Here is a 72089-nt window from a genome sequence, read left to right as displayed (position 1 = left end):
TTACAAACCAAACAGGAGAAAAATTGAAGGTTTGTAACATCTTGCCTAATGAAGAAGCAAATGGAGCTTTGAAAGTTTATAACAAGTATATTGTGCATTTCAGTTGTCCAGTAAAGGTGTCATTGGGCGCAAACAGGCCAAAATAAAGCTGGTCTAGGCCACTTTGGAGGTATGCTATTTAAATGATGCATGCATCCTAAGAGGCCAGAAGCCACAACAAAGCCACACTAAGGATTGGAGCACAGCTTTGGCGTGGCTTCTGACCTCTTAAGATGTGTGTGTCATTTAAACAGCATACCTCCAAAGTGGCATGAAGCAGTATTATTTTGGCCTGCGTTCAGGCCCATTGTTTGGTGAGTTTTTGTTTGAATTTGCTAAATGGCCAACATGCTACCCCTGCATATTTTGTGGATTGTGAGATACCACATTGTACCTGCAACAGTGGAACCCTAAAGAACAAGACAGTGGACTGGGACCTTCAACCAAGGTAAAACATTTTTTCTTCTTAAATTTGGACTGGATTAGCATGTTTTACCTCTACCTACCAAATTACTCCTGATGCAAAAACACGAAGGCTTCTTAAAAAATCCATTGTCTTCTGCCTACAAGAGGCCTGTGGCTTCACAGGAATGGAGACAGATTGGATTGCAAGAGAAGAGTCCTATTGATAAATAAATGGACTTTAAATTTCCTGAACTCTGGAAAACTCAATTCCCACATGGCCAGAAGGAGGAGGAGCCAGCCTGCAACATTTGCCCTCATACCATCTTACCTAAGGATAGAAACAACAAAATGCAGGCAGCTTGCTAACATCTCCAATTTTTCTCCTGTTTGGTTTGTAACATCTTGCCTGATGAAGAAGCCAGTGCTTGCAACAAGTATATTGTGCATTTTGGTTGGCCAATAAAGGTATCTCTGGTGGATTTAGGATGATGATAGGTACTCTACCCCTCAAGTTCAACCTGACAAGTTACACAGACGAATAGCATGTATTGAAAATTGTTAAGATGTTCAGGTCCAGCTGTGTTATACTCCCTTCCACCTTATTCCTCTCTTCCATTTTATTCCTCTGAGTAAATTGCCACAAGAAGATTGTTTCTACTTCCTATCAAGGCCTAAAGTAAGGGAATTGTATGGTCTCCAGGTGTTGCTGGACTGCAACTCTCAGCACTTCTCACCATTGGCTGTACTGCCCAGTGTTGCTGGGAATTTTAATTCAGCAACTGGACAGCTGCACAATTCCTATTCCTGACCTAAATCCAGATTGGAATAGATCCTAAAAAACAGTTACCCTACTTAAAGTTGAAAAGTCATCCTACACTGCATTCTTGCAAGAAGGGAAGGCCAGTTGTTTGGTGGGCTCAAAATTTCTATTTGGCATTGGGCACAGACCTCACAAAGAGATGCTAACCATCTCTTTAGTCCAGTTGTCCAGTGTAGCCACAGCTTATTTCATTAGTCACAAAGAATAAAAATGCTATGCATGGAACCAGTTTATCCACAGCCTGTGGATGCACAGATTGAAAAGTATCCATAATGACTTGGTTAGATGGTGTCATAGCAGCATCAGTCTTTGACTCAAAGTTAGCTGCGTGTCACTTCACAAAATGTACATCAAATTGATCACAGTGAGCCTTCAAGCTTTTTGATACTTGAACATTACATCTACATAAAGGAGGCCCCTCAGTACTCTGCTGCCATTACTATATGAGCTAAAATTGTTATTCACTATGTAATTTGCATTCTCATGCAATATGCATTATGTAATTTGCATTCTAATTATCCAATCATTACATTGCTCTTAATTCCATAGACTGAGACTGAGTTGAGGACAGCTGGAAATTATATAATACCAAATTTACTTATTCCAAGGAAAAACCAAGGCACTGAGTAAACCTATAGGAATGTCCTCTAGTTATCTTAGAACACGATCTGGAATCATCAAGTCTTTCGGACTATCCATTTCCCCATGTCATCCACCCATGCTGAGTTTACAGGGAGCCTGCAGGCCTGGTAATTGCCTGACTGAGTGAGATATATAACTGCCATTTTCTTATTGACATAAAGAGGCATATATCCAGTTAATCTGCTTATATATTTTTATGATTGTGGAGAGAAAAAATTCACTATCTTGTTGCAATGAGCCCTAACATTTAGTGGATATTGGAGAGCTGGGGAGGTGTTGGGTAAGAATGACAAAGTCATTCTCTATGACTAAAATACACTTACGGAATCATAGAAATGCCATGCTAGTTGAATAGAACGATCTGGCCACACATGATTTGAAGTTTGAGTTTTTTGCAGGGAGAGAATGCAGGGAAAAATGCAACAAATTTAAAATTGCAGAAAAAGGCTTTGTGGTTTTTCCAGGAGTATCCATATAAATCTGCAGGTGCATGCATATTTGCACGTGTGGCTGCATGTATCCGGATGGTTGTACATTTTCAACAGAGGGAGAGTGAACAGATGTGAATTTCCACAGAAAAGTGAAGACAACAGTTGGTGCAAATATGCAAAAATTGCAGCAGTTCACATAATACACTTACATGTAGACTAGCCCAATGTAGCCTTGGTTTCCTCTTAGAAACTCAAAGGATGAACCCAGCCTACTTTCCTTGAGAGTGAATAGTATGCCTTGAACACTGCAGCAAAGAAAACCTGCCTCATATGCTGAGCACTGCAGCCTTTCGGGATGGTAGGACATGGATTAGGGCCTCCATTGAGAAACTCAAATTCCAAACAGACTCTTTTACCTCTCAGCCCACATCACCTACAATTATGTTCTGTTCCACTACAGAAAACCAATATCAATGTTGATACAATGGTACCTTCACATTCTCTGGGGTTAGCGGTGAAGGACTGCTGTGAATGTGAAAAAATCACAAATAAAAAAAACATTCTTTTTACCTTAGAGAACACCTTTCTGAGGATCTCCAGGTCCTCCAGTGCAACTCGGTGGTCAATGTCTGCCAGAGGTTGATCATGGAATCATGCTGGAGGACCTACAAATACCTAGAGAAGTGTTTTCTCTAGGAACTTCCAGGTTCTCCAGCACAACTCAATGGACAACTTCTAGCGGAGTTGTGCTAGAGCACCTAGAGATTCCTAGACAACATATGAATCAAAACCACAAATAATCAAATCTGAAAAGGTCAAAGCCACAAATGGGGAGGTCTAACTGTATTCATAACTAAGTAACGCCTGAATCACCCTCTGATAACCTGCTATCTCCATCCCTATTCCACTCCAATAGAAACTTTTCTCCAGAATTTATCTCATAGCAGTCCCACCTTCCCCTTAACCTTTTAATATTAAATACACACCTACACAGCATTTATCCCTTCTAAACACTTAACAGGCTCTGATGGCTCAAATACTTTAAAACAAACCAGGGGAAAAAAGTTATGAAATACCTGTAAAATAAATTAATTGTAATCCTTGTTTCCAGTTACACTGCAACTGTTTGTAGGGAGATGATTTTTGGAGCGGGTACCCTAATAAATGTGTTGTACAGTACGGGTTTTGACATTTGTCTTGTTGTCCACATAGCTGTTTTGTATATCAAAGTGTACTAAAGATCTCTCAGCCAAGGACCCTCTTCGGGGATAACAATACCAAGGAGTGTGGCAGGAAAGAAATCGGAAGGTGCAGCCCAAGTTCTGAACAACAAACCAAAGACCATTAGAGATGTTACTCTCACACTGCAACACAGATGGGTGCAAGTCTCTTTAGTGTATATCAACGGGTCAGCAACTGCAATCTGCATAAACAGTCTGGTAGGAATGAGGTTACCAGCTGGGCTCAGCAGGAACCTGGCAGAAACAAACCCTGCTAGCAGCACCCTGCCATCTTTACTACTTTCAATTAAGACACAGCGGTAGAAGCTCAAGTAAATTTCTTCTTGGCTCCAGGGTATATTAACCTGGCAGTCAAAGAGAGTGAGAAAGGGCATGCAGTGGCTACACAACTTCACAAGCATCCATTAGGACTCATTTGCTGGCTTCAGCAGCAAAATCACACAATTTCCTCTGGCCATTCCTTTTTAAAACTCACTCACTAGGAAGGTGGTGATTAAGCGGCAAGAATAGTGTGAATACTTCCAGCAAGCAATTCTTGTATAATTAAGTTTAAGGGCTTGACTTGACAGCAGGCCAGGACTGTGAAGAACGCAGTATCAGACTGGTGAGACAGCTAATACACTAGCTTTATAGCTTTATCAAATTGTTCTCACTTCTCATCCATCAGCTGAGGTACTACCAACATATTTATTGCTGCAGCAGTACAGTTGGCCCTCCATATCCTCAGATTCTGCACCCATGGATTTCACCATATATATATATATATATATATATGCAAACCTTGATTTTTGCCATTTTTTAATAATGTACATCATTTTATTATGCTATTGTATATAATAGGGCATATTCATGGCTTTTGGTATCCATGGAGGTCCAGGAACCAAACCCAAGCAGAGACCAAGGGTCACGGTACTTGCTAGGGGAGCCAGAACCAGTCAAGGAATCAAGGAGACAGATTTATCACTTCCACTACAAAAATCTACATTTGTGTGACACATTCAAAATTAATGTGCCTAGAAAACCCTATGATAGGTTTACCTTAGGGTTGCCGTAAGTTGGAAATGACTTGAAGGTACACAACGGCAACAAATTGTGGCACATATTTTTTATTTTAGAGTCAATGTCATCAAATGCAGAGTGCTCTGTGTGTGTGTGTGTGTGAGAGAGAGAGAGAGAGAGAGAGAGAGAGAATCCATATGCACAACTACACAGAGAGAAAAACATTGTCAACAATCTGGCCAAGTAGCTATGGAAGACAAAATGGGGGCACACAGAGCATCCCTAAATGTAGTTATACTTGTTTGCTTATGTGATGCCTCGCAGTTCTCACTGTAACCACAAGATGGGGGCAAGATCTTTATTAAAAACAGATTATTCTACTTAGAGACTACAGGCTAAGCTTCCTAATACTGCTAATACTATTGTAGGAATGTGCATCTCATCCATAAAGCATAATTCCTTAATGAAAACAATAAAGCATTTAACTGCCATTCTGTCCGTGCCACTTATGTCCAAAACATGTTTAAAACTACAGGTTTCCTTCTGCTCTCATTTCATTTGTTGAGTGGCACTTTAGCCATGGTCAGTACTTAGAGATCAGGGATAGGTTATTATTTCCTGTTTCTGTGCTGAGCTTATCAAGAAGACAAATCTCATCCAACTTCTATACAATAATCCAACAGGATAGTTCGATTTAGGTAATGGGAACAGCAAGAGGCTGTAACCTTTTACTTCATCCACCTACTTGCCTTTGATGCATCTGTAAACAAGTCCATCAGTTTTCTTCATAAAATATATCTTCTTCTGCCTGAAAGGTTGGATTCTGCTTGGCACATTTGCTGAGAGTTCCCAGTAACATTTTGGGGTGACAGGGCCAATCCCATGTTGCTTGACTGGGCAAACACTAACAGAACTTGAAAAGGCTCCACTTTAGCCCACAGATGCCAGAGCCCCCTCAGCCAGCATGTTAGCTTCTGGAGATTGTAGTTCAAAAAGTAACTTTTCCAAACTCTATTTCTAACACTGAAGCAAGTTGGACAATCAAAGCTAGCCAAGCAATAGTACATCAAAATGAGCAAATGCTGATCTTAGCAGGAGCCAGCATTTCTCTCAGGGAGATATACAACTGGCTGGGGAAGCACATCCTAAGGGAGTAGGATGGAAATCATGTTACTAAAGCTGTTTAAAACGCAAGTCGACAAGAGCCCTGGAGAGCAATATGTGGAGAATAATTCTGCACATTAGCCAGAGGTGATTGCGCATGAGGAACAAACATGACCTACTCTGCCAGACTGTGTCTTTCCTCATCTCTTAATTCCTTTGATTTTTATGCTGCACACCATAATAACACAGAGTACTTAGTCACCCCCTTCCCAAGAGTGCAAGGAAGATTAATTAGCCAATGTCCGTGCAATGCTTTGAAGATGAAAAATCCTAGACACGGGCAATGCTCTGTGTATTGAACTTGCTGGAGGATGAAAGCGTATTCCATGGGGTTCTGTTCTTTCAGGTTTGGCATGCTGAATTTTAAATGGGGGCTCAAACAAAATAATCAGTGGCTATACTAAAAAGTATTATATGAAAGAACCCCCCCTCTCTCATTGGGTAGGTAGGTGGGCACATACGTACACACATATATACGTATGCATGCATGCATGCATTTTTTTTTCCTGAACTGGGAGTCGGTTTGCATCAGTCAGAAGAAAGGGCATTAAATGCTGCTGCAATTGTTTATAATTAGTACAGCCTATGCTGGATGCAACTCCCCAAAAAGCAGTCAACATGAAGGATACGGATGCTGCGGGCATTACTTCAGTTGCAGAGGTAGAGGGAAAGAGAGGAAGCCAATAACGAAATTTCCATCTTCTTTCTGCTGTTTTCACCCAACCTAAGTCCTCCCACAGTCCTGCTCCACTCATTCTGTAGTTTGAGCTTTTCTGAAAAATACAGCTGGGTGTGTGCAAGTCTCTCCCAAGAAACTTCACTGTGTGCAAGAAAGGACATTTTTGCTGTTGTTGTTGTGTACCTTCATAGAATTGTAGAATCATAGAACCATAGAGTTGGAAGAGACCACAAGGGCCATCAATTCCAATCCCCTGCCATGCAGGAACTCACAGTCAAAGCACCCCTGACAAGTTATTTCTGATTTATGGTAACCCTAACTATCATGGGCAGAATTTTCTTGGCAGAATTTGTTAAGAGCAGGTTTTTCCCTTCTCTTCCTATGAGACTGAGCTAATGTCACTCAGTGGGCTTCAAAGATGAGTGGGGATTTGAACCCTGATCTCCCAATCTCTTAATCCAGCACTCACACCACTACACCACACTGGGTTCTAAAGACCAACTGGAGCCCACCCACTCAGCATAACAGAGATTAAGATAGGCAGGTGAATTTTATTTCAGCACTAGCTGAGGGACAGCATTATAGCAGGAAGGCAGAAATATGGTAGTGGTAAAGAGGAAGGAACATGTTAAGGGCAACAATAGCAAAGAAAGCTTGTTTAGGCCTGAAAGTGCTGCACCCCATCCCTCAACTTGTGTTCTCTAGGGAGATTATCACACCTGCAAATCCCACCAGGATAGATGTGGGACTGAAAAGTAAAAAATGGGTGTTATCGCACCCAGCAGAGGCCAGGCGAGTGCAACCCATCTGCAGCCCAGACCCCAGCCATGCTAATCCAACAGCTTTTCAAAAATGGCAAGCTCTGTTTTTTGAAAAGCAGTTGGAGAAGCACAGCTGGGGTCCAGGCTGCAGATGGGTTGCACTCACCTGGCCTCTGCTGTGTGCAATAACACCTGGCTTTGACTTCCCAATCTTATATCCATCCCAGCAGGATTTAGAGGTGTGATAATCTCCTAAAACAGCTGCCTCATTCTGTCTAGTGATAGGGCTGGCCCCTGTGGTCATGGTAAGGGATTAACACCAGGTTTAATGGAGTATTTTCCCACCACCACCCACTGCCACAACTACGTAGACACAGCAGCATCCTAGCCATTCCTTCCAGTGGAATTTTATGTGTGTCTTCCAGATATCCATCCAGCTGGTCAGTGTCTTCCCAGGCCCTTCAGACTGCAATTTATTTATGTCGAGAATGCCAGTAACTTTCAGGTTGGGGGGCGGGGGGAGAGAAAACATCCAGGTTTTTATCCATAAAGCCCAACAGAAACATTTCTACTAACCTTACAAAATCTACCTTTAAACCTTTTAAAATTAACGTATAAATCTTAGACCAATACCTTTTCACCTTCTTACAACTCCACCACATATAAAAGAAGGAGCCCATCTTATCTTGAAATCTGCACCATTGGTTTAAAAACATTCTTCAGCATTTTCAACAACTTGTTTGGGGTTATGTTCCACTTGTTCAAGAGCCAGCATGGCTTAGTGGTTTGAGTTTTGGACTGTGCCTCTGGAAACCAGGGTTCAAATCCCCACTTAGCCATGGAAACCCACTGGATGACCTTGGCCAAGTCACAAACTCTCTACTTCAGAAAATGCTGCGATGGGGTAACCTAGGATTGGCATAGGTTGGAAACAACTTGAAGGCACACAACAACCACCACCATCTATACATCATCTTATACATGTTTCCTTATAAATTACTGCTCAAAGTAATTTTTATATCTTTGGACAACATTTTCCCTTTACAATTATTTGAATATTATGCCCAAAAGTTTGAGCCCACCTTATCATGTAAAACACACATGCACACACACAAACTTCTGCTTAATATAGAATCTTATACATGAAGCTGATTTTTCATAGCAGGAAAAGATCTTTGACAGGAACAAAAACATTTCCCAACTTAGACAGTTTGAGACTCTATAAAACATACCCACCCACCCATATGGGTCTATTTATACTGTCTGCTGAAAATGTCCCTAACATAATTGGGAGGGGGGCTAAAAACAGATTCAGAGCCAGAGGCCCTTTCACACTACACAATTATAGCACTTTGATACCATGTGGATGTTGGGAATTTCTAGAAGAGCTGGCAAAGAGTCATAGCTCTCTCGTTTACCTTATTTGTTTATTTATTTATACATTTATTAGATTTATATCCCACCTTTCTCTCCAAATGGAATTCAAGATATGCAAAGCGTAACATAATAAGGGCATTTATGAGTTAATCAACCAGACGTCTAGCAAATAATAGTAAGAAAGCAGCTTCCAGTAGTCTGGGTTTCTCTATCAGGCTGTGCAAGGGTCAGTGCATGCTATAGAGAGACTAATAAGAAGATTTCTGTCCTAGAATACCTGGAAAACTGTTTATTTCATGGAATGAGGAATCTTCTCCTTTGCCTGTGAAAATATTAGCATTTTTCAGAACAAGAGAGCAAGGATATTTAAAGATCAGGAAGAACTAGGTCACTGATCCGGTGGCAGGAGAGAGGAGGGGATGGATTTGGCCATAATCCATCCCATTAACTCAGCCCATTGGGGCAGTGTCTAGTTCATTGTGTACACTCTTGTGAAGGGCAACTGTTTCAAAGGACAGCTTTGATAAACTGAAGGTGACCTAACTTTGCCTTTGTCTTAAGTTTTATTGCTGCATCTCTATTAACATCCTTATGTAATCTATCATTTTGGTGCATCTTAGCTGGCCTGGGATCAGAGCCCTAGAATCATTACAAAGCACTTTAACTTCAACAGCTCCATCTTATGAAAATCTGGGATTTGGATTTTTGTGAGATATTTAGAATTGTCTAATAAATCCCCCCTCCCCAAATTACATATCCCAGGATTCTGCAGGATTCAGCCACAGCGCTTAAGGTGGTACCAAAATAGTATAATTCTGCAGCATGAAAAGGCTCCACTACCAAGAGCCTGCACCCCATTGGTGGCTTAGTATCGTCTTTTTCCCAAATAGATCCCAGACAAAAGGTACAAATTCAAACAATCATGTATGTAGGAATGGTTGTTTTTCCTGCTTCATTTCTAGCATGTACAACAAGAAGTTGCTTCATACCTGACAGCAAACCAAAATATACAGATATAGCCACTGTTTAATGATTTTGCTGTTAACTCAAAGCCACAAGTGGGGCTTGGGATTTTATATATCCTAGCCACGAACCTTAATAAGTGCAGCTGAACACTACTATGTGAAAATCAAATAATACAGTACCTTGCAGAAGTATTTACCAATGCACACACATCCTTTAGCATTTCTAGATTTTGTTGCATAACAGCCTAGAACTGAAATTGATTTAACTGGCACTGTTACCATTTAATAGAATCATAGAACCATAGAATTGTAGAGTTGGAAGAGACCACAAGGGCCATCCAGTCCAACCCCCTGTCATGCAGGAAATCTCAATCTAAAGCATCCGTGACAGACGCCCATCAAGCAAAGACACAAGATATTTCACTCTGTAAAGATACAAAATGTTTTCACTGTGGCACAAAATGTAAGTAAATTAAAAAAAACTGGCATTTCTTGTTGTATTTCAAAAGAAAGCTAAGAAACAGTGAGAGAGAAGCAGCACTCTCCTTGCTTCTCAGCATGCTGTTGCAGCACTTCTGTTCTCCTTCCAAAAGGATACAGTCATAAAACCATGCCTTTTGCCAAACAGATTTTTCCAGCATGGCAAAAGATGCACTTTTACTACTGTCTCCCTTGGGAAGAGAACAGAAGTGCTTCAACAGAATGCAGAGAGGCAAGGAGAAAGCCATTTCTGTATCACTGTTTCTCAGGCTAGTACCTGTTATTCCAGAGTGATATTTTGATAGAGGTCCATGTAAGAAACACATAAGCAAAGTTATATAAAGTTTAAAGGCAAAGCTAGGCAAAGTTACTTTTTTTGTGTGCCTTCATAGTGGCTGAGAAATTTTGGAAGTAATTTCCTCAAAAGTAATGTTTCAAAGCTCTGGAACTGAGAGGAATGCCAATAGCAGCAAATAGTTTAGGATGTGTTCATGATGGAGGCAGGACACAGAGAACCTTGTATGCGAGTTTGATGTTCCTGTAGGAAAAACAGGTACAAATATGGGAGCATAACAGTGAAACTAATTTGATTCAGAAATTATTTCTGCATCAGTGTACTGTGACATTTTTCCAGTTGTTTGGATTCAGGCATATAGTCAAGACATTTAGACCTTGGTTGTATTTTAAGCACTTTGGGTATTAATCTAGGGGAGGTGAGAACTAAGATAAAAACTAGGGGAAAGATCTTGATTAAGTACTTGGTTAAATAGTTTCCTATTTGAATAACTGACATGTAGAAACAATAGTGTGTGATAATTATCCTGGAAATGCAGAAGTGAGTGGTACGCAGAATTGTCAGTAACATAAGATGAAGACATTGCTCTTGAGATAACGAGCTCAGATATTTGGTGGAATCTTTCTTTCCAAGGTTTTCTGAGGGATGAAGTGACACGGTGGGAAAATTTCATTCAAATGCCTCCCTCAGACAATCTCAAATACCTATTACAAACAGCATAACTTGTTGGCATTCAACTTGTGTGTCATCCCTTATCTAATGTGAGAAACACAAATGATATTACCAATGTCATTTTTTAAAGGTAAGAAATGTCAGTTAAAAGTCTTTTGTAAAAAATGATCAAAATAAGGAATTTTTTTCCTACCATGAGATGGAGGTAGATTTTGTTCTGGTTTTGTTGCATGCTTTTCCCTTGATACTCCCGATGAGCTATGTTATTCAGACAACAACGAAACCTGCCAACCACACCTTATCAATACTATAAATTTAAATTGTTCTTTGTCTGCTTGACTTTTTGTTATGATATATAAATCCATATTCTTGATCACAATCACCAAAGTTGGGGTATATAGACACCCCACAATTATGGCACTTTGATATCACTTTAATGGTCATGGTTCCATCCTTCAGAATCTGAGGATTTGTAGTTTGGTGCAATTAGAATTTTCTAGCCCATTCCTCTAAACTAAAGAATTAGAGCTCTCTGGCAGAGAATTGAAAGTATCTCACAAAACCGTGAATCATAGAATTTCATAGGATGAAGCTCTTGCACTTAAACTGGTATCTCTCTGTAGTGTGAAAACAGCTTTGGACTGAGATCCTACATTGTTTCAGTGTAGTGTGAATATCCACCTGCAGAGTTACATTATGCAATCCTTATACTGAATACCAACATAGTACAATATATGCAGATCAATGGTCAATGCCCATAGCACATAGCAATTGCAATATGCAGTGCATAAAGTCAATGCACATTCACATAGGCCCCATTCCCACTTGCTCTGCATAGAACTGGGCAGATTCGGGTCCCCCCATATCAAATCTGCTTGGAAACAAATGCCCACTACCCTTTACTTCGATCAGGGCAATTTGCCCCTCTGAAGTTCACATTTCCGGTACCGCTTTAAAATGGAGCCTCCTCTGTTGTCAATCAAATTCACTTTCGCTTTTGTCAAAGGTAACATATCCTACAGCCATTGGCCAATCGAATGGGTGCTTTCCCCCCTCCTTTTTTAAAAAAAAAAAAACCTGGTGGCACTGTGTGCATATTCTGTCAACTTGTCAAATTTAAAAACCTCCAGGTAAAAACTGAGGTAAAAGGTCATCTGAATGGCCCCATACTGTTGTGTGTATTTTAATAAGCTACTGCATGAACAATGGTCCCACGTGTGTAACTCTGCTTATGTCACTGTCAGCTGGATACAACCATTGCATATTATCCTTTAAAAAAATCACTCCACAAACAGTGCAACTTACACCCGTGTCTGCTACTACAAGGCCAGTGTCATATAATGGTTTGAGTGTTGGACTATGACTCTGGAGACCAGGGTTTGAATTACATCTCTGCCATCTAAAAACCCACCAGATGACCCTGGGCAATTCACACACACTCAGCCTCAGAGGATGGCAATGGCAACACCCCCTCTGAAGAAAGTGGCCAAGAAAACCCCATTATAGGTTCACTTTAGAATCACCATAAGTTGGAAACAACTTGAAGACACACAAATGCCACTATCAGCTTGCTAGCCGTGGTGTGTTGGCTAATGGGACAAAAACAGTAATCATGTTTTAAAAGAAATATCTCTGTCATGCATCTCCCATTGTTCAGTTTCATCATGAACCCAGGTTCTCATGTTATGAATTAAGCATGCTATAGCTAACTTAACAAAACTCTCATATGTCTCCCCATAGTAATTTTTCCTCCTAAATTAAACATACCCAAACATATCAGTATGCAAAGGGACCTTGCAGCACCTTTTAAACTAACTGTAAGAAAGAAGTTGCAGCATGAGATTTTGTAGATTTGGTCTACCGCCTCAGATGCACGGAGTGAACTTCCATGCATCTGAGGAAGTAGACCAAGTCTATGAAAGCTCGTGATACAACTTTTTTCACACAATTAAGGTTTGCATACTGATTAACAGACTAACATGGCCATGTTGTCTCTGAATTATACCCAAAGGAACCTTTCCTCATAGGGGAATTGCTCCAATCCTTTGATAATGTTAATTGCTCTTTTTTGCCCCCACCACTTTCAACAATATCCTTACATAGCAGGGTTACCTCTGAGCAGGGTTACTAATGCAGTACCCTGATTCTGTAATTATAAGTGCATTTTACGGGTCTGGACGTCACAGTGTATCTTGGACCAAGGTGGATACTATGGAGGATGTATCTCAAAGAAGCATATGGTCCTTCACTTTGGGGAGCTTTGCTTTGATCCTTTTATTGTTCACAGCTATAATGGTGCACTATTTACATGGTTAAGCTTGACATTCAGAGGGACTTGTTGAAAAATAAACAGCATTAAATAAATAAATTTGCTATCCCTTCTAGGTTCTTGGAGACTTCCAAGGGATTTCATTGCACTGGGGATCAGACAAAACAGAAAACGCCTAGCTGCATTTCTCCATTTCTCACTGATGGTGAATTTTTAAGTGGGACTGGGGAGGAACTGGATCAGTGAGGTAAGTCAACAAATGGATTTTGGTGTAATGCCAGTTAAGTTTCAACAGAATGGCTAGCTGATTAAACAGTGATTGTCAAACTTGCAAATGGCAGATACCTTGTCATAAAAGAGCAGTAGAAATCTCAGAATTATTCCAAAAAGAGGGAGGTAGGGGGAGGAGAGAGAAAGAGAGACATTGAGAAAGACATGATAGGAGGGAAGGTTTGAATTGCCCTGTTAACTGATTGAAGTAATCAGCATTAGAGCATTAGTTCCTGCCTTAGAGAATCCTCTGGCAAAATGAGCAATTAATCAGTCGCCTTTTCAAGAGAGCTGAGGGACCTATCCAGAGGATTGGGGAGCCAACCTTATAGCCAATCTCTTTCTGCATGCCCAAGACAAGAGCACAGAAGCAGATGTTTAGCACTAAGAAATGTCTCCAACCATAACATTTATTTCCTTCTTGCGAGGGTTTCTTTTTCTTTTTCTAGTGGCTTTAATTCACACATCCATTTCTCATAACATGAATGGTTTTACTTTTAGTTTTAAGGGCAAGTAATTAGATTTATCTTTTCCCCACCTCCTTCCCCTTCTGTTATTGCAATCTGCAAAATTCAGTGTGTTAATTGTCCTCATGTAATTACTATTAAACTGCAGGGGGCTAACAAAAAAAAAGTGGAACAGCAGGAGGACTTATGCAAACCTTTGGTGCAGCCTTGCAGCTTCCTTATCACAAAGAGCCTCTGAACAAATGTGGTCTCATCACAGCCTTTAAAAGGTTATTTTTGGATTACAGTCCACAGCAACCCCAGCTAGGGTGGCTGGAGGTGATTTTTGTAACTCTGCTTGGGTCCATAAAAGGATTATTGTTAACTGCTGACATGTTGACTTTGATCTATGGTGGCCCTGTGCATTAGAGACCTCCAAGTCACCTTGTCATCAAAGGCCCTGCACAGATCTTGAAAAGTCAGGGATGGGTCTTCCTTGATTGAGTCTATCCTTCTGTAATGCAGCCTTCCTCTTTTCTATTACAAATATACCATAATACATTTGTTCTTTATGTTATGAGTGAAAATACATTATTTGCTTATTTTAATTTCTAGTTAGCATAAAGTATGGCTGTAAAGTACAAAGCAATGCTAAAAATATTATCTTTCAAGACAGTTTTGTGTTTTTGTGCCAAGTATCGTCCTAGATAACTGGGACTGAATATCCTACAGTCATGTAGCCACTTTTATTTATTATTTCACTGTTCCAGTGACTTTAATAGCAAATCCAATGTACAGATGTGAACCTTTTTCCTATCTCTTTCCCTCCATGCCAAAATATCTTTGCCAGCTACATTTCTGCATGGATGCCTGCTGCTAAAAGCACAAAATCAAAGCCTGTAAACTGTGGGCAATCCCAACTCTAGCTACTGGATTTTCTTCCCATTCCCACCATTTCTGTCTCCATCCTGTTTTATCCCTCATTCAAACCCTGCATTTATAGGTATACATGGTGTAGTGATTTGAGTGATGGACTGTGACTCTGGAGACCAGGGTTTGAATCCTCATTTGGCCATGGAAACCCACTGAGTGACCTTGGGCAAGTCATGCTCTCTCAGCCTCAGAGGAAGGCAAAGGCAAATCTTGTCAAGAAAACCCTGTGATGTGCTTGCTTTTGGGTCACCATAAGTCAGAAACAACTTGAAGGCACATAACAAAAACAAAATTGGCACTGCAAAGAACAAAGCAAGCAGGATTCATGCTGAGACAGAGCAGTCTCTACAGCAGTGATTTTGACTCCAGTGAATAGGTCTGGAAAGGCTTCCTGTAAGTACACAGCAAGTTATGTTGCTGTTTCCATTTCTCAAATGTCATTTTTCTCATCCAAACACTCTAGGAATCCTACAGATAAACATAAATGCATTAAAAACAATGAAAATCATATACAATAATATTAAAAGCAATATTATCCCCTTGACTCAATAATAAATTATTGGGATAATCACTTGGCCAAAGGCAGAAAATTTAAAATCAGCCCATTACATTATACCTAACCCAAAGCTTGGGAGTAGAAAAAATTCTCAACTAGAGGAAAACATTGTGGGCCAGCGGTCCTGTCTAGGGAGAATGTAATTTGATCAAGTCTGGCTTTCAAAAAAGTGACAAAGAGTTTTGTAGCACCTTTAAGATTATCAAATTTAACATTACCTTTCATGTATTATCAATCACAATCCATGAAATTCCATGCTAAAATAAATCTGTTAATTTTAAAAGTACCACCCCAATATCCTTTTCTTCTCTTTATGCTAAAAAAGGCTAACACAACTACCTCTCTGAACATTTCAAAAAAGTTTCTTCTGGTCTTATTTTTGCATCCTCAGATTTTAGCAAATATTTTATACAAATATCACACTCCCTCCCCAATCTGATCCCATTTTGTAGTGAGAAAGAAACCATACTCATAAGGGGAAAGTTTTGGTTCAACGCCTGAGTTGTACAAAATGGCTGCAGGGGACCATTTTAAAGACTCAGTGCAAGGTCTCAATGCATTGATTATATAATGGCTGTCTGAAGCATTAAGTCAAGGGTGAGGAATATATGACCACATGCTCTGAAGTTGTTGGACTACAATTCACATCAGCCCAAGTCATCATGGCCAATGGATCATGGAAACTGGAACACCAACAACATCTGGAGGGCCACATATCTCCTTCTCTTGCATAAAGAGTTGCAGTCACCATATTTGTTCACAAAAGGGGTGTTTTTTAAAAAAAAAACATAATACAGGCAAAAAACATTCTTAGGACCTTATTGCACACACATTCTGGGGACGGAAGGAGGACGCTCATGTGCGCATGCGTGCTGCAGAAAACGGAGTTTATTGCACACGAATACGTCCTCCAAGAGGCCCTGTTCTGTCCCCCAGCGCGCACCTATTCGCGTCCAGTCCTGACGGGCGTGATTTTTGCCTGACGGACTGTCAGCAAAAAATCACACCCATCAGGACTGGACGTTTTCTGCAGCACGCACGCACACACAAGCGTCCTTCTTCCGTCCCCAGAGCATTTAAAATTGTGTGTGCGATAAGGTCCTGTGTGTAAGTGTAATGATGTTACTTAAAAATACCTCTAAGCAAATTGAACATTACATACTTACTGTTTTTTCTTTTAAATCCAAACATATTTTTCCAAATATTTCTATCTCTTCCCTCTAACAGCTTTCAAACATGCATAGACAGATAGACAGATAAAATATAAAAGCTATAATATTTCATTCCACTAACATAAAACCATTAAATCAGCAATCTAAAAACATTTCACATATTTCATATAAAATTATCTTAAACAATTAAGAAGACTTTGACCAGTTGATTCTCAAAAGGGCTGATCTTCAATATGCAAAATATTTCCTTTCTGCAGCAATCAGGATGTATCCCCCAAAATAAAATAATTTAACATCACTTTAACTATCACGGTTCCATTATGTGGAATCCTGGGATTTGTAGTTCAGTGAGGTATTTGGGTTGGTCTGTCAGAGATCTGTGGTGCCTCACCAAGCTACAAATTCCAGGTTTCTGTAGGACAGAGTCATGGCAGATAAAATGGTATTAGACTGCTTTATTGCTGCACCCTGAGGCTGGATAGATGGAACAGCTGTCTCGATAGATATTGTAGAGAAAGACTCACACAGCACAGGATGAATCTCATTTATTTCTTCCATAATCAAAAGCTTTTGCTTAATTAGACTTAAGGAACAAATAAGAACGTAGTAGCCTTTATAACACAGGCATTGCTGAAGCCGCAGGGATGGCTTTTGGCTGTAAATGGAAAGCTGCCTACATTCACATCCAAAATGCTTTATTGCCTTGCCAAGATATATTAGTGTTGCTAAAGTTTTCAGATGACAGAGGCTGCACTCAAGAGAGCTCTGGCTAAAGTAAATACAATGCATTCAAAATCTGTTCAAGTACAGATTCAGACATTGAAAAAAAGAGTGCTGTCTCCACTGAGTTGCCTTGTCACTACTCTCAATTCATGCTTTAGCAGGAGATTCATATGGAGCCATGATGTATGATGAGGGTATTGAGGATGTTGGAAGAGAGATGTGCCATTCACCGAGAAGCTGGATGTAGTTATCTCATCCAAAACAAGGTTAAGAAGGGTTTGATCATGGACCATACACGTGATTCAGCATGCTGGCTATCCTTTCCTTTGTCCAGGACTGATGTTTCTTCAATAAGAGTTAATAAGAGGAGGTGATCTCTTGATAGAAGAATCTATATCCATCTTTTGGAATGTGATACCCCACAATACTTTGAGGCAAGACACTAATCTTGTGTGTCTTGAGATGAAGGGTCAGAGAAATACCTAAAAGCATCTGGCAGACTGAATTTAGAGGGAAGGAGGGGGAAGACAGAGAAAGAGGAGAGGATTTCCTCATCCTGTAGAATCCCTAACTTCTCCCAACTTTTGTCTGGTATTGTATTTGTAGATGAAAACATCACAGAGACATCATGAGTCCCCAGTGTGCTCTCAGTCCAAAGAAACCAAATCCCGATGGGACAAATATATCAGAAGTTTGTGATATTTGTAGCTGTAGTTCTCAAGATTTTTTTAAAAATCAAAATAAAATTTCTCTTTTCCTGGACTATTTTCTAGCAATTCACAGCATCAGTAACAACATTTTATTCTCACACACAAATGGGTTTTCTTAAATGCTGAGATAAATTGGAACAACATGTTCTCTTCTGTTCTCCTCCCTTTAAAAAAAATAGCAAAATCGTGCTTTAGTGATACCACTTTTGCACTTTAACTCTATAATTCTTTTGTTTAAAAATATTTTTTTAATTCAGAAATTAAGTTTACCCTTCAAACCATAGGACTGCTTGAACAAATCCAGTTCATTTTATTTAAAGGCCCTAGTGTAAATTCAAGAAATAGCAACAAACAGCGGTCTAAAATAATGGAATTGGTGGACATGGGAAAGACAACAAACAGCAAAACTTTGCAAAATCTACAGAGCTACATGAGAGCTCATGCTTCTTTCAATTGATCTAGAAGAGGCTTCTGTAGTGTTGCATGTAGAACTGATCCTTACTCAAAAGAGTGCACAGAAGTACACAACATTTTAGGAAAGTTAGCTTTTTTGGCTATAAGAATCCAATGGGAACAAAGGCTGTAGCAATACTATTTTCTGTTCTTGCTTCTCAAAGCTGAATAAAATCCATGGCAGGGTTTATATGGTACTTTTGGACAAGGGCGAAGAGGGTCAGAATATTCTGACTCTTGTCATGTTTGTACTAAGCTGTTTTGAGCAGACATTGTGGGTGGCAGAAAGAAGCATGCAGGCTTCTAGTCCAAGGCAACGTCAACCCAGCACTTTGAAGTCCTAAGCTATCTCTCCAGACAAACCTCAGGCCCTCTGCTTTTCAGCTCATCCATTTTACTCCTCTCCTTGGACACACTCTGAAAAAAGAATGGTTTTCAACTTCCATTCAGCTGGATAGAAGTCAAAATATATTACAGTGCAGCCTAAGAGAAAGAGCAATTTCATTGCCCTTTAGCTTCTTTTGTTCCCTGTGCATGCCTTCTGAACGACATCAAGCTTTAAAGAGCAATTTCTTCACTATGCATAATGACTTGCAACAGTACTATAATCATGAGATAATTGTGACTGTAAGTCAGCTCATTAAACTAGCAAAGATATGAGAAGAACAAGAGTATGTTCCATCGTCAATTCTACTACAATTGCCACCCCTGAATCTTTGTCATGACATCAAGCACTTCCTCCCTGCTGAAAAGGATAGTTTCCAATAGGGCATAAGAAGCTGCCTTATATTGTGTCAGATCAATGCTCCATCCAACCTAGTTTTGCCAACTCTAATTGGCAGCTGCTCTCCAAGGTTTCCAGCAAGATTCCTTCCTAACCTTACCAAAAGACCCCTGGTATTCCCTGATGATCTCCCATTCAAGTAACTAATTAAGCCCAACCCTGCTTAGCTTCCAAAAACCACATAAACTCAGGTATGTTGTGGGTGGTATGGTAGATTCTTCCAATGAAGATGTCTGAGAAGACAGCTGGAGTCTCCCATTACTAGGAGGAAGACAGCACATAGTTGAGCATAGCAGGCAATACGGTTGCTTTGAAGAAACACATGACAAAAAATCTCACAGTGTGGTGAGTGGGTTTGATAGTGTCAGAGAAGTGAAAAGCAATGCCATCAAGAAACTAAACTAATCTCTATGAAGAGATTACATTATTTAGTAGAGCTAGCCAAAATGGAGGCACCAGATTAAGATGCATTCATTCTTTTCAGGGAACAACAGCCACATAAGCAGTTGCAATGTGAGGGCAACAGAGAAGCTCCAGAAGGGTTGCTACTGGAAGACAGTAGGAAAAAAGGAAGACTGTATTACAGAAGGGTTGAATTTGCAGGCCCTGAACAGGGCTATTAATAATAGGATTTCTTGGAAGTCTCTCACCCTACACTTAACAACAACAATGGCACAAAATAGGCTAAGTTGTTAAGCAAATTGAAACAAACTAGGAGATAGATCTACCAGCCTGAGCATGAAATGCTTACTTTTTTACTATAGCTCCCAGAATCCACCAGGTCCTAGAAAAGTACTGTACCTATTCTAACCTGTCCTCATAAGGAAGGTTTAGAGGATTCACACAGTAAGGCCAGGAAGAGCAACTTATGACTCCGTTAGGGGGAGATCCTTGTTCTGTCCCTGTAGATAAATAATAAAAACCACAAGCTGAAAAGAGAAACCAGAACTCATGCAGATTACTGTGCTTCATGTTTTTTATTCACAACAAAGCAGACAAATCATTGGGACAGGTGATCAAGAAATAAAATGAAGCTTTCTCTGTTGGTAATCTTGCTATCAAACCAGTGTGGTGTAGAGGTTTAAGTACTGGTCGGACTACAAATTTGGAAGACCAGGATTTGATTCCCTGCTCAGCCACGGAGATCCACTAGGTGATCTTAGACAAGTTACAATTTCTCAGTCTAAGAGAAAAACAGTGGCAAGTCTCCTCTGAATAAATCTTTAAAAAATAGGGCCACCATAAGTTCAAGTATGCTGTGAGGCACATAACAACTTTGCTATCTAAATTTGAAATGTTGCTCCTACAAAAGATAGGCAACAGCATTCATATCCCTGCCACTTATAATACCAGGTCCAAGGCTTCACTTACTTCACTAGTACAGTGTTGCATTTAAGAATGAAGTTGGTAGCAAGAATTGCATGGCAGAAAGTAAATAGGCTGGGATAGGAGAGTAAGGATGTTCTGCTTCCAACATAGAAACCAAGAGGGCATCTAGAGAAGAGAACTCCTTCCTCTCCTCCTCCACCTCCATGCCTGCCACAGAAATACAAGGAGCTGGATATTAGGTGGAGCAGGGAGTTACTTTGAGGAACTTTTTTAAAATAAAAATTTATGTATTTATTTATGCTGCCTTGCTCCCAGAGTGGAACCCAAGATAGCCTCCAGAAATAGTATATTAAAATGTGTACAATAAAATTTAAAAATAATTAAAATCACCTCATAAAGTTCACTAAAATCATTTTTAAAACAACTGAATGTTTTAAAAAATAAATAAAGCATCCCCAATAAAGTTTGCTTAAACAGAAATGCCTTTGCCTACTGGCAAAAGGAAAATGGGGAGGGAGCCAACCTTGCTTCCCATAGAAGGGAGTTCAAGAGGGTGGGAGCAGCCACTGAAAAGGCTCTCTTTTATCATCAGCAAGCAAGGCTGAAGATCTTGGAGCTCTGGCAAGTTCATATTGGGAGATAGAATCATAGAATCCTAGAGCTGGAAGAGGCCGCAAGGGTAATCCAGTCCAACCCCCTGCCATGCAAGAAATCTCAATCAAAGCATCCCCGACAGATGGCCATCCAGCCTCTGTTTGAAGACCTCCAAGGAAGGAGACTCCACCACACTCCAAATGAGTTTGTTCCACTGTTGAACAGCCCTTACTGTCAGGACGTTCTTCCTAATGTTGAGGTGGAATCTCAGCTTGCATCCATTGCTCCGGGTCCTGTTCTCTGGAGCAGCAGAAAACAAGCTTGCTCCCTCCTCAACATGACATCTCTTCAAATATTTAAACAGGGCTATCATATCACCTCTTAACCTTCTCTTCTCCAGGGGCTAAACAGATCAGCGATAAATGCCAGCATCAGGGTGGAGTGGGGATGCGGCAACTGCACGTCACATGGCCCACCTCTGCCCCGATGCTGGCATCATGCTGCCCACCCAGCTGCATAGTGGGCGGAGTGATGCCATTTCTTTAGTGCAATATTTAGAAGCGCTGCACCAAAGAAACCCGGAAAGTTTGCCACTCTAAAAAGGAACATCATTTTGCTGATCTTTTTAGAGCCAGCAGAGTGACAGATTGGGTCCATGGTGTGTGGTTGCAATGGGCCTGATCTGGCACTGAAAGGGGCGGTGTCAAGCTGCCACTTCAGGCCATTTGTTTTGCCCCACAGTCTTTTAGATAGTCTGAACCTAAGCCATATAGGGCTTTATAGGTCATGACCAACACTTTCAATTGTGGCTGAAAATGAACTGGTAATCTGTGAAGTTGTTTTAACAACAAAATTATACACTATAACTGGCCCCAGTCAGCATTCTGATGGCAGCATATTGAACATGTTGAAGTTTCCAGTTTCCAAAGACAGCTCCACATAAAGTGCATTACAGTTGTCCAGACAGGACGTAATCAAGGCATGTGTCACCACAGCCAGATCTGACATCTCAGTGAATGGGTACAACTCGTTTAATTGTGCAAATGCACTCCTGGCCACTGTGGAAACCTGAGCATCCAGGCTCAGAGTTGAGTCCAGGAACACACCCAAGCTGCAAGCCTGAGATTTCAGGAGGAGTGTAATCCCATCCAGCACATGTAACGTCCCTATTCCCTGATCTGCATTGAACTTGTATGTTTTAAAATGAACAGATATGCTGCAAATTCACAAATATTGGAACTATTTCATCCCTCTGTGTTTCATATACATTGAATGCCATGACTTACTAATAAAAACAGGAGATATCTTGCTTAAGGAACATGATGCTCAGGTACTGCTTGGCTAAAAATCAAATACAGTTCAGAATGGTTGTGGTTATTGTTGTTGTTGTTGCTGTTAATCATTTATCACCCTGGGCCATCAAAATGTGTCAAAGAATTAACTCCTGAGACATGAAAAAACTTGTTGCAAACACTGTGAGAAACAGAGTGGAAAATTCCAACTGTTGCTGTATCCCATCCTGATATAACTTCTGATATTTGCACTAGGAACCCTTGGCTGCATTTTTATGGTGTGGTTCGTCTTTTAAAGTCCTTGTGCTAATCCTCGATTCCCATTCATATGTACATGGAATGGAGAGCAAGGCCTTGTTCTCCCTCCTCTCTGAAAACTAGGCAGGGAGGACTAAAACCTCCTGAAATGATCTGGCAGAACTGAACCACCAATACTCCTATGTAGATGAAGCTCCTCAGAAAACGTACTAAATGATGAAACAAGCACTCAGAAATATGAAGACAGCTTTTGCTCTTGAGCATCTTAAAAACAATAAAGGCTATCTGCTATCTGTCCTTTGCACACTTACCTTGGAAGCAAGTTACAATGAATGCTTGGAAACACCTAAGTAGACACTGGATTTCTAAGAGTCATTGAACTTTATCGCACTGCGTTCCTTCCACCCGTTCTGAGAACGGAATGGAAGGAGCAGGGCCGAGTGCGGAATGAGTGGGGGATGGATTTTACCGCACGCATCCGTCCCTCATTCGTTCCGTTCCCCCTCTCTTCCGTTCTTAATCCGTTCCAGAGGGGGAAATTTTTTAGAACTGTTCTGAACAGTTCTCAAAAAGCGTCCCCTCTGGAACGGAAGGGGCAGGGAAGAGAGGGGGAACGGAACGAGTGAGGGACGGGTGTGTGCAGTAAAATCCGTCCCCCACTCATTTCCGTTTCCTGCTGGGCCGGGCCGAGAACCCGGTGCGATAAACTTCTTTATGTTCAAAGATCTTTCCAGTGATAATGGATGGGGAAAGTAATTTGCCCTCACTCTGCAAGTACTTGCAAATAAACAAAACAAAATAAAATAAAATAAAAAACAGTTGGCTGCCTATGTTTAATTCTCCCACCTTAAAAAACAGTTCTCCAGTCTTGGCACATGCACTTTCTCCTCTGGTAACTATGAGCTGATCTTTGATGCAGTCTGGTTTTTCCTTTCCATCCTCTCTCTCTCTCTCTGTAAAGTATGATCAAGTTACACACTCTCAGTCCCAAAGGAAGGCAATGGCAAACCTCATCTGAACAGACCTTGCCAACAAAACCCCATGATAGATTCATCTCTGAATCACCATAAGTCAGAAACTACTTGAAGGTACACAACAATAATAGGATACAACCAAGCCAATATTAAGAGCACTTTAAGGCTCATTGACTAGCAAAAGAGGAATGGGTCTGATGTTTTCCCATTAGCATCTATGGGGATGAAAGAGGGCCTGTGACTGACTCATTTTTAATATGCACACAGAAGTGTGTGCTTTTTACTGTGCTGATGAGTGGCAAAGGATTAAAGTGTTAAATATAAAGTATTAATATTTCAGTGCTAATTTGTGGTCACTAAAGTTAGTCTGTGCTAATGGTTTCCTCAATATATAATTGTGTCTAAAATAGTTTAATGTGATGTACATCCCTGACATTCAGCAGAAAGTTGAAAGAAGGCAGCAGTGGAGACTGAGCTGGATGGGTATGTATGACAGAGACAGAGGGAAGGAAAGAAAAAGAGATGTTTTCCCATCACAGTTCTCTCAGGGGAACTGTGGTCAATATGCACTTTGTCATATTCTCAAATTCATTAATTCTTCAGAATAATTTAAACAAGTTTCATAAATAATTTTCAGGCCGCTGCTCAGCCATGAAAATGTGCAAATATTACTTCTGTTAAATGCAAAGTTTGTTGCTTTGTTGACTTTTGATTTTACTCAGAGTAATGAGGGTGGACTTTTCTCTTCTTTGTGTAGTTTGCAAGGAAGCACTCAGGTGGCCTTTGGAATGTCTTAGAACACCTGTTCATGGCTAGTAGGTAATAGACGGTAATACATTATTTTTCTGTATGACGTTGTCTTATTATTAATAGTTGTCAAGCAGAGTTCAGCATATGGTGAGTGGCGCCTCTATGAAGGAGAGACATTCAAGTCATCCTATCATCAGACATACTGCTTAGGTCTTGCAGACTAAGGGCTGTGGCTTCCTTGGTTGAGTTTATCCACCTACAATGAGGTCTTCCTCTTTTGCTACTGCTTTCTGTCTTGTCAAGCAATATTTAAAAATATATTTTTTAAAAAATTGGAAATTTAAATTTAATTTTGAAAAACCGAGGGCCTCTCCTATCTCCGTTTACTGAGCCTTGCACCATTCACACTATCTCTTCAACATTTAAAAGGGACTCAGGCAAATGCCACAGCCCATTTGTGCCCAAAGGCAGATGTTTGCGGAGCAGCAATGTCACCTTTATTTAGGGTGTTACCTGATGCTGCCCACAGCCCCTGCACCCCCTAGTGATGCCCCTGTGAACATGTCCAGCTCTTTCAAACTTTCCTCTTATGTTTTGTTTTCCACATCACTTATCCTCATCGCCCTTTTCTGAACCTGCCCCACTGTATCTATGGTCTGAAACACACTGAAGAAATAATCCAGTCTGAGACCACTTTTACTGCCCTGGCTCAGTACTAGGGAATTCTAGAAACTGTAGTTTTGTGAGACATTTAATTTTCTCTGTCAAAGTGTTCTGGTGCCACAATAACTACAATTCCCTGGATTTCCTCACACTGAGTGAGGGCCGTTAAAGTGGACTCAAACTGGATTATTACTTCAGTTTGTGTTGAGCCTAAGGAGTTTATGAACTTTAAAACCAGATCAAGTGTCCTGGACTACGGACAGAATGCTGGATGGAAGTGGGGATTATCACATGCCAAATTGCCACCTAATCGGCATCCACCATCAGCCCGGGTCCCAGCTGCACTCTGCCAGCACTTTTTCGAAAAAGTGCTGGCGGAGCATGTCTGAGACCTGGCTTGGACCCGAGCTGATGGCAGATGGTGATTTAGCATGTGATAATCCCTGCCTCCATCCAGCATCCCGGCCACAGCCCAGGGCGCTTGATACAGTTTTAAACTTCATGTGATAAACTCCTCAATTTCTTAAAATGAAATGCCCAGAACTGAATTCAGTACTCCAGATGAGACCAGACCAGTGCAGAATATAGCAGAAGTATTACTTCTCTCCACTTGGAAACTATGCTTCTATTAATGTTGTCTAAAATAGCACTCATCTTCTTTGCCGCAGTATCACACTGCTAGCTCACGTTCAGTTTATGATCAACAATAATCTCAAGGTTCTTTTTGCATGTCATATTGCTGAGCCATGTATCCCTCATTCTATAGCTGTGCATTTGACAGAGCACTCTAGTGCCACAATAAATGACAATTCCCAGGATTCCCTAGCACTGAGCCAGGGCAGTTAAAGTGGTGTCAAAGACAGCTGGAGGCTGGGTAAAGGGGGGGAGGGAGAAGCCCCACCCTGGGAGTCCCATCTCTGGAGCATGGAAGCCCCACGTCTGGAGGCAGAAGTTTCGCCCCCTGGTACATGGTCCCCTCCCTGGGGGCAGAAGCCCTGCCCCTGGCACGCAAACCAAAAAAGGTTCACCATTGCTAGATTATTCCCTTCAACTGTAATATTCCAATCATTGGAGTCATCACACTAGGCATCTGTTATGCCAATAAAGTCATATTTACCTTCCTGCACTAGGACTGCAAACTCATCTTGTTTGCATTGGTGTAAAGACATTTTAAGCTTTGTTTGTTCTCATCTATTAATCTGTTGTCAATTTTTATTTGGATTCCATTCTCTCACTTGTGTTTCTTGTGTTTAGAGCTTGTCTTTGGCATGATGTTTGAGCTATCATCTCCACCTGCTCAAGGATTTAGTTTATAGCCCTCTTGATCTGACCTGCCATGCTACTATCAAATACATTCTTCCAAGTCCTCATGAGGCACATCTCATCTATAGCCAGTAATTCTCTAAGAAATGAAGACAGTGACCCAGAAGTCAAATCTCTCCTGTCTACATCATCTACATAGCTATTCATTCACTTTTAGTATCTTCCTGTCCCTGTGTAGTGCTCTATCCTTCACTGGTAGAATTGACAAGAATATTACCTGTGTCTCAAACCCCTTCAATGTCCTACCCAAAAGCTTCATACTCAGAGGTGAAATTGTCAAAGGTGTTCTTGGCCATGTCACTGGTAACCAAATGAATCAGGAGAAAGGGACAGTGATCTGTGTTGTTGAGTTTTGGCAAGTTGTCAGTAAATCTTGGATAGGAATACACAGGTCACCTGCTCACTAATGTGGTGGTATGTACCATACAGTACTTCTATTTAAATTACAGTTACTGGTATTCTTTCTAGCTCCATATCCATTCATTGCATATGCAACTTTTATGCACATTTCTATCCTCTTTTTTGGTGATATAATATATGAATGGCCAGCCAGTTCAGCAATTAGTATGTAAAGTGAAATTAGAAACATTTAGGAAATCTTTAAGAGGAGTGCTTTGAGGAGGTGGCCCATGGCTACTTGAGGCATAATTCCTTTGGTCCTAATCCTGACACCCAAGATCCAAGTTCAACATTTATTTATCAGAGAGCCAAAACTCTTGATTTGACCTTTCAGGCACTCCAGTGTGCATTATGTTTGTATGTTTTCTCTCTCTTGGTCTCTGCTAGCCTAAGTCTTCCCTCCCTTCTTCCTGTTACTTTTTTGTGAGCCATCAGCACCCTTCTTGGCAACAAGGTACAATGAGATGCAAATACAGTTTTCATTTATTCAAGCAAAGAACTGAGAAAATTATTTTGAGGCATTTCTTCAACCCCAGTAGAAAACCATATTTTAATTGCTGCTTTCATATTCTTGCTGTTTTATTAGTTTAATAAAACTCACTTGGCTAACTAGACCCCAGAGCTTCCGGGGCTTCCATGTCCTCATAAGGAAAATGAGAAATGTGAGTTTCCTTATGGAGTGTGCCAGAGATCTACTTCTATTAATTTGTTTTAGTCATGCTAATTGTTGTTTGTTACATAATGGGATTCCCCCCTCCCTTTTGTTTTGTTTTCAAACACTCCCCAGACAGAAGCTACTTATGTAAAACGATCATTACCATGTGAAGATGCAGGGCTGTGTCCTTCTCTGCCACAGCAAGCAGCCTGGCAGTTAAGATTAGTCTACCCTTGGACATTGTATCCCAGGCTTGTCAACTGGTACTTTCTTGATGTGTTGAATCAAACTTCAACTCCCATCATTTCCTAAGTGGCCAGCAGCAATGGGAATTGCAGGCCAGCACATTTGAAGAGCATTCATTGGGGAGAAGCTGGTACACAAGAAGTTCACTACTTGCTGAGAGCAAAGGATAGTCTAGGGCAGGATTTCTGTCTCTGGCAATGGGCAAAATACATGGCTGATGTGTTATGCATGCCATATGTTAAGGATCTTTTCTTCACATCCATGAATACATCAGTCATACATTCTGCAGGTTTAGAGCTAGCATGTTAAGGGGATTGGGGGGGGGGACTATTTAAGAGGTCAATGTTTGGCTGCTGCTTGTAAGTGGGGGGTCTGTTCTCCATGGCACAGCTATTCTCTCAAAGGTGGAGACTCAGTTCTGCAGAATGCTTTCAGATGCCACACAGCCATGTGATCAATCACAGTTTGCTGTTAGAATCAAAGATCTATCCCATCCAATGAGCTCTGCCACCAAATCTTCAGTTAGAGAAGTTCCTAGGGTTCTGATGGGGGACTGCTGACCTTTAAGTCAAGCCAGCAATAGGCCATGCATATTCTCCTTATTAGGGCCATTCCTCATACCTTTTGACTGTCAGGGTTTGGCAGGACCAGTCCCAGTTAATTTTCTCACTTTTCAGCTGCTTTTAAAATGCCAGTTTCTCTCTCCTTCTCCCACTTTTACTTTTTGTCGCCAGCTTACTTCAGTTGTTACAAACTGAGTTCAATGTGCAAAAGTAGTTTTTCAATCAATTAACTCACCAAGGTTAAGAAAGGAGATGGCAGAATCTTGACTTAACATATAGACTCAAACAAAAGCAAACTGCTGCATCATATCCTAGTTTGTTTGTTCTTCCATATTAGTAACTTTTGCCATCTTGACCATTCACTAATGTTGCTTGGCTGCATGTGTCCTAGGGAAAGGAATTCGTACAGTGCACAGCCTGAAATATTTGGGTGTATTAGCATAATTTGTCCAACAGTCACAACGAGCAACTGAGTCATGAAGTGATTCATCTCAAACAGGCAAAAATATACATGCTGAGATAAAAAGAAAGACCACTGAACTATGAACAGAAGGGTGAATGGTAAAAGGAGAAAAACATTGTATAGCTGGCATATTCTATGAAACCTAACTAAAGTTGAAAGAGATTAAACCACCTAACCATTAAAACCAATTCTCAGATGTTTTGCTCCATGTGTTTACCTCTTTCTTCAGACTAGTTGCAGCTCTCTCTCAAACACAGATTTTTCTTCAGAGCTGACTGGAAATGCCCAGGCTTGGTAGCTGGCAACATGTCAGAATAGATACTCGTGTAGTGCAAAAAAACCAAACCAAAACAAAACAAAACAAAAAACAGGAAATGGATCACCAACAAAGAGAGCAAAGAATTGCATAAAAGATGCATAATGTACCCTCAAAGATGTGTAGGCAGAAAGAAAGAAAGAATATCTAAAATTTTGATAGACTACTGTACCAACCAAATTGAAAGCTGGGCTGACTGAGGGATTCTGGGAGTTGTAATGCCAAAACAGTAAATTTCACAAGCTTTGGCGGGACATTGGGTAATTTAGCAGGTAAGCCAAGTTAGACACCTTGAGACACATCAGTGATGGAGGCAATTCAAGGCTAGACACTTAGGACCTGTGCATGGGTATGGGTCACATTTCCTTTAGGGTTAATTGGAGACAGGGGCACTTGGGATGGAGGTGATTTGGGAAGGCATCTTGTACATCTTTGAGGGAAAGGACAAGGGATCTCTTCCACCTCTCTCCTTGGACAAAGCCTGGCTCACCCCCAAAGAACCCACAGCCCAGCTACCTGCATGGAGTTAGTTTCCCACACTGTCATGTTGCAGATCCTGTTTATTGTGTTCAGCTTTAAAATAAAAGAGCTGTCTGCACCTTTCTTCCTCTGCTGGGTGTGAATGCAACAGACCTCATACACAGCTTAGCAAAGTTTTGTTTTTTTTAGACTACAGTTCTCAGTCTCTTCCAGACAGAATGACTCAAGAATTCTGGGAGTCGTAGTCCCAAAGTAGAACTTTTCTAAGCTCTGGATGAGATACATTGCATTTTTGCCTTGCTCCCATGTTGCCTGAGGGATTCGAAGAATTGCCATCCCCAAAGTTACGATATTCAAACTCTGATATCACCTCTGATACCACCTGTGACCAGGTGACGTGTGTGTGTGTGTGCGTGCGCATGTGTGCGTGCGTGCATGCGTGCTAAGACCACTTATCCGAAAGGTATCGACTAATGGGCAACTTCACCATCAACTCCTGAGCACATGATCTCAGGGGAGTGGGGCATCTGCTAAGAGGAAATCAGTCTCCTGATGAGGGAAAAGAAGCAATGATCTATGGGCCAGACAGGGTGTCTCAAGAGGTGTGTTGTCTCTCTGGGGTAAAAAATTTGTGATGTAACAGAGGAGCTGACCAGACTTTTCAAGCCCACTGATCATTACCCTTTCCTTTTGATCCACATGGGAACCACCAACACTGCAAGGAATAGCTTTCACAATATCACAGGGGATTATGAGGTTCTGGATAGGAAGCTGAAGGACCTTGATACATAGGCTGTCATTTCATCTCTCCTCCCAGTTGAAGCACATGGTCCAGGAAGGGAAGACAATGGAGGTGAACTGGCCCTGCAAATGGTGCTGCTGGGAACAATTTGGCTTCTTGGACCATGGTCTGTCACTTCATGAAGACAGACTTCTGTCAAATGCCTCACAGAAGCGGGCAGGAATATTTTTGCTAAGAGGTACACAAACTGGATCAGGAAACTCAGTTATGTGAGGAGGGAGACAGTATTCTTGAGCGTAGTTCAAGTGCTAGAGATAATAGCCTGAATGTTATAGAGGAAACTGGGCACTCTAAATGAACTGAAGTCTCCAGGGCCAGTTGAATTACTTCCAAGGGTATTGGAAAGTACTGGCAATTTCTGAGAAATCCTGGATAACAGAAGTTCCAGCAGACTGGAGAAGGGCAAGTGTCAGGAGGAAGGGAGAAAAGAGCACCCAAACAATTACCATCCAGTCTCCCTGACATCAATACCAGTAAAGATTCTAGAGCATAATCTTAAAAAAAACAACACAGAGTTACAGACTTGGTAGATGAAGCAAATACTGTGGATGTAGCATATCTTAATTGCACTAAGGCCTTTGACAAGCTCCCCCATGATATTCTTGTAAACAAGCTAGTAAAATGCAGAGTAGACAATGTGACTGTGGATTTATAATTGGTTCACCAACTGAACCCAAAAGATACTCACCAATGGCTCCTCTTTATCCTGTGACTAGTAGGATGCCATAGGGTTCTGTTCTCGGCCCAATGCTATTCAATATCTTTAGCAATGACTTAGATGATAGAATAGAAGGCATGCTTATCAAATTTGCAGATGACACCAAATTAGGAGGGGTAGCCAATTGCCCAGAGGACAGGATGAGAATTCAAAATGACCTTAAAGACTGAAGAACTGGACCAAAATTAATGAAATGAATTTCAATGGGGGGAAATGTAAGATACTACATTAAGGGAGAAAAGTTGAAATGCACAGATATAGGATGAGTGACACAGGGCTTGACAACAGTACATGTGAAAATGATCTAGGTGTCTTAGCAGACCACAACTTGAACATGAGCCAACAGTGTGATCCAGCAACTTAAAAAGCCAATGTGAATCAACAGGAGTATAGATTGAGGGAAGTAATAATACCACTCTATTCTGCTTTATTCAGACCTCTTCTGGAATATTGTGTCTAGTTCTAGGCAACACAATTCAAAAAGGGTATTGACAAGCTGGAGCATGTCCAGAGAAGGAAACCAAAATCGTAAATTTCTGGAAGCCATGCCCTACAAGGAGCAGCTTAGGGAGAGAAGGTTAAAAGGTAACATAATAGCCATGTTTAAATATTTGAATGAATGTCATTTGGAAGATGAAGAAAGCTGCTGCTTCAGACACTACAATACGGAGCAATGGATTCAAAATACAAGTAAAGAGATTCTACTTAAACATTATGACAGTAAGAGCTGTTCCCATTTGGACAGAATTTGTATCATTAGCTCTTTAGTCACCTTTCTGGGCTGTTTTTCATTAAAAGGAAAACCAAGACTCTGACCAATGAGAGAGAGCAATGGAATACACTGCCTTGGAGTGTAGAGGAGGCTCCTTTTTAAGAGGTTTTTAAACAGAGGCTGGATAACCATTTTGGAACTGCTTTGATTGTATCGAATCCTGCATGGCAGGCAGCTGGACTTATGATTCTATTATTTGTCTTGTGGCTTCTGCCTGCTTCTGCTGTATCTTTCTCCCTTCCCTTCCCTTCCCTTCCCCTCCTCTTCTCTTCCCCTCCCTCCTCTTACAGGACAAAGAAGTAAGAGAACTGCTGGAAAATATCCACACTGAGTCTGTGACTCAACTGAGATTTGAATCCATGTCCCCCCAAAGTGAGAGTTGTTCAGCAGTGGAACCAATAGCCTAGAGAAGTGTGGGGTCTCCTTCTCTAGATGTCTTCAAAAAGAGGCTGGGCTAGACAGCTACTTGCTGGAGATGTTGCAGCTAGAGATTCTGCATTGACCAGTGGGTTGGATCTAATGGCCCGCACAACCCCATCCAATGCTATGTTTCCATGATGCTATATATTTGGTTAGTATGATAATGGACCAGACTAGCCTAGAAAGAGTAGCAGGTGTTGAAATTACATGGGCTTCCCAAAGGCAATCAGCTAGTATGAATTAGGGAGGATGAGATCTGATGCCTACACGCAGAGTGCCTGATCTTATTTCTACCCAGAAGCATTGATTTTAATAGTCTCGAAGTTATGGCAGAATGAGGAACAGCAATAAGGAATGAAGGCAGAGTATCAGACAAGAGGAATCAAGGTATGATTCACATTCAAGATGTTCTAGGAGACAGCAAGACAGACATTCTGTCTTGCCTGCTTAGGCAAGAGAGAGAAGTCCTGAATGAGAAGGACAAATGATCTGAGCTGAGCTGATGGTCCCCAAATTACTTGTCCACTACAATTGTGTATCCAGAATATGTGATTCTATCTGACCAGGTTCAAGTAGTGAAAAGAAGTCATTGCCTCTAACATAATCACAGATAATGACTTACCGTAGATAGAATTCCCAAGGCTCTCTGGGCAGTAAAACCAAATTTCATAATCTCAAATCAGTTATGCAAATCCAATTTGTCTAATGCAATTTGATCTAACAAATAAATAATTCCATTTATCATAGTCATCAGCAATAACAACCAACAGATCAGTCAAATTTATTTGACTGATTAAATGTCTTACAAAAATCGTTCTCATCATCAACAGAAATGGCTGATTAAGAATGCCACCTGACTTAAAACCTTTAGTTGATTAATTATCTTGTTTAAAATGATAAATTGATTATATTTGCATATAGTAGCATGGTTTCAAAATGATTAATAATAAAAAGGACTCTTTCATCAGTGTAATCAAATAAAGGATGTAAACTGAAACTGTCTCTGTAAATTTTATGTGAGCTGATCTAATTTTTCCCCTTTCTGTCACTGCAGGTTCTGTCACCAAGGTTTCAAGTATGATAATTCATGAAACGTTCCAGAGACTGAGCAGAATCAAACTGTAGATTGAGTCTCTCTTATCCAAAATGCTTGGGACCAGAAATGTTTTAGAATTCAGAGTTTTTCAGATTTTGGAATATTTGCATATACATAATGAGATATCTTGGAGATGAGACCCAAGTCTAAATATGAAATTCATTTATTTTTCATGTGTACAGCGCACCCTCGGCTTACACAGAGGATTCATTCCAGACTCCCCCCCGCGTAAGCCGAATTCTGCGCATGCTCAAGCCCCATTGGGATGAATGGGCCTTGTGCATGTGGCGCACACGCCCCATTCATTCCAATGGGATGTGCTTCTCCTTGCTCCTTGCATGCTCCCACACGGGGCACCCACATAGGCTTAAATCTGTGTATAGTGTGCCCGCGCGGGAGCGTGCAAGGCGCAAGGGGAAGTGCATCCCATTGGATACACATAGCCTGAAAGTAATTTTATACAAATATTTAAAATAGTTTTGTGCATGAGACACAGTTTGTGTGCACTGAATCACCAGAAAGCAAAGGTGTCACTATCTCAGCCATCCATGTGGACAATTTCGGATTTTGGAATATTTTGGATTTCAAAAATCCGGATAAGGAAGACTTAACCTATATTATATCTTGTGACACATTTAATTTTGAATGATGTCAGCTAATCTATGTTGAGGCCAGTTTGGAGCATGATAAACCATGCTTTATTGGCACAGTAGCAAGTTGCAGTATTTGTTCAGCAAGTAGGCCTTGAGCTTACACACTCCTCCCTTCCTTCAACATGGCAATACAGAATTACATGTAAAATCTATATGCAAAGGAAACTTGTAGCACCTTTGAGACTAACTTGAAGAGAGAAGTTGGTAGCATGAGTTTTGGGGCCTACTAGGATAGAGTGGCAAATCCAGGGGCAGACCTATGTAGCACTCAGTGTGAGGGAATGTCCATATGAATACAAAACCTTGTGGGTGTGGAGATGAGGTGACAAGTTCAATTTTAACAACAGTTGTTGGGGGACAAGGCAGAAGGAAGCATATTGCCTAAAGTCAAGCTGACAGGATAACCATGTGAATGTGTATTGGGATGTAATGTGGGAACCAAAAAAGAAGACAGGATGAACTGGCCAAAAGAGCCCCCATGAGGCTGGGGGGGGGGTTATCTAGTGTTGTAGTGTGTGCAGTGTGCTAGGAAACAATTGTCTCTGTTCAACCCACTGTTGATGTACTGGAGTTTGTGGGTATACAGTATTCCAATTCACATTTGGTTTCCAATCTTCCTTTGTAGTGTTGTTGTTGTTGTTGTTGTTGTTGAAGGACTGCTGTCCTGAGGTCTAAGATGAAATGCCCAGGAAGACTGAAGTCTCCTCCTTAACTGTATTTTGTCTGAAAGAAGCCAGATTCATAATATTGGTAGTATTATTGCTGTTATTTTACTGACTGTATTTTTAGATAATATTGTATTTTGTATTGTATTGTGGTTTTTATTCTTTGCTGTAATCCTGCCTCAATCCACAGGGAGAGGCGGGGAATACAAATAAAATTTATTATTATTATTATTATTATTATTATTATTATTATTACCCATAGTTTGGAACAGGCTTTTAAAAGTAATTGGCTTCAAGCTTGAGAAAACTCTCAGAATCAATTTTCCAGGCTTTCCTCCAGTATCTGAAGCCTAAACTGTGGTTAATTTTATCCCTAGTTTGGCAGATAGAGTTCAGCACATAGGAAAATTCCTTTAAAGTCCAAACTAAAACACAGACAGATCACTGCCCTGCTAGCATAGAAACCAACAGGTGCATCTCTGCATAGCTTCAGAGCACTATGCATTCACTATGCATGCATGCACAGATTAGCATTACTTCTTTGAACCCCAGCTTGAAGAATTCTCTAGCCGGCACAACCAGTGTCCATGCTGGGTGGAAAAATCAGAGAATTGAAGTTCAAAAATATAATGGTCCCAGTCTTTGCATGCTTCTCACACTAAGGCCCAATGGCAAAGATGGTGGAAATAATAAGGAACAGAATGTATTATGTTACATCACATTCACATGAGTTTTAGGAAATGTAGGATGAAAGGGGAGGCCCAGGGTAAGGAGGAGTTGTTCATGCAAGAGCCCTCCCTATGCTTCAGGGCCTCCCAGAGGAAGTGAGACCTCAAGAGGGTAATGTTGAATCTGCTGAGGTCTCAAAGTTCACTAATTTCTCATTTGGACAGAATTTGTATCATTAGCTCTTTGGTCACCTTTTTTGAGCTGTTTTTATTTAAAAGGGGAAAAAAGACTGCACCATGAGGAAGAGCAGAAGCAGCCACTTGAATCCCAACACCACTTGTCATCACCGTAGCTTATGCTATGACCGTCTGATTGAAAAATGTGTGAGCTGCAAAGTGATGCAGAGAGGAGGCACCAAGGAGGAGACAAGTAAGAGAGAAAACAACTTTCATGGTTGATGGAATCATGGAAAGAAGGGGAGGGAACTGAGATTGCCAGGCACTGGTAAAGCTTGAACCAGATCCTGTAGGAGTAGGAAGAAAATGATGCTAGTGGTTGAAGGAGGTCAATGAAAGGAAGCAGTTAACAATTAACATAGTTTAGCAGCAGAAGCATTTGTAGGTACTTAAAAGTGCATGAGACGTGCTTATGCTAAATTATACACATTTATGGATATATAGTTTTAAAAATCAGATTTTACATTTCACAGAAAGGAAGACAATTAATTTCTCAACCAAATAACTACAAAACATCTTTTCTGTAAATTTGGAGCTCACCTACAGAACACTCAAATCAATTAAATTTATTTACTCATTTTAGTCCCAATTAATTTCTCACCCAGATGATCCATTATAAAATTCATTTCTCTTCAGTTACCCCATATATTAATCAGAAGATCATTATTAGACTTAACTTCAGTTATATTCAAAAGAAATACTGTGTATATCAAGAGCAATAGGAGAATGGAGGGATTCTTACTATTGGAAGAGGAAAAAATAATAGAGTGATTGGTATGAGATGGTATTCTTTTCTTTTCTTTTCTTTATTTATTCTATTTATTTGATTTATAACCAGTCTTTCTCCTGTTGAGGAAGTCAAAGGTTTAAATTACAAAATAAATTGCTAAAAATAGACTATTACAAAAGTTAAAAAACAATTAAACACCAATTCAATTAAAATACATAGTTAAAACAATTTTAAAATAAATTTAAAGCACAATTTAAATCATACAAAATAAAAACTGTGTACCAAGAAATGAAACCGTAAAGGGAAACATAATTTCCATTTCCAAGGATAGTATACAAAGAAAGAAATGGCTGCTTCAACACTGGTTTCAGGGCACAATGTGTAGAGTGCAACTGCTGGCTTGCCTGTAGCTTTTGAGAAGAGAAATGACCAACATGCACACTATAAAGATGATAAAGTGCATTTTAAAAGAAACATTGAACTAGTGCTTGATTCTGTTGGTCTCACACTCAGTTGCCACAGCTGTTTGTAGGTCTAGGATCTGACCTAAAGAAATTGGCTCTGGACACCTTTTAACTACACTGTTAGCTTTTCAAAATAGTTTATGAAATGTACAGCGAAGCATTAATGGGAAACTTGATTTAGACCAGGTTTAAACTGATGATTAAATGATCAATTATTTAGATCATCCTAACAATGGGTGGCATTTTTATGATCCACTAATTGTTTCTTACTTACCTGCTTACTTTAAAATAGACATTTAATTTGTTAATTACAGTTGACAAATCTTCTGACAGTCAAAGTCCTTTTAACAAAATCTTTACCTACCTGCCCAACTTCTTCCTTTCTTCCACATTCCCTGACTAGCTGGATGGTGTGTTATTGTTGTTTAAAAAATAGTATCAGCATTGGTAGGATGGTGAAGAAGGACTGTATCAGGTCACAGCAGTGTGTCTGGCAGTAAATAGGGCAATAAAACATGAGCTAGAAAACTATTCTAGTCTATATCACTGAAGCCATATATGTGTGTGGGTATGTGCCTTCAAGTCACCTGTTGATTTATGTTGACCCCTAAGGCACCTACCCTTAAAAAGGCAAGGGATACTCAGAGGTAGCTTTGTCAGTTCCTTCCTCTGAATTATAGCACCTGGTATTTGTTGTTCGTCCCCCATCTATGTGCTAATCAGGACTGACCCTGCTTAGCTTTCAAGATCAGACAGGATTTGGTGCTTGTACAACCTCTTACCAAGCAAGCATGAAGAGCAAAACAGAGAGAGAAGAGAGGTAAATAAGTCTGCCTCCCCAGCTCCCCGAGCATGTTAAAAAAATGCATAGCTTTACAAGTCAGGCTACCATAATGGAAATGATAAGTGGAGGTTGATGAAAGAAAAAGTCATCCCTGGACTTTTTGGGAAGAAGCCTTCAAGCGGTCTCTACAAGGCTCAAAATATTTTGTTTCCTTATGCAAGGCTTACCTGATGTGGTTGTTTCATTTGTTTGTTTGTTTGTTTGTTTATATACTGCTATTCCAAAGCTCATAGCGGTGAACAGCAAGTAAGCTAATTAGCAAGTAAGTTAATTTGCCCCCAGCAGTCTGGGTACTCATTTTAGCGACCTCAGAAGGATGCAAGCCTGAGTCGAGCTTGGGCCCTTTTGCTGGTCTTGAACTCGCAACCTTGTGGTTTTGAGTGAATGGCTGCAGTACAGGCATTTAACCGCTGCGCCACCAGGGCTCCATAGACATTTTTTAGTTTTGGACAGAAATTTTGCTGAAACAAGTTGAACTGCTTTTCCTTATTTTGTCATGTAGGACCTATCCCTATTCTTTTCATGTTATTTCTGCCTCTGGTACCCAAATTTTTGTTTTGTTAAAGTAATGTCAAGGAATACAGGTATTGCCTATGATTGTTTTCGGCCATACCACAACAACATCACAAAGTAGTGATCCCAATCCTTTTTGGTTGCTTGTTTGAAATTTACTGCTTTCTTTTGTTTCTAATTCTATTTAAAAGACCACACAGCTTGCTCACCTTTTTCTAATCTGTTCACTAGATTTTGTATCCCTTGTCAAATCAGGAGCTCTGTGTACTCTTTGATCACACAGCGTAAGGACAGAAGTCAACAACCGGTGCAGCAAACAGCAACCTGACAATTTTCTCTTTATTTTTTAGTAAAGCAAGTCTTTCACCTTCAGATTCATATGAATGTGTCTGGTCAATAGCTGGTAAACTCTTAAAAACAAGGTGTGGTGTAGAGAGCAGGCTTTCCTATATAGTTCTTTCCCCTTGCTATGAGTAAAGTGGAAGAAATCATGGAATATGAAAAAATTTATATAAATATGCTGAGTACATAATATTATATCATTTTAATACACAGTACATTATGCCATGTTTGTATTCCCCCATAAGTCTTTTCTCTTTGAAGCAAAAAATAAACAAAAAATTAACTTACTTACTTACTTGCGTCACCCATCACATCCTCCTTCTTCCCAGTTGAAGTTCCTGGAATGATCTGCAGTTAAAATAGCAAATTCAGCCATCATAGAAGTATTTATAAAGCAGCTGCTGGACTAACTCTTTTTACCATGTCCAACTCTAGAGAAAAATACGCATTGCTGTATTATTGCCAATCATTTCTAATCAAGAAAAGCCCATTTGGGAAGGCTATTAATTCTTATATAATTATCACCTGAAGTCACTGATTTTCTTCTGCATTCCTCAGCCTGGTAGGATGTAGAGGAATATTTGACTAAACCTTTTTACTACCAGTGCTGTTACTAGATTTTGGAAAGAGAAAACCAATTATTCATTTCTGTGAACATGCGAAAACAGTGTTTTGTTGAGTACAATTTATATAAGCCTACCCATTGATGTTTTCTTTTGATGACTGCTGTTCCAACTTTTATATCACTTTTATTACAACCCACTAAATCTACCACCATTATCTTTGCTGTCTGGGAAATTCTGGGAGCTGGAGTCTAAAAATAACTTTTCCAAGCTCTAGGAGAGCTTCTTTGGAAGGAGAGCCCCTGAGGTGGGGCAGCACAAGCAAGAAGCCCACCCCCACCTGATTTGTGATTAAGCTGTTGGATTTTGGATGTGAGGCATTTACAAACCAGCCTCTTAGGAAGAGTTGAGACTTTAAATAGGTAGGTGGGCATTTTCACCAACAGTTCTCAAAATGTTGAAGAAACATCAAGAAGACCCAGATTCAGCTCCTCATTCTGCCATGAAACTCCCTGGGTAACCCTGAACCTGTCATTTAGTATTCTCTCAGATTCACACAGTTAATTTGAGGATAAAATGGGGTTGTTGCTGTTGTTGTTGTTGGGAAAGAGGAACTCCATACTCCTTCTAAAGCATCTTGGAAGGAAGAGTAAGATAGAAATGTAATTAGACAAACAAACAAAATACTTCCTATCCCTATTTTTATCCTAAAGCTACGAGAACCCAAAGTGTTTCAGGTGCTAGAGTTGTTCAGAACAACAATCGACATATCATTGTTAATATGATCCATCAGCAGCCTCTGTTTTCCTTCACAGCAACCATCAGAGTGGCTTCCTTTACAACCCAGATACCAGCATCTCTTACTGCAGAACAGACTTGCTCAGCCTTAACCTTTGGTCTCTATGTTTTTGTGGGACTAACTTTCACCATAGCAGTTCTGTGCCTTGTAACATACCTGAAACAAAAGAGAAGGAAGAAGATGAGTAAAGCTGGTAAGGAGAATTCCAAAGGTAGGTGCTGCCAATCTTTCTGAAAATAGATTTTAATCCATTATGGAGTTTATTACCTAGTGACCAGGGCTAGAATCCTGTTGGTTGCTGCATAACTTCACCAGCATAGGTGGAGGCAACAGGAAAAAAGGGACACTATAAGCACTGTGACCATAAAAGTAGTAAGAAAATGGAGCAATAGGTTGTTGTTGCTGTTGTGTTAAAATTTATTTTAATTCCACCTTTTCCTCAGTTCGGGACTCAAAGCAGCTTACAAAAAGTTAAAAAATGTATCACTAAAAATTTACAAGATACAAAAGTTAAAACAAGATTAAACAATCAAAATATTTAAAACTAGTTTAAAAACACATCACATGCACAACCAGTACAACAATTAGCAAGATCCAGTTTGTTGGTTACTCAGAAAACTGCCTTCCCTCACCACAGCGACATGATCCTGTAAAAAGTGCAACCACCCTTTTAGTGACCCAACAGGCTTCCATTTTAAATTCTAGGCCAGAATTTTAATTCCAGGTGGGCAACTTACAGCCTGCATGCAAATACCCCTATCTTTTGGGTTCCCTGCTGCTTGTGCCACCACTGTATTTGCTGCAGTGATGATAAAAGAGCACCAATTTATATTTGCTGCCATACTGTAGAGGCAGAACCTCCCTTAAAAGTGATAATTTCTTTATTAAATCAGAATGCACAAGCAGCATGTATCTTCTTTTAAAGCTAATCAGCATTTTTGGAATTCAAGTGGTGACAGCAGGGCAACAGGTCACTAGAGAAGGAGCTTATCCTAGTGACCTCTACGAGAGGTTTATAAGAACTAAATATCCTTATCCATGTGATCTTGGAAAAGAGATCAGAGAGTGGGGCTCGAAGGAGGTTCTTCTCTACAGTTGGGAGGGACATTGCGAAGGTGATTTCCAGCTGAGAGGGACTGAGCCGTAGAGCAGCCGAGCCTGTCAATGGCGGCTGCTTTTTGGTGCTGAGCCCAGCCTGCCTCTACCTTTAGATTTAGGTAGGAATAGATTGTAGAGTAGTATAAGTAGAACTCAAATAGTGTGTCTTCTTTCATATTTTCTTTGGATTTAGTTTAATCTGACTTGGACCAAGAAAAAGAACTATGGCACATAAGAGGCTTTCCACCCCCTTTTGTCCCCGACTTAGAGGGCTACTTTCCTTGGGGAGAATTGATGGTAATACCTATGAGAGGGAAAGCTGATTGCTGAAAATCTTTAAAGACGGGAGTTGGTGAAGGCACAGTAAGTGAGAGAAAGTTGGTGGAAGTTGTTAGAAGGTGAGCGCAGGGGTTAATAAGTAAGTAAGAAAATAGAAGGGAAGAAGATGAGTGAAAGGACTTAGAATCATAGAATCATAGAGTTGGAAGAGACCGCAAGGACCATCCAGTCCTACCCCCTGCCATGCAGGAAATCCAGATCAAAGCATCGTCGACAGATGGCCATCCAGCCTCTGTTTGAAGACCTCCAAGGAGGGAGACTCCACTACACTCCGAGGAAGTGTGTTCCACTGTCGAACAGCCCTTACTGTCAGGAAGACTTGGAATGTGAAAGTAAAGTGAAAGTTCTCTTGATTGTGCCTGGACAGACAAAATGGCAGAGTGAGCTAGGACTGGGTTAAGAGAAGGAAATGGAGGCTAATAACTTAGATTAGGGTGTAAGTGAAGATCAAGACAAAGTGGGATGAGACATGAAGAAGGGACCACAGAGTTTAGAGAGATGGAGTGTTGGTAGCACAAGAAGGAAGTGTAGCTGTGGTAAACTGTAAAAGAAAGAAAGGTAAAGAAAGAGTTTGGTGGAAGGAAGATGGGGATGAGATGGCGGACTCGTTAAAAGGGAGAGAGAAAGTGATGTAAGGAGGACAGGGGACAAGACGACAGAGTGGAAGGATCTTATAAAGGAGCAGAATTCAACTCTGATATAACTATTATTAAAAGCATGAGAAAAGTAAGAGATAAGTAAGAGAGAGAATACAGTGGAAGGAGGACAGGGGACAAGGCTGCAACTAGAGAAAGACTACTTTAAAAAGAGCATCATAATTTTGAAATAAGAGACATCTATAAATACATACACTGAGCCTTTTGATTATCAATTGATATACAGAAGTAAAGGACTTTTAGTAAATACGAGATCTGAAGATGGCTTCAGGTACAAAAAGAACCACCCAGGTGGTATCAACAACACAGAAGAAGAAATTCAACTGATGCTTCAGCAAGAGCCACTGACCCAACTTTGATTTTTCTTGAAGAATTTAAAACATTTAATGAGGAAATGCATTTGGAAATGAAGCAAGAATTGAAAATCCCTAGGAAAGAAGCCAAAGAAGATACAGTGGTACCCCGGGATACGAATGCGCCGCCTTACGAAATTTCCGGGTTACGAAAAAAAATCCATTTAAAAAAACTGTTCCGGGTTACGAAGGTTTTTTCGGGTTACGAAAAAATTTTTGGTGCTTTTCAGCGCTATTTCACACGAAATCGCGGCTTTTCCCCATTAGCGCCTATGGGTTTTTCGGCTTGCGAAGTATTTCGGGTTACGAAAGCGGCGGCGGAACGAATTAATTTCGTAACCCGGGGTACCACTGTATGCAGCGTGAATTGAATACCTTTGATAAGAAATTAGACAAAAACACTAAAGATACTGAGGGGCTGCAGACAGAAACAAAGAAACTGAATGTGAACTCCAAAGAACTGGGAAGTGCTACAAGAGAGTTATGTGACACACAGAAAAGAAATGAAAATAAAATTCTAACGCAGGAGATTCATTATCCTATTAAATAGGGAAATTGTTTGATATTATAGATGGATTTGGGAAAGTATCCAGCTTCAAAATTAATAGAAGCAAGACATCTCTTTTAACCAAAAAAAAAAAAATAAAAATAAAAAAAAAATAAAAAAATAGAAAAAAGAAGAGCAAACCATTGAAAGCCTGGTTAAAAAAGAAGAAGGTCAAATACCTAGGAATTTGACAGATAAAAATACAGAATTGTTTGATAACAAGTACAAAACTAAATGGAAGGAAATTTTAAAAAGAGTTGACTTCCTAGCACAAGATACAGCTATCATTGGTGGAAGCTATTAAGAAGATGTTTTTTCCTAAAACGAACTTTTTATGTCAGAGCATCCCAATTTTGAACAGTGATAAGCCTTTACAAAAATGGCAGAAGGGCATAAAAAGCTTTGTTTGGAGTTACAAGAAACCACATGTAAAATGGAAGACCATGACATGGCAAAAGGAGGAAGGTAGAGGCAGGGTGCCAGATCTCAACCTATATTACCAAGATAATGTACTAAACTGGATTGCGGAATGGATTATGCTTGAGAATTTAAAATTACTCAATTTAGAAAGCTTTAATAACAGGTTTGGGTGGCATGTGTATCTGTGGTATGGCAAAGCAGTGACCCACAGTGAATTTCATCATCACACTATAAAATTATCTCTATTAAAAATATGGAGGAAACTTAAGAAGAAAATATACAGAAAATTCCTCTTGGGTTTCGCCACAGGACACATTTATTGGTAGGTGGAAATCACTGTATATATATATAAATATATATGTCTTACCTATAGAGATGTTTTATATAAACCAGAAGTCAACAAATATGAATTAAGACCAATAGAGGATTTGTTGCAATTACATCCTAAAATGCAATGGCTATTATATGTACAACTAAAGGAAATGTTTAAAATGGATCAAAATATATAAGACTTTGGAGAGGATGTATTTGGATTAGATAACATCCTATTAAGTACAGAAGGTAAAAGAACAGTGAAAATATATAGACTTTTGAGGAATTATGAACAGGAAGAAGAGTTAATATCAGATGTGATGATAAAATGGGCCTCAGACTGTGGACAAATAATAGATTTGGAAAGCTGGAAATATGCTAGAAACAAAACATATTTTTTTACTAAATTCCAAAATTTAAAAGAATACAATTGGAAAATGGAACAGAGCTGGTACCTAACACCAAATAAAATTGCAAAGATCTACAAGACAGATTCAAACAAGTGCTGGAAGTGTCAATCAGCTGCTGGTTCGCGGTTCCATGTTTGGGGGCACTGCTTAAAGCTTCAAATGTATTGGAAACAGAGACATATGTCGAGTGAACAGATGTTACATATAAAACTTGGATTGAAGCCAGAAAGATATTTGTTAAATATGCTGAATAAAATTCCCCAGAAGATTAAAAAGAAATACTGGCATATTATGCTATACATGACAACAGCAGCCAGAATGACAATTGGACAACATTGGAGGACTCAGAAAAAGCCAACAGTGGGTGATTGGTTAATGAAGTTATTGGAAATGGTGGAAATGGACAAATTAACCTGTTGCTTAAATCATAAAGATAAAAGTGAAATAGAGAAAGAATGGTTCCTGATTCTGGAATATTGTAAATTAAGATGGAAACAGAGTATAGTAAGAATGAAAGTTTAATAGAGATAATATAAGTAACGTATGGGGAAAGTACAAGATTTCTGAAGAGGCTCTAGGAAGGCTATAGTGAAAATTGATAAATTATGTTTTGTGTTTGTAAAATAATGACGTTATGTGGTTAATTTAAGATGTGAGGCTCATTAGTGGAGGGACTAGGGAAGTCAAGATATACGAGATTTCACAATGGGATTAAATTTTATATAATTAACATATTGTAAATAACTGAAAAATAAGTATGTTTTATGTGATTATGAAATAACTCTCTGTGTGTGTGTATGTGTATGAATCAGCATTTCCAAGAGCCTCCTGGAGTCACTAACTGGTTTCAAAACAAGGTGCACATTTCCTGTGTGCCTTGTATTAAAGCAAAAATACTTGTTTTCATGTGGGATTGATACCTCTACACCTCTGGATGTTTTTAGCAAGTGGGGAATTCAGTTGGCCATGCTCGTCTCCCAAGGCCTTGAATTTGCCCAATTTAGAACTTGTCCTCAGAAGCCATATATTTTGTGACTGTTGCATGACAAAGTTTGAGGGGGAGGACTAATATCTTTTTGCCTTCTGAAATTCTTTGGTAGTGTACATTTGCCAGTTGTATCATAACTGCACATGTTCATTGCTGTTCAGCATCTTCTGTTTGGGTATGCACTGACATATGGTTAATGTACACATCCTTGCATCCATATTCCTCTTTTTATTTCTTCTTTCTAATTTGTAGTTTTAAATAGTTTTGATACGTTTAACATGAAATGAAAAGAGTAACAAGAAGAAAGATGTGGAGAAGCAAAATGGGGAATAAAGCACTGCTGACAGTTCATATCAAATGTCAGTCTGTGAACCCCATTGATAGAAAAGAGAAAAGGTCAGCCATAGATACCAACATAAGGTGTCCAAATAAGAGGCTGTGCAGTGTGGCCAACAATAAACTGTATATGTCAATGAGTATCCATACATTGTTGACACAAACAAGTCCAGGTGGAATGGCTTTCACATAGCCCATGTGTATTCTTTGGGCACATTTATATCATGATTGGAAAGATTATCTTTTGGACTGCAAGTCCCAGAATCCCTCAGCCGCAGCATTAAAAAATAACTTTCCCAAGATCTGTATTTACAGAATCAGTATTACTATTTGTTATTGTCTCTTTCCGGTGAATTTTTGGAAGTATAATTTTGAGGACAGGCCTTTTAAAAACAACAATAGAGAATTCTTATCACCTTTCACCAAGTTTCAAATTCTCAGAACTGGGAGGCAAAAATCTCTGAGGAAATTAAACAGGTATCAATCGAGTGAGAGAGCCAGTGCTTGGTGTAATGGTTTGAGTGTTGAACTAGGACTCTGGAGACCAGGGTTTGAATTCTTGCTTGGCTGTGAAATCCCACTGGATGATCTTGGGCAAGTCACACTCAACATCAGAGAAAGGCAATGGCAACTCCCTTTTAGGATTGCCTTAGGGTCACCATAAGTTAGTAATGACTCAAAGGCACAAAACAACACAATAAATAAAGTATATAGATATGATATTTGCAGCCATGACTTGCTTGGGCTAGTGTCACATGCAGCTCAGTATTTTGCTTCGAAGAACAATAATGGTCTTTCTTGTACAATTTCAGCCAAGTTTTCTTTGGGAGTCTGGGCTGGACACTTTCCCCCTTCCTTCTGCAGGCTAGAGAGAGATTCAACTTGCTGTTGGTCTTTGAGGTTGTCATCTCCTTCCTCCTGTCTACAGTTGAACATATGGTTAAAGTCCTTGCCATCAAGTTGCCTCCTTGGTGGAAGCAGAGGTTGGGAATGGGAAGAAAGTGAATACTCAGTCATTTACTACTAGAAGACAAATGTGACTTGTTTTAGACCATTGTAGAAAAGCTGGAGAAGTAATATGAGAAAAGAAGTAGCTAAGGATTCTCATCTGGGTTCAGTTTCCAAGGGCCGAGACAGATGGCCCAAATGCAGCATGGCCGCGGAAATTTTAGGGTTAGGGACCATGCACCAACCGCACGGTCCCTAACCCTACAACATGCCGGTGGTGGCATCATGGCGGCGTCACATCCAAACGGCACTGCCATGATGATGTCACGCACGTGCTGCATCCAAACAGAGCAGCACAGGTGTGACGGCTCTGTGCTGCCCCAGTCCACTTATGGCAGCCTGGCAGCAGCATGAAACATGCCTACAAAACAGAGCTCCTTTTTGGCACACGCATCATTGGTGTGCCAAATGGCCGCACCAACAATGCAGAGGGGAAAGGAGCCACCCCTTTCTCCTCTGTAGTGCCAGCTCTGCCGGGGTGCACTGGGAGCCTATGGTGCCAGGGCACCCCTTTTCCAGGCCAAAGAGAAGCGGCATTTTGCCGCTTCTCTTTGGCCTGAAAAAACACCAGATTGGGGCCGCAGGGGCTGCCGGTGGGGTTGCCCTGGCCCCAATCCAGCACGAACAGGGAAAGCTGCAGGCCAAGCCTTTGGGGCAGTCTGTACCACGCCGAAGAGACTTTTTAGGCCACTTAGGAGTCAATTATATCTCAATAAATTTCAGTCTGTTTTTCTCTCTTCGTCCTATTTTATGTTTTATCAGTCATGATTTTCCTCTTGTCATAGCATACCTTGAAAGTGTTGAGCAGCTGAAGATTTTAGATGCTACAGAAGTTGAACACAAATAGATTTTTCCCCAGGGAGGCTTTTTCTGATACTTGCTTTTATTTCACATGTACTGTATTCTGTTTTTTTTAAAAAGAGAGAGAGAGAGATTGAGGACAAGACATATATTCTGTATTCAAAGGCTCTTACTCTAAACCACCGTACTGCTTGTGTGTTACTCATGACATTGTTTCTGTTTTAGAAAATGATCACACCATTGAGAATGAAATTCATAAAGATCTTGGCTGCAGCCCAGGAGATGATAGTCCTGAACTACCTGATTGCCCACATTCAATTGTTACTTCAAATACATCTACAGAAGACATCTTAGAGAAGAACGCGCACCATTTTGCTTTAACAGGGTGTGATGCCATGGAAGCAGTTTTCCTACCTTCATTTGATAATGACTGCAATCCTACCTTTCCAGTGCCAGCAACTGAACTTGGGGCAACCATGTTGGTGACCACCAAGACTACTCAAGAAAACTTCCTCAGTGAGAAGTTGTCATAGCAGCAGATTTAAAAGGGTTGAAACTAGCTGGCTGTCCTTCAAATATTATATAAACATGCTTGACAATGAAAGGATGGTGACTGGACATAGGCACCAGAGGATTGTTTCACTGTAACAGTGGAAGTAAGTTTTCTGTTTCTTGCATTGTAATTAAATTAAAGGAGACTCTCACATATCTAAGGGTCCCAGTTATGCCTCTTACAAATGGGGGAAACTGATACTACAGGGTACCTTTTGCTGTCCTTCTTTTGTGAGCTTTGAGGATGGCGAAATGAGAAAAGAAATGTGCCTAAGGAAATAAAGGTATTGCATAGAGTTCACAAATTCCTTCTCTTTTTTTATGTCTGCCCCCTAAAACTAAACCAGCAAGGCAACTGGCTAGGTTCATTATTCCACCCCAAATACACACAATCTCATCTGATTTTGGAAGCTAAGCATGGCCAGGCCTAGGTAGTACTGGGATGGAAGACCATCAAGGAATACTAGAAATCCCCAGATAGGTCTAGTGAAAAATACAAGCTGAAACCCTGTAGAGTGGTTGGTGCCAGAGAATTGACAATACTCAGCTACATGGACCAATGATCTAACATTTACTGTATGTTCTTCACTTCATGTTGCATGTAAGGAGTAAAAGAATGAAATAGATAAAAAGAATAGATGAAAAGGGATAGAAATATTGAATGGTGTTTAAATGGTGAGACAGAACTATTCTCTTCATCGAGAGCTGCACTATGTGCATATTTTCATAATTGGAATGTGACACACACACACACAAATTCAACAAATAATGGCCATTATTCAGCAATGCTCTTCTTAGGAAGCTGTTAGATCTTCAATTTTGATAGCTCAGTAAAATTTAGTCTTTTTTTACTTACTTTCCAAACCCCTAAATCCCATTGCAGTTATGTTTTCAACTGTAAGGATGTTATGGATGGTTTGTTGAGTAGGTGCTGTGGCAGAGGCGTTTTATTTAAAACTGATGTTCTCAGCATATAATAACATTTTGTGAGCTGTATAAGGAAGTTCCTTCTGGCCTATGTATGTGACTGGGAATTTTTATGACCTTTTGAGTCTGGCTTTGTGGAATATTTTTTACCATCCCATGCCCAAAGCTCAAAAACAGTAAAAGTAGAATTGCAGAACATAGAAAGAAAAGAATTAGGAGTGATCAAGTGGAACTGAGGATATGCAGGACCATGGACAGAGATCAGAGTTTGCTATTATAGGTAGCTCATGTCCCCTCTCTGCTCAGAACTCTTACCTATTAAGAAAAGTCTATGTGTCTCACAACAAAAGTTAAAAGGATGCAAATGATGAAGGAATCAGGTATGGGAGGGAGGGGTGCTGAGCATCTAAACTTTTTATAAATATATATCCTGTGGCAAAAGTTGCTACACTCAAAGGGGAAGTTTATGAGTAAATATGCAAAATATTTCAGAACATGTGCTCTGCCTTGCTCAGTGGTTGGAATAGTTAATTTACTTTAATTAAAACTCCCTCTACAATGTTACCCAAAAGATCCCAGGAACTCTACTCAGGCAGAGCCAGTGAGGGGCATGAGTGGGAAAGTGGGATATTTGGATCTGAGGTTGAAAATGAGTAAGACTTGTTGGTGGGTGCTTACTATAACTATTGACTTGCTTGTCTTTTGCCCTGTTTACACTACACAATTATAGCCCTATGTTTCTACTTTTAATTTCCATGGCTGCATCTAATGGAATCCTGGGATTTGTAGTTTGATGGTGAGGCACCACAGCTTTCTGGATTCAAAGTACCACTCGCTCAGTTGCAAATTCCAGGGTTCCATAGGACATTTCCACGGCAGTTAAAGCAGAATCAAAGTGCTATATTTGTGTAGGGCCCTAACTCTGGCTGGCATGTCCCAAGCTGATTTTGATGCATAGGAGACTGTTGACTCTCTGCCAGAGGTGTTAACAGCCCTTCAGAAACCTCTATTGTTATTTTCTTACTATTCTGCTAGCATAAGTTTGTCAATGTGGTTCACATAATGTTGTGGTGGTTTCTCTCCCCACCCCTTTGCCTAAGGGAAGGGAGGTGAATGTGGAAACAGCTGCTCTCATTTCTCTGCATAAGTTTCCACCAGTAGTTTTTCAGTTCCCTTTTGCGAGCAAGGCAAAGAACTTTTGACCAGCTCCTGTTGAGGCAGTGTCCCTATTGTTTGTATGATTATATTATTCAAATCTATGTGGGGGAGGAGGCAAGATGCAGGAAATCCTTGCCAGGTTTGTGAAGGCAGCTGGTTTGCAACCCAAGAAATGTGTGAACAAATCACAGTGACGGATCTGGAGGCGGTGGTGGGTGGACCCTTTGCTACAAACAAATATTTTAGCAGAAGCAGCAATGACAATAACCACAACCTGACTTCCTATTGCACAACTAGGAATGTAGCTCCAAAACATAATACCTCCTTACTAGTGTAAGTTATGAATTAATTTAATGAGCAAAGAAAAACAGAGCAGTGGTTTTGACCAGAATAGAGACATACACAATTCTGATGATGTTGGAAAGATTAATGGATGAATTTGCATTTCCCAAGATGCCCGCATTTCCCAAGATGGCTTCTCACTGCCTACCAGTATATCTTCCATACTTTTTTGTTTCTTCTTGTCCCATCTATTACACTAAACCCAGTGAAGAGTGTTGTAGAATTCAAAAATCTTGCATGTTTATGTGCATTGAATTGGTTATAGGTTCATTCTCCATTGGACCAACTAGGGTACCTTTGCCTTTTTATTTGCTTTGAAAAATGCTTTTGCATTTAGACACCCGGAGGGAATCACCAAAGAAAGACAATGTTCTACTTTCTGAACTTTTTACTGAGCTTTCCATCCCATTTAGGTGCTACATAATACCAGCAATTTGGTTCAATTTATGTTTTTACTTAGTGCACCACAAAAAATTTGATCTCTGGATTTGCTCATTTAAAAGTTATACCATTTCTCTATGCTTTTGCTCTAAGGCAAAGGATAGATCTCTGAACTGCACACAGCCTTTGTGTTTTTGGAAAAGGAAACAAGCTGTTGCATCTTGTCCTAGTGTGCATGGCTAGTTGTAATCTGATTCTTGCACAACTAGCAGTGAACTGTTCAGCCTGCAATTTCCATCTTGGGATGGAGTCTACTTTAGATCTCATGACCCCAACTTTTGGCCAGCCTCTGTTTCTTTCCCTGTGCTCCATCTTTCTGCACCACCTATCTTGATGAAGAGTTATGGAGAAGACAAAAACACACTTTTGTAGCATCTTGAGGTCTAATAAGGTATTGCTAAATTGTGGATTCCACCTTTTCTCTGTCACAGATCAGCATGGCTCTCATTGTTTTGTTTTTAATCAGCTCTGGGATGTGCCTTTTCCCTAACATCCTGTGTGGCTTATAAGGAAAGTTGTGCAAACTTTAATTGTCACTAAAGACTAAATTGTCTGGGCACCACAATTCAAAAAGTACATTGAGAAACTGGAGAGTGTCCAAAGGAGGGCGACTAATGGTGAAGGGTCTGGAAACTATGTCCTATGAGGAACGACTCAGGGAGCTGGGGATGTTTAGCCTGGAGAAGAGAAGGTTAAGAGGTGATATGATAGCCCTGTTTAAATACTTGAAGGGATATAATATTGAGGAGGGAACAAGCTTGTTTTCTGCTGCTCCAGAGAACAGGACCCGGAACAATGGATGCAAGCTACAGGAAAAGAGATTCCACCTCAACATTAAGAGGAACTTCCTGACAGTAAGGGCTGTTCAATAGTGGAACAAACTCCCTTGGAGTGTAGTGGAGTCTCCTTCTTTGGAGGTCTTTAAGCAGAGGCTGGATGGCCATCTGTCGGGGATGCTTTGATTTGGATTTCCTGCATGGCAGTGGGTTGGACTGGATGGCCCTTGTGGTCTCTTCCAACTCTATGATTCTATGATTCTAAGAATTGAGAGCAGTTTGGTATTTCAATACAAATCCAAGGTGATACTTTAAACTGTGAAAGAAATGTAGAGCACCCTCCTGCCACCAGGTGGCAATCCTCTACCACATGCACAACTAAAAACATGCTGCAGGTAGACAGAGAAACAGTATTGATATTCCTACCTGTCTATGTTTTCAGTGCCTGGGTTGGTAACCGTTGCAGATGATACAAAAGGTGAGTTAGCTGAATAAGCATTCTGTTCACATGTTAGACTGAGCCTGGATGTCTATCAGGTGGGAGTAGGTCTGAGCAGTAAAGTAATAAAGGAGGAGTGAGGAAATCCCAAATGGATGGTGTGGACAACATAAACTGGGAATGCTGGAGGAACGAGGATAAAGTGTCAAGATGCTTCCTTAAAATTTGATTGTAGTTAGTAAGTAAGTAAATAAGTTTATTTGTGTAGCATATGCCATTACAAAAAGAAAGCAATACGTCAAAACAAATATAACATCAATACATTGTAAAAATCCATAAAAGCATTAAAAAAATAAAATAGAATATCAAACACATCAAATACATTATAAAATAATGCTGTTTGTGGATTGTAGTTAATGTTTTAAAATCTATGAGGAAGGGCACAACTCCTAGATTAAGTGGCCTTTGGGGGTAGCCAAAGGTAACACTTCGCTTTTCCAGTTCTCTCTGTACTTTTGTTCCCAGTCACAAACCCAAGACAGCAGCACTGCTTTATTACCTTTTTATTTCCACCATCACATAAAAGAGAGATAGTGCACAGTTTTTCTCCCCTCAGTGCATGCCTTAATCATGTTGTTGTTATTAGCTGCCTTGGAATTGACTTTGACTCATGGCAACCCTGTGAATGAGACACCTCCAAGCTCTTCTGTCCTTAACTGCTCAGATCAGGTCCTGCAGGCTCAGGACTGTAATTTGTTAATTGAGTCTATCCATCCAGGATAAGGTCTTCCTCTCTTTCTACTGCCTTCTGCCTTTCTTAGCATTATTATTTTTTCTAGTCAGTCATGTCTTCTCATGATGTGACCAAAGTATGACAGCGTCAATTTAATCATCTTAGCCTCCAGGGAGACCTCAGACTTGATCTGTTCTAGGACCATTTGTTTGTCTTTATAGCCATCCAGAGCACTCTCAGCACTCTTCTCCAGCACTACATCTCAAATGAGTTGATTTTCTTTCTGTAGGCTCTCTTTACTATCCAGCCCTCATATCCATACATGGTAATAGGAAATATGATGGCTTAGATGAACCTAACTTTGAGGTTTAGTTTTATATCTTTGTACTTTTAAGATCTTGTCTAGTTCTTTCACAGATGCCCTTTCCAATCCTAATCTTCTGGTTATTTACTGCAATCCTCATTCTGATAGAACAAAGGTATAGGAAAATACTTAACTATTTCAACATCTTTGTCAACTAGATTGAATTTCTGCAACTCCCTGTGGTCATTATTTATGTTTTTCTTTTATTGTTCAACAGTAAGCCTGCCTTGGCTTACAGTAGGTCTGCCTGAAAGACCATATCTCCCATATGAACCTGCCAAAGTCCTAAATTCTATGGAGGAAGGTTTTCTCTTGGTTCCACCATCATCACAAGCTTGGGGGTGAGGACACAAGAGAGAGCCTTCTCAGTGGTTGCTCCCACCCTCTGGTATGCCCTTCCATGGGAGGCTAGGCTGGCTCCCTCCCTGCTTTCCTTTTGCCATTATGCAAAGACATGGCAAGCTTTTAATATATAATCATGTCATAATGGCTTTCATATGAGGTGTATGATCTAGACGTACTTTTAAACTCTTCTACAGTGTGGACCCTTGATATACACTGGCGTTTGGTTCCAAGATCCCCGTGTATAACAAAATCCATGGATGCTCAAGTCCCATTAAATGTACTGACATAGCAAAATGGTGTCCTTTATAAAAAATGGAAAATCAAGTTTGATAGTTGAAATGTATACTTTTTTGGAACATTTTCAAACCATGGATGCTTGAATCCATGTATAAAAATCTGTGTATAAGAAGGGCTGACTGTATATTTTATGTCATTTTATACTGTTTTTAGCCAGTTATTTTAATAGTTTTTAAATCTTTATTGCAAAATCTTTTTAACTGATCTTATCTTCGAGCCACCTTCTGGGAGAAAGGCAGCATAGAACTGAAATGAAATGAATAATGATTGGCACTTTTCTCTCTGACTTTCTTTAGTAATTGTTTCAAGTCTTTAATGAATTCTCCTACTAGTATAGTACCATCTGCATATTATACATCTGTGGTGGTGAACTTATGGCACACATGCAAGAGATGGCATGTGAAGCCATTTTTCAGGGCACACCAAGGACAGAGAAGAGGAGGAACAGGCATGCTCCTGTTCTTCCCGGATGTCCAGGGCCATCAGCTGTTTCCAGAGAGGCAGCTGAAGGCCCGAGAGGGTGCAGGGGAAGGAGGAGGAGGAACAGGTGCATGCCTATTCCTCCTCCTTCCCAGCCCTCCTGGGCCTTCAGCTGCCCCCGGAGAGGCAGCTGAAGGCCCGGGAGAGTAGGGGGAAGGCATCCCACCCTGGGAAGGTGGAAGTCCCACCTTGTAAATCCTATTCCCCCCCCCCCAGAAGTCCCACCCCCAGCACCAGGTAACACCTGGTGCCAGAAAGCCTTTTAGTTTGGGCACTCGGTCCCTAAAAGGTTTGCCATCACTGTCATAGATTGTTGATATTCCTTCCTCCGATCTTCACTACTTCTTCTCCCTGTTTCTAAGCCTTAATCGTACTTGCCCCAATGGAAAATTCCTCCCCATCCCAAACCTTATTGCTACACAGAGCATATGTATGCTGGGGGGCAGGGGGAACCGTGTGGCCATACCTATCTTTGTCTTTGGCCCTGCCCATCCATGATCTGCTTTCTTTTTAAGGCCTGCTTGCTTTTTAGGGCCATCAGCAGAGGCCCTAAATCCTTCACATCCAGTCACCTTTAGAAGTATAGCTGGTGATAACACAGAACAGAGCCTTTTCAATGGTGGTGTCTAGGTTTCAGGTATCTCCTTTGAGACCCTTCTGGCATTAACATTTTAGACTATTTTATTTTAACAGGACATTTGATTTTGCCTGATGATGCTGGAGATGATTTCACTGTTGCTTGCGTCTGTCCTTTTTATTTTTCTGTTTAGTGACATGATTTTGTATGTTACTGCACTGTAACTGTAAAATGTTTCAAGGACTTTAGGTGGCAAAACACCCAATGCATAACAATATAAATAAAACATGAGTGTGAAACAATTGGGAAGACATTCTGGGTTCATGAAATCTTTGGAATGAACTATTGTGATCTATTATAGGGGGGGAATCCACCAGGAGGAGGAGAATGAACAGAGTTATCTTATGTTCCCACAAATTGCATTCTCAGAAAAAAAGATCAGCAAATCTAGAGCAGATTCTACACTTCAGTCTTGCAATCACTTTTCTGGTATATGCATAATTTGATGTGTGAAAAGGATGCTAGTTCAGCCCATACAACATCATCCATCATTTTAAAGATAATTCGTATATCCTTCACTTGTCCAGCTGCTGGTGATAATTAAGGGAGGCTCTGCTGAGAGGAGTTGCCAAACAATGTTGCAAAGAACAAGAGCTGAGGAACAGTAAACTGCTGAGGAACAATATCCTTAGGCAGTATGTCTATGAAGTAACCTGCCTGAGCATGTAAAAGCAATGTAAACCATATGTAGCTCTTTCATAGCTGATAACACTTAGCAATTTTACTAATAGTAATCCATTCCTCCTGGGTGTTATTTAAGCCTACACCACCCATTGCTACGTAATCCCAGTCTATTGATGTAAATCTTCATATGAATCTTCCAGTAATTCAGCCTCACCTGCAAGAATAGAATCAAAGAATCTTACAGTTAGAAGGGGCCATAAGGGTAATCTAGTCCAATCTGCTCCTATGCAGGAATACAAACTAAAGCATTCCTGAAAAATGCCCATGCAACCTCTCTTTAAAGATCTTCAAAGAAGCAGAGTCCACCACCATCGCAGGCAGCCTCCTCTACTATTGAACAGTTCTTCCAGTAAAGGAGTTCTTCCTAATTATCAGATCAAATCTGATGGTACTTTTACACCCTTCAGTCTAGATGGTATGCTCCTATTGATGCAGCCCAGAATTACATTGGCCTTTCTGGTTGTTGGTAGACTCATAGTCTACTAAGAACCCCTAGATCTTTTTTCAAATCTATTAGTTTCAGGCCACGTGTCATCCATTCTAAATTTATGAATTTTATTTTTCCTGCCTAAATGTGATACTTTACATTTCTCCCTGTTGAAATTCATTATCTTAGTTTTGGCCCAGCTTTCTAATCTGCTAAAATCATTTTGACTTCTGATCTGGCCCTCTGGTTATTGACTACCCCTCCTAATTTGATGTCATCTGCAAATTTAATGAGCATGCCCACTATTCTGTCACCCAAGTAATTTCTGAAGATCTTTCTATCTCTAGTTTACTCAACAAATTCTACCAAGCAAGTTCAGTAATAATACATGCAAGAAAATGTTTCAGTGCCTCTTCATCTAAAGAAAGGAAATTGCAGGAGTCAATTCAAAGCAGAGAAAAGCAGCACAGATTATTTGACCCTCTCCCTCTCTGTTTTTGCTCCTTCCCAGATGCTTCTGCCTTTGGGTTCCAGATCCAAGTTGAATGTGTACAAGTGTGGAATTGTGCAGAGAGAGAAGCAGTTGGAGGGAGTTTGTTTAGAGGGAAGAGATGGGTGGGGAAAGGGATAAGCAGTTCTTCAACATCACTTCTCATCTCCACATCCCTCTGAAGCTGCTTTTCCCTAGAAGAAACAGCTACTGAGATTTCATGACATGCATTTACAGGTAGCATGAATGTTTTCTGCCTTAGGAAAATGCACAAGATCACAGAATGGTAAGCTAGAACTAGGCTCCTTAAATAAAATAGCAGGTACAAAGCACAGTGCGAAAAAATTGAAATGATGTATGGCATATTCAACAGCCCTTTTTTCAAAAAGCTTCCATAGGATGCTGCATTTTATTCATTGTCAGGTGTCTGGGGAGGAAGGGGATGGTGTAAATGACTTCATTCCTAGAAATAATTCTCTCACCTACCCGGTTCATAGATATAAGCTTCCAGTTACTTAGGCATTGTGGACTTCTAACATGTTTCCCTCTCTCTTCATCATGGTGTTGCTCCCTATTTTTAAATATGAAGTAGTGCCTTCTGATTTAATTTTGTATGAGCTACTGCTTTCCTTGCCCAACCTGTCCCCACCATTCCTAACATTTTTTTAAAAAAATCATCAGCCAACATCAGCTGCATGAATTCATTTTTTTCCATTGCCAGCTCTATCCCTCCCACCCTTATTTTTCCTTTAGCAACTTCAGGGAGGCTGGCTAGTTCCGTGTGTCAAGTCTACAGGGGGACAAGGCCTTCCTGGTATCTCTCATCTGGATCCGTTGTAATCACTACCCACTGCGTAATGACAGTAATTAGGAAGAGCAAAAAATAAAATAAAATAAAAATAAAAATGCCTCAGGACTGGAAAAGCTGACAGAGTTAGGGGAACCAGATGGTGTTTGCATTTAAAGGAAGGACTGAAGAAAAAACACTCATTAAATTAGCTTTCATTTCCTTTATTTGGTGTCATAATCAGTTTGGTCGTCAGGAGTCTACAAAAGGACTTGGCAGATTTTGTGGGTCAACATGCAGAGTGTGTCTGGTTGAGGCAGAAGTCTAATATATACCATCACCAAGGCAGATGATTTAGCTCCTTGTTGCAGCACAATCCTATAGGCACCTCACGAAGCCAGTAGTTCATAGGCTTTGGCAGGGCATAAAACATACCCTCTGATTTTTCACAAATGAAAACTGGAACATGTGTAGCCAAGTGAAATCAGATGGCAAAAGTTACTGGTGAGAAATAGCATACACATCAGGAGAGGTTCTACCATTTTGCTTTTGTCTGAGCCTACTGGGAAGAGCAAAATTCTACTCTATCCTCTCCTCTATGTACTCTGGACTCATCAACCGAAGTAAGCTGAGGAGAAAGGGGGAAACTGAGAGGAAGAGAGAGAAACTGGGAGATTTTTAAAAGCAGTTGAAAATATGGGATAAAAGAGAATTAATAATGATAATAAATAATAAATTTTTTATTTATATTTTCCTGCCTCTCCCTGCAGATCGCAACATAAAAAACATACACTTACAACATATTCAATAAAATCACAATATCACACTATCACAATATCACTACTATTGCTAAAAGCTAGCTTGTCATCTATTTTCCTTCTTATCATGGTCGGGTGGGGTTCTTTCAGGGTCATCATAATAGGTCAGGTGGGTAGGCCTGCCAGAAGAGATCTGTCTTAAGTGCCCTCTTGAAAGCTTCCAAGGTGGCAATAAGACAGATCTCTTCCGGCAGATTGTTCCACAATTTGGGGGCTGCAACCGTAAATGCCTTGTGGGAAGTTGTTGTTAGTCTTGCTTTTGGGTAGTCAAGCAAATTCTTCCCTGATGTTCTGAGAGTGCGGGGCCGATTGTGCAGGGAGAGTCATTCCCTCAAGTAACTCAAGCCCAAGCCATATAGGGCTTTAAAGGTGATAACCAATATGAAGATTAATGAAGACTGCCTCTATCAAATCAGTGCACTTGGAGGGTATGGCATAAGAACAAGGGAAGGGAAGACAGCACAGGTGCTGGAACTTAACTAAAGTTGAGTGGCTAGTGTAGCAGAAGTAAGGTCCTAAAGCAACTAATATAAATCAAGTGTTTCTGTCTGTTATTGTTAATTGTCATCAAGTCAACTTTGACATAGAGCAACTACATGAAGGAGACTTCTAAGAGCCCTGGTCAACAACTGTCCTGCTGAGGTCTTGCAGACTCAGGGCTGTGGCTTCCATGACTGAATCAATCCACCTGTAATGTGGTCTTCCTTTTTTCTACCACCTTCCACTTTGCTGACCATTACCATTTCCTCCAATGCAACATATTGTCTTATGATATGTTCAAAGTATGACAGCTTTATTTCAGTGAACTTGTCTTCTCCTGAGAGTTCAGGCCTAATTTGCTTTTTGGCCCATTCATTTCCCTTTTTAGCAGTCCGTGGTATTCATAGAATTCTTCTCCAACACCATATTTCATATGAATTCATTTTCTTCCTGAAGGTGGATGTAGTTTTCCAGGGTTTATTCTTTTAATTATGTGTATCTGTTAGGCATTAGGACTTTTCATCAATACTGAATCCTCTGTCCTGGTCTGTTTTAGAAGCTTCTTGCCTTCTCCATGGTCAGCTTTAGGGTCTATCTATACCAGAACAAGTTTTACTCCCCTCACAGTTTTAACACCTGGAGAACTTTGACAAACATTAACATGGGGCAACTTCACTTCTTTTGCAGTGTAACTATTACTTGTTAGTTATTTTTATATTTACAGGGGTATAACAGTGATAGAGTATCACACGGTAGGTAGAAGTCCTGATTGCTTTCTCATACCGTATTGAGAGTACTGAGGCAATGCCGAAGTGGTCGACAGGCCATTCAGATTTTTGTCATTTAAACATAACTCCCCAAAGGGGGAGTCTGGAGCTGTCCATTTTCCCTCCAGAGGGAGCACGCAGCAACCAAACTGCAGGGCTTCCTCTGCTCTAAAAAGAACCCACTAAAAGTGGGTTCTTTGGGGCGCACGTGGGCACCACCATCAGTGTGCTATTAACGCACTGTGTTGCATCAGTGACGCAAGCACGGTGCCCCAATGTGCAAATGCAGCACCGTGCATGCATCATCATGGCGGCCTCCATGTGGCCCAGAGGCTGCCATGATGGAGGTGGTGCTCCATATTAGGTTTCAGGAGCGTGGGGCACTCCCAAACCCTAATTTTGGCCTGAGGACGGTTCATCCTGCCCTGTCTCTGGCCTATGTTACTTTTGAGAAAAAGAAAAGCAAATCATTGCTGTTAAAATCAGTAACTCTAATGTTATCAATTGATTTGATTTGAACTGAAGATATAGACATTAGCTACTGGGGACATAATGTTACCTTACACCAAGACTTAATTATCTGAGGGGTTGTTTCCTCCAACACAAAGTAAAGTGATTTAATTTGGTTCCTACTGACATACTTTGCCTGTTGCAACACCTAAATTTGTCCTCAGACCTGGCAGTGCAAAGACTTTGTAAAAAAAAAAAGATTCTGCTCACAAAGGGGCCTCAGCCTCACACCCAGCATAGAGACAGACCACAGCTCAAAAGGAGATGTTTAGTGGCCACAAATAGAGAAGTAAAACTTCATTGCTTTTCTTCATAGTTTTTGTTCCCAGACACCTTGTAGCCATGTGGGTAGTCACCTACCTTTTTCGCTGGCACTTATCTCCCTCTATACTACCTAAAGCATAATGTTGTCAGTTCTCAGGGCCTCATGAGTTTAGGCTATCTTGAAAAGTGTGTGCATGAGGACACGGACCCACATATACATTCCTCATTTGTTAGACTTTTGTGTTTTGTTTTACTTTTTACTTGAATTATATATTCTGTATAACTGAGATTGATGTTTAATGTATCATGGTTAATGACATCACAAGGTCCCACCTCCTGTGCCTTCAGAAGGGGTCATTGTTCAGTTTCAGGTTTTGGTGCTGAAATCTCTGGACCGGGAACAGTCCTGACCTGGCAACCCTACTGTACAGACCTGTGACTAACAACATCATTTCCCCCCTTCCCCATAATATTTTTACCATTATTTATTGGATGGGGCTTCGAAAACTTACATGATGAACTGTTTGTCCTTTTAGTTGGCTTAATAAAGATATCAACAAAGTATGTCCTGTATATACTTGACTATAAGTCGACCTCATGTATAAGTCGAGGGCAGGTTTGGGAGCCAAAATTATGGATTTTGATATGACCCATGGATAAGTCAAGGGTAAAATTCGGGCATGTAAGAAAGGATCTAAGCAAAGGAAAATGGTGCCAAACAACTTAGAAAATTCCAGCAGACACAATTATTTGTGTTCACACTAAAGACAGAGTGGATGAGAAAGCAGTGCTTCCAGGACAGATTACACTCTTCACCAGGAGATGGTTCTTTAAAAAAAAAAAAGAATTAAAGTGCAGCACATATATTGACCTATGGATAAGTTGACTGTGTTTTGGAGTCAATTTTTAGACTAAAATTTCTGGACTTAACCATAACTATATACAGTAACGGCTGTTCTCTGGATGATCATTTGGGACTGGGCAGCAGGGTAAGATTGCCAGAGTTCAGGTCTTGAACCCTCTTCTCCAGTTCTGAGGATGAGAGGGGAGAATCTCAGGGGGAGAGCACTGCCTTGAACAGTATATGGGTGTGTTTGCATTCCTCATCTGTTAGACCTGATGGGTGTTATTAAAATTTGAATGTCATACTCTGTGCAACTGTGGTTGATACATAATGTATAATGCCTAATGACATCACTAGGGGTTGCCCCTTGTAACAACAGCATTGCAATATCACCAGGACCAACCTCCTCTGATGTCCCAAAAGACCACCCCTAGACCTCAGGTTTGGGCTCCTAAATTTCAGAGAATAGGATAGTCCTGGCCTGGCAACTCTACAGGAGGAATCTAACCAATGGTAGTCTGGACTTCAGCATCAAAGCCCAGCCCAGATTGCACTGTTGTCTCCTAGAGACTTTTTCTACCACCCCCCACCCCCCACCCCCATTTCTACTGCTTGAAATGATTATCATGGAAGACAAAATGTCTGCTGTGTGAACAGTACTTACCTCTATAACACAAGGTTTTTCACCTTTGTGCAGTGCCTCCTAAACTACTATGGGCTTGGCAAGCTCTCTCTCTTTCTCTCATCCTATGAAGTATTTATATCTGCCTACTTCCTATGTGTGAAACTTGTGTGGTTATTGAAAGAGGCCCAGAGTACAAAAGCAGAGCTAACAGGCAGGGGAAAGATTGGCTGGCTGGCTGGCTGGCTGGCTGGCTGGTTCACTGGGGTGGGTGGAGGCAGACTGTCATCCAAGACCCATAATTAACTGGCTGTGTCATTTGACTCCTGTGTAAGGAAGGCTTCGTTATTACTCAGAAAAATGGTTGTTGGGGAACCGTGGCATATCATGCAACTGAACCCACCACAATGATGGTGAGGTGAAGAGACTGCACTTGGCTGCTTTATCATGTGTCAGTATCTCTGTGAAAAGAGGACTGCAGTTGGCAGAGTGGGTGCCACAGGCATTTGCTGCCAGCTGGCATTTGGGGAATTTCGAGACTCCAGCTACAAACAGACATGGATCTGGTTTTGGCAACTCTGGTTGCTACCAGCATTGGGTGTTTTGTTCAAAAGATTAGCTTTGCCAGATCCACTTGTTGGGGAAAGACAGGAATCAGGACTGGTCCTCTTCCCTATATCTGCAGAATCTTAGGAGTGTAAGCACATAGAGCAGAGGTAAGGAGTTTTATACTGTGGGCTCATTTGTGACCTTCAAGCTGCATCAGGAACAGGGAGGGAGGAGAACTTTGAAGATGGTTGGTGCACTAGAAAGACAGAAACACACAGAGAGATGTAGTTTTGGCATGATAATACAAGTTCCATTGGCAGGGATTCTGAGTTTGCTCCCAGTGGCAGGCATATCCCTTAGGTACCATTTCATTCACAGATACTTCAGCAATGGAAAGAGGATAGAGGTAGCTTTCTGTTGTTTCTCCTATCTTCTGCAGACTTTGCACCTTCAAAAATATGCTCTGGAGGATGGGTGACCCTCTAGAATGGAGACCTGAGTTCTGTCCCTTAGGATGCACATCACTGAGTTCAATTAATTTTGGCCCAGTGCAACTGTGCATAGATTCATTATGTTCTTCAACAACCTTTCTCCAGAGAAACACAGTAGCCTGACTGCCAATTTTGTTAACAAGTTAGCTGCTAGTGGAGTCCATGACCAAAGGCAGTCTCACTGACTAAAGAATGATAGAGCAACAGAACAACAGAACAAAGCAATGGTTTCTTCCTTTTTCTTTCTTGGACAAAGCAAAGGGGAGTGAGAGTTAGTAAATTATGCTGTGATCCCTACAGACTGTGACATAAGTAAGCTTACTGGACACATTAAACCTGACCATGGGCACGTCACATACTTGCAGCCTCAGAGAGAGGAAAAGGCAAAATCCTTCTGAACAAATCTTGCCAGGAAAACTAAGTAATAGGTTCACTTTATGGTCACCATAAGTTGAAAATGACTTGAAAGCACACAACCACAAGACTTACCTACCTCAGCCTCCATCTTATTAAATCATAAGTCAACTATAGCCCCAGACAATCCAGAAAGTTTGAATACTCAACAGTTTGGCCCTGAAGCCCATGTTTTGGACTTTATCTCCCATAATTCATTACCATTGGCTATGCTGGCTATGCCAAATAAGCATCTAGCAGCTGGAGTCCAAATCATCTGGAGAACCAAAGGTTGTAAATCACTCTAAGCTTTGCACTTTCCATGGACTTCATATGATCTTGAAGCCAACCCCAAAAGCTGAACAGTAGCTGTTGTTTGTATTTGGAGTAAAAGATAAAGTGTCTGCCTTACATTGAGCCGTGGTTGATCTCCAGTGGGGTTTCGGGGGCAGATAACCATACTTGAAGCAAAAGAATGACCAAAACATTGAATTATCATCCAATCTTTTTAGGTCTAAGTACACCTTGTAATTTTGTGCTGGTTGGAAAAAATGTTGGAAATTGGATGAGAGATATCCCATCTGTCCAAACAGCTGAATCACCCTTTCACACACACACACACACACACACACACACACAAAATTGGGACCACAACTTTAGAGTCACACAACAATGAAGCTGGGTTAATGGTAACAGTGTTCAGTTGCCTTGACATTTTTACATTATACTTTAAACTTTTTATTTTTTTCTGAATAAATATTTTTGACTTAGCAGTACAGAAGAAAGAAAAGCGTTCAAACTAAGAGAGAAGAAATGTTAAGAGCTGGAGCAGCAGGCCAAAATGGATTTTCCCCCCTATTTAAAACAAACATTTATTTCAAAATTTTCTCAGAAATTTTATTCCATCAATTGCAGAAGACAATTGATTGAGTATTACATTAATCTGATTCTCTTTTAGAATTACAGACTGAACAGGCACATGGGACAGATCTACTGGATAATGCAAATTAATTGCCCATAACAATTGTAGCCATTAGAAAAGAAAATAACCCCTGTGAGAAGTTATCTGCACATTATTTATTGACAGGGAAATCAGAAAGAATTTATATGAAAAATGTCACGTACATATTATCTAAAATTAAGACTCATTTTTCTAGTAATTAGTTCTATAATTAAACTGGGAATATTAACAGCAAATAGGAAAGCCCTTTAGAAAGATCATTATTTACAGGAAGAATCTTCCTTAGAGCTCAGGTCTCATCACCCAGTGATCATTTGCAGACTCTGAAAAGGTTACCTTGTGAGGCACTAGCGCTTGGAGTATTTTGGGACTGTAGTCCAAAATTATAATTTATTTAGGAATCAGTGGCTGCATATAGGAAATCAATCTATGTGCGCTGCAAGCAGTGGTGTCACTGGACGGTGCGGGCCACACCAGGTGATACCCCAGAAGAAGGGGGTGACACCCAGTTGGCCCTCTGCCCCCTGCCCCCTGCAGGCGCTCCTCGTGCCTTTGCAGGTGCCCATTATAGCCGTGCAGATGCTGCTCCGGCTCGGGTTGGTAGTGAGCAGGCGGACGTTTCAGCAGACCATGAAGTGAGTCCCGTGGCCCACATGGCCATTTCTCTGTCCCCGAAGTCCCAGCAGAAGTCCCGTCCAGAAATCTTGCCCCCCAGAAGTCCCCCCTGCCACACCAGGTGATATCCGGTATGGGATCCCCATTGACTGCACGTTGTCCTTTCAGGAATGTTTTAACAAGTGTAAGGGGTAGGGGAAGAGGAGGAGACATTGGCACCACGTGACTGCCAATATTGCAACTGCGACACTAGCGACTTTTTGCACATGAGATTCAATATGACTGCAGAACAATTGGGAGCTTATTGACAGGTTTCCCCTGTCAATGAAAAGGGACACCCTAACCATGCCTGGAAGACACAGCAGCTATGCATCAGAGTTGACATGCAATTAGGATCACCAAAGATGCTATTTTACAACTGTAATTGTGGTTTTAAAAGCCAAGTGTGAACATCTCCTAAGTAATCTGTCACAAAGTAAAGACCAGAAAGATCCCTGATCTGATTGTATGACAATAATTGTTTATATAAATAAATATTGTTTACATTACTGGAAGCTAGTAAATCTCTCTCTCTGACTGGAAAGACAGATAATGGAGATATTATAAAACCAAATCTGGAGGTACAGAAGCCAGGCTAACTGGGCACCAGCCTACCACATACCAACTTAGTTGTATGTGGCAGCTTTGCCATTCCAAGCTTTGTTTTTTCCTACCAGAAAATGCTGGTAAGGTACAGGCTATAATCATGATATATTTCCTATCTGTATAGATAGATGCCCATTATGCTCATAATGAATGCTGCAACAAATCAGGCTACAATGCCCAAGGAAGGTTATTATCTTCTCTTGATGCCTATGTATTTCCTCCACAGATAGCATATGGGTTAGGACACGCCAACATTGTGTAAGATGTACAATGCCTTACCAGCAATGTAATATAATGGATGTCAGGTGCCTAGGCACTTGAAAGTCTATGTTCCTCCTAAGGGATGTGTTTAATAACTGACTGCTTAATAAAATAGCCTAAAAGAATAACAGAGGACACCTTCTCCAAGATTAAACATCCTGATTTCCCCAGATTTAAGAATACCTGAGCAGAGTGTTGATGCTAACTCTGCCTTTTGGCCTAGCCTGTTGTTCACAACCTGAGAACCCAGACAACTAGAGGGCAATGAAAGAGATCTCCAAATAGATACAGATTTAGCTGACAGACAGCAAAAATCCCTCATTTTAATAGTCAGGCAGGGTGAACCATACTTGTGTTCAATGGGAGTGGGGCTTTGATGTTTAAAAGCTCAGTTTTGGGGGATGTTTAGTCATTGCATAGTCAAAAGAGATTTCCAGCCTACAAACATATGTAAAAGTGATTTGTGATAGCGTGAGACAGACTTATACGACTGTAATTCATTAACAGGATGCCAGCCAAAATATTTTTCTTTCTCTCAGTCCTTGCAGCATATATGATCTTACACACATATAAACATACGTATATATGCCATCAGCTAGAGACAACTTTCATTCAGTGACTGCTAAGCCTTAGAAGTAGCCAGGTAGGGTTGCCACCAGATCAAAATCCCAAGGAATTTCCTGAATGTTATGAGCTACCCTAAGGGCAAGCTTTCCTAGACATTCCTGTTCCAATCATGGTGATGCATTGACAACAGAAGCCATACATGCTAGAATTCACTTTTCTGTGACTTTCTTAAATGTGCAGCTGAGTCCCTCCCTATAGCCCAGTGTTCAAAGATGAAAGCTGCCTGTTTTCAAAGTAGACCCCACTGCTTCCCTTAACAGTGGCAGAAACAAGTGTTGATATTGTTCTAAGTGATAGCTGAAGACCAGGCACACCTAAGTACCAATGGATGTCAGGTATAACAACTGCATTTAAGTAAACAGTGAGCAAAAGAATAACTATATGTAGGATCATTGAAACTGGAATAAAGAGTCCGTTAATTGGTTATCCATGGGGGACCAGCCAGAAGAGAAGACCCAATTATTGAACGTTGTTTTTATTTAATGAAGAGGAAAGGGAGGAAAGGGTCACAAAACAGGAAGGCCTTGGGGGCATTAAAATAAATCCCAAAACTCCTCACAGCGCCCAGAAAAAAAAAAGTTAAGAATAAGATGGAGTGGCTGACAGGAAAAGTGCAAAAGGAAATACTGAGCAGAGTGCCTGAAACTGTTGGATAAGAGAGAGACCTCTCAAACAAAAATGTTTGGTAATCTGCAAAACAAAGATAACATAAAAAGCATTCAGATGTAGAAATCTGCCCATGAGTGGCAGAATTCTTTGGGCTGTAATTACTGTTCACTTTCTTCCGTTATACAGACATTGCAGTGCCTAAATTTATAAAATGTGATTGATGCAGTGAGTGGCTGGTGCAATGAATAGGTCCAATTAATTATCATCAATATTTTTGTTGTATTTATATTTGTACCATAAACCACATCTGCATTTAACTATGGAGTGACAAGCTAAAAATTTAGCCAATAACTTTTTTACCTCATCACTGGATCTTCCACAGGAAAATAGTTGGAACAACAAAACATGGCAGTCCTTACCTGCACGCATAACAGAGATCAAGATATTCTCATAAAGAAATGGGCTATAAATTTGTTATTGAGGGGTTCTTTTAACAAAACAAAAATGAAAAGACTCAAGCCAGCATATTGAGATCAGCTGCTGGGGCAGGGCCTATTTCAACTCTCTTTTGGTGGTAATTTAAGAACTAACAGCAATGGCCCTGAAAATGAAGGATATGCATGTGCAGTCATTTTATGCTAGCTTCTTATACTTTTAAAGCAAACACGTTTAAAAAATGAAAGCACCACTTGATAACATTTTATGAAGGAGGTTTCTGGTGGCTGGTCCTTTTGTTGTTTTTGTTTCTGAGGATGTTGCCTTATTAGGTTGCCTATTTAACTCCACTCTTTCCTCGACTCTCGACCATTTTGCCCCTGTCTCTGTACGCACTTCTTCCTCTAAGACTAGGCCTCAGCCCTGGCTTACCACCAACATTAAGTTTCTCCGGTCCTGCTCTAGAGCGGCCGAACGTCTTTGGAGAAAGTCCAAAGAGTGGGCTGATTTTATCCATTTCAAATTTGTTCTTTCTTCCTTCTCACGCGCCCTCTCTATGACTAAACAGAATTATTACAAATCATTGATCTCCGCCAATGAGAGGCACTCGCAGCATTTGTTCTCCATCTTCAACTCGTTGCTTAAACCTCCCTCTCCTCCTGTCTCTTCATTATTCTCTCCTAATGACTTTGCTAATTATTTCATCTCTAAGATTTCCACTATTCGCTCTGAGATAGTCCCCCCCCGATTCTTCTTCTGCTCATAATCTTCTATCACCCTCGCCTAACAAATTTTCTGTGTTTCCTCCTGGCTCTTTGGATGAACTCTCTTCACTTCTGAACTCTTCCAAACCTGCAACTTGTTCTCTTGATCCAATTCCTACTCATCTTCTAATCTCTATAGCTCCCTCCTTTCTGCCCTCGCTTCTCCATATCTTCAATCTCTCTCTCTCTACAGGCTCCTTCCCCTCGGACTTCAAACATGCTCTCATTTCCCCAATTCTGAAAAAATCTTATCTTGACCCCTCCTCCTTGTCTAGCTATCGTCCGATTTCTCTTCTTCCCTTTCTTTCTAAGGTTTCGGAACGGGTTGTCTATTCGCGCTGTCTTGAGTTTCTTGAAGCCAATCCCATCCTTGATTCCTTTCAGTCTGGCTTCCGCCCAAGGCATTCTACAGAGACAGCTCTCGCCAAGATCTCGAATGACCTTTTACAGGCCAAGGCTAATGGCCTTTACTCTGTTCTCATCCTTCTTGATCTGTCTGCAGCCTTTGACACCGTTGATCACTGTCTTCTAGTTGATATACTCTCTGACCTTGGGTTCTCAGACTCTGTTCTCGACTGGTTTAGATCTTACTTGTCTGGCAGATCTTTTGCAGTAGTTGCAGGTGATCAGACTTCTTCTCCTGTTCCCTTATCTGTTGGAGTTCCCCAGGGCTCTGTTCTGGGTCCCCTTCTGTTTTCTCTGTACACACTGTCCTTAGGAAAACTCATCAGCTCTTTTGGCTTTTCCTACCATCTGTATGCCGATGACACCCAGCTGTATCTTTCCACCCCTGACCTTTCTCCAAGGCTTGAGTTTCGTCTTGCCTCACAGCTGTCTCGCAGTGGATGCGCCATCGGCGTTTGAAGCTCAACATGTCCAAGATGGAGCTTCTTGTCTTTCCTCCTAAGCGCACCCTTCAACACTCCTTTTCTGTCTCTGTGGACAACATTTCTATTCAACCAGTCCAGCAAGCCCGCAGTCTTGGTTTTATCTTTGATTCTTCTCTGTCATGTATCCCTCAGATCCAGACCACAGCCAAGGCTTGTAGATTCTTTTTGTACAATATTGCCAAAATCCGACCATATCTCTCCGCCTCTACTGCCAAGATCCTGGTCCATGCCCTAGTGGTCTCACGACTTGATTACTGTAATGTCCTCCTGGCTGGGCTTCCTCTTTCTCACCTCCGTCCTTTAATCTCTGTCCAGCATTCAGCTGCACGCATTATCACTTCCACCCACCGCTCTGACCACATCTCTCCTGTGTTGGCATCCCTTCACTGGCTCCCTCTCCCTTTCCGCATTCAGTTTAAGCTCCTGCTGTCGACATTCAAAGCCCTCCATGGACTGGCCCCTCCTTACTTATCAGACCTTCTTTCTCCTCACCTTCCCACCAGGGCCCTCCGTTCTGGTAGTCAAGGTCTGCTGTCTCAGCCCAGGATTTCCTCTGCCCCATCTCAGATTCACCCCTTTTCACTCGCTGCCCCTCACTCCTGGAACCTTCTTCCCCCACAAGCAAAAGCCATCACTTCTTTAACCAGCTTCAAAACGGAGTTGAAAACCATCCTGTTCAGAAAAGCCTTCCCAGGCATTGCATAATTGTCGCTTACTATTTGATGTTCTTGTGGTGCCTGTTTATTGAACCATTTCCTGTATTGCTATGTACTGTATATGTATTATCCTACTTGAGAGTATGTATTTTCCCTGGTAAATGATTAACCATCCATTATGAAGCCAAGCCCTCCCTCCAGTCCATCTGCCTTGGTCCAGGCCTTGGAGGTAGAGAGGAACTGCTGGACCTCTTACCCTTTCCTTCCACCACTCCCTTCTCCTTCTGTGTCATGTCTTTTTAGATTGTAAGCCTGAGGGCAGGGAATTGTCTAACTAAAAGATTGTATGTACAGCGCTGTGTAAATTTACAGCACTTCATAAATAAAGGTTAATAATAATAATAATAATAATAATAATAATAGGTGCTGAGTTGTTGAGGTTTTTTTAAAACCTGTTTTTATTTTATTTTTGACAGCTGGAATTCACGATCATAGGTATGAATGTTTAACCTAATTCATGACTGGTTCATATTCATGTTTCTTCCATAATACAGCAGGGCATGCGTAGGAATCGTGAAAGTCCCCTGATCTGGACTGATCAGACAGCAGCCACTGCAAGTGACAGGGATCTGAACTCCTGTCAATCAGGATGCAGAAGACTGACATTTCCACCCTCCTCCTGCCAGCAATCTCTGGTTTAAGGAGGAATTATGTTAGTGATCTTGCTTTTAGCTGCCATATTAGAGATCACTGGCAAGAAGTGGGTGGAAACATCAGTCTGCTGCATCCCAATCAACATGAGAACAGGCCTTTGCTGCTTGCTTCAACTGCTGCCCAATAAATGCAGATTGGATTTCAGGCTGGGAGATGCTGCTTGTCTAAATAACTACGGTAGTTATGTAACTAAGGGGCTGTGCACACCTCCAGTTGCCCCTTTTACAGCCAAGTTGGGGCCGCAGCAACTGCATGCCGCAGCCCCGATCTGGCATTTCCAAGGCACCATAGCTGTGGCACCGCAGCTTTATGGTGCTCCTTTGACTCTGCATTGTGTATCGTGCAGGCGCTATGCCCTGACTCTGCTCCCAGCCCAGCCTTTCAGGCCGGTGTGTACAGGGCCTAAGTAGCTGATCTTGAATCTCAAGCAACATATTTTCTAAGCCACTATGAATATAAAGGACAGAAGCTATACATTTCAGAAAGAAAAAAGGAAGAAGAACTCCAAGAAAATCCACTAAATATTGAGATAAATGAGGAGATTAAACTTCTACAAAAACAACTCTCAATATTGCTATCTGAAGAGATGGGGGGGAAAAGCTTAAATACCTTAAATGAAACAATTTCCAACACTCTAATAAACCTAGAAAGTGGTTAGCTTTTAAACTTAGAAAAAAGAAAAGAAAAAAAGAGAGAACTCTGGTAAAACATTGCAACCAAAAGAACAAGTGTCCTGTACAGTCTTAGCTGCAATCCCTTGCCCACATCTTAGCGCACAATTATTTATTTATTTATTTATTTATTTCCCCACCATTCTCCCAGCACAGGATTCAAAGTGGCTTACATCTATTTAAAAAACAAACAGTAAAACTAAAAATCTATTAATACAAAAGCTAAAACACAGTTACACCAGAATTCTATTTTTAAAAATGCAAGTTCAAAGCAGTTTTTAAAAACGTGTAAAATAGAAATACAACACACACACCCTTCCCATTAAAGCTCCATCTGCTGCAACATATTCAAAACCAAATGCTTCTATAAATAAAAGTGCCTTTACTTGCTGGCAGAAAAACAGCAGGGAGATGGTCAACTGGACCTTCTGAGGAAAAGAGTCCCACAACGTGGGAGCAGCCATTGAGAAGGCTCTCTCCTGTGTCCTCACCTAAGGAGCCTGTGATGAGCCTGTTATTAACTAGAGCCACCATGGTGTAGACTGCTTTGAGTATTGGTCTATGACTCTGGAGACCAGGGTTTGATTCCCACTAGTCCATGAAACCCACTGGGTGGTCTTGGGCAAATCACATGCTTTCAGCCTGAGGGGAAGGCAATAGAAAACTTTCTCTGAACAAATCTTGCAAAGAAACCTGCATAATAGGGTCTCCTTAGGGTTGCCATAATTTGGAAACTGGAAGGCACATAACACAGACATTAATCCTACACACACCAAGGGCTGCTGAGTAAATAGGAAATGGGATTCCTGTTCCTTTAATGGTTGTGTAGAAGAGGGGATTTCTTTTGGATGCTCCTTAAGTGACAAGCAACACCTGCTAAAATTCCTCTTTTTCTATCTATAATTGCTGATGTATACTGTAGAAAGTCATGTATACATTTAGAAATTTTAGTCAAAAAATCCATCCAAAACACCTGGGTTGACTTATCCATATGTCAATGAAAGTATTGTACCTTAACACTTATCAAAATAAGAACCATATCCTTCTCTGAGTAGAGCAGCCTTTTTGTATGCTTGGATAAGAAAATAGGGGCATTATTTGGCATCTTTTTCCTTTCCTTCATCCTCTCCTTCTTTTCCTACAAGCCCCTAAGTTTTACCCTTGCTTTATATACGGATTATATAAAAATCCATAATTTTGACCCCAAACCCTGCCTTCGACTAATACATGAGATCAATTTATACTCAAACATATATGGTATGTATTGCCCTTTCCTAACAGCCCCGAAAAAAATCCATGCAAATAGTTTCTGGGTTAAACATGTTAGACAATTTATAAACAAATAATAATTTTAAAACCCTATTTTGGATATCTTTTATTAATACTGAGACTTGTGTCTCTTTTGCATGGTGCACTTAAAAAGCACACCACTGTGTTCTCAAGCATAGTCTGCTACCATCTCTGTCCCCTCTTTTCCCA

General features: G+C 40.6%; 1 protein-coding gene across 1 annotated transcript; it reads left to right on the top strand.

The window, feature by feature from the left end:
• The first annotated feature begins 35562 nt into the window (after nt 1-35562).
• Nucleotides 35563-47984, top strand: LOC121930847. The gene is made up of 3 exons (XM_042467782.1): nt 35563-35815; nt 39894-40088; nt 47371-47984. Exons 1-3 carry the CDS (start codon nt 35683-35685, stop codon nt 47676-47678), a joined length of 636 nt encoding a protein of 211 aa, XP_042323716.1. The 5' UTR covers nt 35563-35682; the 3' UTR covers nt 47679-47984.
• The last annotated feature ends 24105 nt before the right edge of the window (nt 47985-72089 follow it).

This window comes from Sceloporus undulatus, chromosome 5, assembly GCF_019175285.1.
Source record: "Sceloporus undulatus isolate JIND9_A2432 ecotype Alabama chromosome 5, SceUnd_v1.1, whole genome shotgun sequence".
Taxonomy (NCBI): domain Eukaryota; kingdom Metazoa; phylum Chordata; class Lepidosauria; order Squamata; family Phrynosomatidae; genus Sceloporus; species Sceloporus undulatus.
This window is presented reverse-complemented; position numbering and strand designations above follow the sequence as displayed.

Excerpts from the sequence above, each read along its gene's own strand:
- LOC121930847 (XM_042467782.1), top strand. The coding sequence starts at position 35,683 with ATGAGGAAGAGCAGAAGCAGCCACTTGAATCCCAACACCACTTGTCAT. Across the intron at positions 35,816-39,893 it reads AGGCACCAAGGAGGAGACAA|CAACCATCAGAGTGGCTTCC; the intron begins GTAAGAGAGAAA and ends TTTCCTTCACAG. Across the intron at positions 40,089-47,370 it reads TGGTAAGGAGAATTCCAAAG|AAAATGATCACACCATTGAG; the intron begins GTAGGTGCTGCC and ends TTTCTGTTTTAG.